Source organism: Dermacentor andersoni, chromosome 11 (assembly GCF_023375885.2).
Source record: "Dermacentor andersoni chromosome 11, qqDerAnde1_hic_scaffold, whole genome shotgun sequence".
Taxonomy (NCBI): Eukaryota; Metazoa; Arthropoda; class Arachnida; order Ixodida; family Ixodidae; genus Dermacentor; species Dermacentor andersoni.
Window position 1 is genome coordinate 30,153,203 of NC_092824.1, and position 72,089 is coordinate 30,225,291.

Below are 72,089 nucleotides of genomic sequence, written 5' to 3' on the forward strand. Positions count from 1 at the left end.
GAACTAATGAAATGGGATTTCAGTTCAACTTCATTAGCATAGTATTTAGGCATCTGGCAATTGGGTTACTCGAGTATCTGTCAATGAAAACTAGCTGAACGCTATGAAAAGCCCTACTGTAGGCGGCCACGCGGTAAGCTTTCCGCTTTCAATTACATGTTTCCTTGATAAACTTTACAGATGTTGTTTTTACAAAATGCCGGTCGGTGTAACGGACGTGGCGTTTTTGCAGAGGAGATTCCGAAATAAAAAAGCTGTTAAGTGGTTTCCTAGGAAAACCGTGGTTACTTAGTGGCTATCGTGTTAGCCTGAGAGGACGAGGTCATGGGATCGAATCCCGGTCACGGCGATGGCATTAAGATAGTACGAATTGCGAAAACACTGGTGCACTTCCATTTAGGTGGACGTTAAAGAACCCCATCTGGTCCAAATTTCCGGAGTCCCCCGCTGCGGCATGCCTCATTATCACATCGTGGTTTCGGCACGTAAAACCCCATAATTTATTATGGAGCCAATCACGTTTGGTCATACCATTATTTCCTCTTTAAATCGTCGAAAAATGGCGACAAATTTGGCAACACAAAATCAGACCGCTCCCCTCTGTTACGTCACACAGAAACTCCACGTGACGAGGTCTGTGACGAAGTTTGAATGAAGTCGTGTCGCGTCAGACGCTTCCTAGAGAAAACTCGCCGTATCAGTATCTGTCAGTAACAGGCCGCGGCGTTCAGTTTCCACATTCGTCGCGCGTTTCGCAACCAGCCGTTTCCGTCTGGTGTGATGTTAAGAGGGCCTTTCGGGGGCTCCTGGTGCACTCCGTTTCGGTGACTGAGAGTTGCAATTCTATGATGGATATATCGAATGAGGCTCCATTTTCAAGCTTGACAAAACGTGTTTGCATCTAAATGCGGCTACCTCTTAAATTTTCGTATGTACAACTGGCCCCTAAGCTCAAACCACAAGTTAAATTATGTTTCTTAATTATCCTTCGGTCTCACGTTATTAGTCTCAAATATGTGCACCTCACCTAGGAACACCGCTGCAAGAAACACTGCGTGTACTACACTGATCACCTTTTTATAAAGTATGTCGACAGCAAAAAAAAAAAAAGGACAGAGAAGTTTCTTTACGCGTACCAGAGGTTTGTGTTGAAGTTGACGCCGAGCTTAGAGCAGCGCCCGTTTGGGGCCGTACTTCGGACGGATTAGTACGGTGTGCACCGCGGACTCGCGCAGCTGCAAGTTGCCGAAATGCGGCCGGGACTTCTCGGACGTCCTCATCGTCCAATTGGTGAAATCATAGTTCTGGCTATGCTCGTTGTGGGAAATAAATTTCTCCAAGTAAATTGAGAATGGCGTGATATAAGTATTATATCTAGCCTGACAGTCTGCAGCGATGGAAACGTGGAGGTAGGGGTGTATGAGGTGTACTTCGAAGTGAAGTCTACGATTCAGTCCACCGATTCTAGCGTATGACCTCCGAGTCACACGCCAAAGTAACCGAATGGTCAGAGCCCTGTTGCAGATCGCGAGGGTGTGGTTCAGATTAGCCGGTGTGGTGGGTATATTCTGAAGTGGAACAGAGAAATGTACTAGTGCAATGTTGAATAGCACAAGGTTGTCAGAATTAGTCGGCAGCTGTCGGCACTTCGGCACCTATCGTAGCCACGTTGCCGCTTCAGGCTGGTAGACCCAATAAAAAAATTCAGTCAATCTATGAACCAATCGATTAATAAATCAATCGATCAATCAATAAATTCTTTCTGACTAAATTATTTATTCATGACGTAGAAAGACAAAGGTCGCGAACTAGCTACGGTCAGCAAATGGTAATTTCACATCTAAGTCAGTTTCATGTCTTTATATCATCTTTCCGAAACAATTATGTGAGCAGTTTGTTTAGTTCGTCACTCACCTAATGAATAATACAGCGAAGGCCTTGCTCAGGTCCAGGGAAATAGTTTAGTCTGGGGCCTTCCATACGAAAGAGTAAATAAATTTATTGAATCAATCAACAAATAAGTTATACGATCGCATCAAATCAGCGAATAAAGCAATAGCCCTGGCACATTGTTGCTTTCCTATCAAATGTACGTAAGATAATTGCGCCTCGTATAGTCGATATATATAAATGAGTGGTAAAAGTTGAATAATTCACTATCTTTATACGTTAAATACGTTCTTCATCAAACTACTATGTCGCTTGTCGCGACAGTGAAATTGAAACGGCCCCTAGCGCCACCCACGTGTCGCCTCGCACCAAACTTCCCTAGGAATTACCCTGAGTTGCCGTTAATCATGCCCCAAGAAACCTGTGACGAGTAATGCACGAGAAAGTGGACCGCTTTTGCAGTTTCTGACATATTTTGAGGACGTCTATAGGAGAAGCTATGCTCATCTCACAATTCATCCTAAGGCCACCGGCTCTGACGCTGAACATACAAATTTTTTGAAATGAGGGACGAGCCAATGTGCGTATATGTGAACAAATTACAAAATATTTGTTATTTCTCTAGTTAATCAGAAAAAAAACTAATATTACATTTTGGCAAGAAAAAAATTTATGTGGACAGCTTTTAAAAGAAGCTGTCCACATTATAGATAAATAAGATAAATACGGTGATGATGTTACTGGTTCTGAGCGGTTCTGTAGCATTACATACTAAGAGCTTTAGTTAGTACTTGTTAAACATTTATTTGAATGATTTGACGCCTGCCGATAAGACAAATTTGTTTCCACCGACGGGCCACAGCATAGTTATGTGAAATAATAAATGCTTAATAGAGCGATATAGTGTGTTATGGCTCAAATGGGACTGGGCGCTGATGAGGGCTCTCATGCAGCTGGCCATTTTTTTTCGCACGCAGCGTAATGATGGTATTGAAAATTCCGGTCTAACTTGACTCCCAGGTATTTTGCATAATTCGTGGAGAATAGGTACTGCCAAATGAGTAGAGGAGGAATAATCCTTAGGAGACATTTGCCACAGTTGCAAACGACTAATTTTGAGTTTAGAGGGCATATTTGAAGTTTATTTTAATCGCACTGTTCTTGAAGGTTCACCTCTCAAAGTTCAGTTTAGACTCGAATGCCGAAATGCAATAAGGTTAACATATCGTATCATTGGGAGTCATTGAAACAGTTAGCGAAAACATTTATAAATATTAGAACCAGAAGAAGACCAAGAATGAACCATTGAAGTACTCCTAAATTAATTGTTTTGATATTCGGGACAGCATAAGCATTGATGACAATTTGAATTCGCTTGTATGAGTAACTCTTCAAGAGTAGCTGGCAAGGACCACCAATTTCAACTTTTTCAAGATTTTTAAAGAGTATGAACTGGTCTATTGTGTCGAACGGTTTAGAGATATCGAGAAATACCTAAGCTAGTAAAATTACCCTCATCACTCATTTTCCTCAAAATATGTCCTTCGTGTGCTAAAGGCTTCAATAAAAACTAACACAAGTTTCAACTTCTTTATCGTTGCACAGAAAAATTATCAAATTTCACTCTTTGAACACGATTGAGTAGTATCTATACTTCTAACGTTTAGTTCCGCTGGTAAATATTATTATTATTACTTGTTTCGAACACATATACACATATACACAGGTATCAGGAAAGGGAAAGCGAGGAGCAGGCTGGCAACTGCCACCGGAAAGGGCACAACGCCTGCCTACTCCTCTGAAGGGAGGTGACAGAACATACATCCTAAACATACAAGAAAAAATAGTGCTTTCCTCAAGGAAACCCCTAAATGCTAAGTGCCAGCTGCAACAGTGTCAGCGTGCACAAAGGCTCATTTTTTTGTTTAACACGCATTTTATTACTTAGACAACACCACCAAATGAAGAAGCGTTCATACGCATTTATAACTCTACAACGTCAGGCCAGCCACCTGGAAAGAGCTCGCTCTATATACATTTGACGCGACAACATCGCCATGAGCAGCGCGCGTGAATGGTGGATGACAGCTTAAGGTTAGGAGTTAGCTAGGGCAAGGTTAGGTGAGATTAGGCTACGTTAGGTTAGCTCTCGTACAGGGGCGGCGCCAGTCGGCCGAATCGGTCACCGAGTCCCGTCCGAAACAGCTCTGCAAATAAGCAACCACGTTCTAAAGGTTTGCAGTCGGCAACTGTTATCGCCATTCCACGATTAGATTCACACGTTCTGCCAACGCGGCTGTTCGCAGTCGCGCCAAAATGACGCGGCTGTCGCGACGTCCATGTAGTACTTTCCGATTTACCCGAACATGCCGTAAAAATAAACACAGATTTCATTTCAGAGCCAAAAGGAGTTTTTGTTCAAGCGCAATTAATAAATTTTCTGAAAAACAAGCAACATCAACAATTGCTTATGAAACGTACCCACTTGATCACACATTCCTTGATGGATGGATGGATTAATAACTTTCTTGAGGTCCATCGGTGCACGCGATTAGGGCGCAGCGGGCCACTCCCACATTTCTTAAGTTTTTGGCAAATTGGGCTATTTTCGTGCTAGATAGTGAACCTCCCGGAGAATGCTCACTCAGTCACCAAAAGAAGTGTGGGGTACTGCTATAATTATTTATGCCGTGGTGTTTCACATTTCAAAACCAACATCTCGTTATGACTGCGTCTTGGAGGTGTCTTAAATATAAATTTCCCCGCCTCTGTTTCTTTAATGTGTGCGTAAATCCAAGGAACCGAGCCTTATGATATTTCACGATCACTAGTGATAGACCAGTGCACCTGGGACATTATCCGTGATGTCGAGCTCAGCAGCGCAATTTTCCAGCCACTGGACTACTACTATAGCTCTGCGATGCAGCGATAGCACATGCAAGCAACAAATATATCCTTCGATACAAATATTTGCATCCTGCAATGGCACTTGTTACCATGACCATAAACAGCCGCAGCTGGGCTGCCTGTCAGTTGTCGGCGAAAATGCCTAATTTGCAGACGCAAAGCTGTAGCTGTCGAAGCATGTATTCCAGGTTGCTTTTACGGGTGGCAGTATGTAATTAAACGTACAAGCGAGAATACTCACGTAGTGTAATCGTTGAATATGGCTGAAGCACCCTCGTCGCCTTCATGGTTTGTAATCGGGGTTCCTTCGTCGCTGAAGGTAAATGCATGAGGCATGTGCCCACCGTTTCTTTCTTCAGTCATGTCTGATGCTGACGCTCTGAAGTACTAGTGTCTGTCTGCGAAAGAACGATGTTGAATGATCACCCATGCGCAGTCAGTGTCAATGATCGAAGAGTACCAATAACACGTCGGTAATTTAGGCAGCTCGAATGAAGCCGTAAAGCCCATCTGAAAAAAAAAAAAAGACGATAGAGTGCACCACTATGCCCACGTTAAAGTTTTTATGTTCGAATGCTAGAAGAGGCGCCCCAATCGTGCGTGCTATATTTAGACCAAGTCCGATCTGCGCATGAAAGTGTTCAACGAGTCTTTATTTCGCTTTCGCGAACAGACGCGGCGGCTGGGCTGCGATTGATGTCCCGTCATTGTACTTTGCCCCTGTAGGACTCGAACGTTTTCACCATGTGTCGTTTGCGTTCGTTTTCTCCGGACATACGGATGCACCCCCCGCCTGGGTTACCACGACGTGGACATACCATGCTGTACAGTTTGTGATTAGGCTTTGCCTTTACGAACACATGCTTTCCTTATTGGAAGGGCCAACAGCCCCACGTGCGACACATGCAACAGCGAAGAGACGATCACACATATCTGCGTCTGCCCAAGATATAGTGCCCAGAGACAAGTGATGTGCAGAGTACTGGACCAGTTGGGCAATCGTCCACTTCCAGAACTCAAAGCTTTAGGTCAGTGCTCCAGAAGAACATCCGCGCTGAAAGCCTTACTCCTGTTATCAAGGTACCTTGCGGTCTGCGGGGCTTCACGATAGGCTTTAAAAAGGACACTAAAGCCAAATAGTAAATTAGTTTAGACTAATAAGGCATTGTTTGAGAATCCTGCAGACAGTCATTTCAAAATAATAGATCCATTGTTAGAGGAGAAAATGAAGGTCGAAGTATCAGTATTTAAATTTCGCGCAGAAACCCCAACGCCGGTACATCAGTGTGACGTCAGGATTTTCAACGTATGTTTTCGCATTTGGGCCGCATTGGCCGACTAAAGGTACCCGAAACTTGCTATGTTTAATATTTGGTTCCTTTCGAATACAATGTAGTCAATCATGGAGGCGCTTTTTAGCCTTGTGGGTAAGAACCTCAGCTTCTGAGCCGGTGGTTGTGGGCTTGGCACTGCCTACCTGGAATGTTTTCCTTACTAATTTATTTTCTGTATTTTATACATCAATTTCTTAATAACCATTGCTAAGGCGTAGTGTGGACGCGGACGAGAGCTTGCGCGGGCACTGAGCGTGCGGGTAAAGGAGGCACCCGAGAGCGAGGGTGACGTGGCGTCACAGCGAACCGAAATTTAGGGGTCGTTTCGCTTCTACAGACAGCGAATATTTTGCCCAATGAGCGATTTGATGCTTTCACATCAAAATGCGACCAACCTGGCCAAGCTAGCTTCGACAGAGGGACAAGCGGAAAAGAGGCGAATTGCTGCATTGATAGTTAAGCACAATGCGTAGGCGGGCTAGTTGGGGCCAATCCATGAATACTTTGTTTAGCGGAAAACGACACACACAAGAAATACGGCAGGACAAGGCGTCTTGTCCTGTCGTCTTTCTTGTGTGTGTCGTTTTGCGCTAAACAAACTATTCATGCTGCATTGAAGTAAATCCTACAGGGAAGGGATCCTTTCTAAATGAATGTATTAACATTCAATTCCAAGTTTGGGAGAAGAGTGGCTTCCCAATCCGTAAATAAATAAAAGAATAGGACACAATGCAATAGGTGGCCTCCTCCTTATTTAATAAGCACGCACCGGAACACACAAGAACGTCTTCCATGAGATGGCCTGTCCCATCGCACCGGAGACTCTCCCCCCAAATTGTTGAGCGTTGAACTCGCGAGCCATGAATTCCTATATTTATTAATATGCAATTTCATTTCATTGCAATGTTAAGAGAAGAAATTGCAACCAATCTATCTATCCGAATTACTCTGTCGCGTGCCAATCATCCGATTCTCGCGCACGAGCCGCCGGCCTGTCAGCACCGGCCGAGCGTTGCCTTGCGGTGCTTTGCTTGACGCTCGCGGTGTGGCGGCTACGCAGTTGGAATACGTCGCTCGTCTTCTCGCAATGCTGGCGGCATTAGCCCCCTCCCAAGAAGCATCGTCCCGATGCGTAGGAAAGGCCTAAAGAGGCCAACTGCTTTAGAAGGACAGTGGTCATAGGATGGCCGGTGCTAGGCTTGATCGTATGTGCAACTTCTGTTAATCAATGTCTTTCATAGTATGGCTTCATTCGTACTACGCGTACGACCTCAGGGCGAGTCCGGCGTCGTGTGGAGCAGACTTGGCCTTCAGGAGTTACCTCGTAGTTTAAGGGACTTAAGCGGCCAAGTACTTTGTAGGGGCCAAAGTAACGGCGCAGTAACTTCTCCGAAAGACCGGGCGTCCCTATAGGCGTCCATACCCACACTTTGTCTCCGGGGTTGTACTGTACCTCTCTTCGCCCTAGGTTGTACCAGTTTGCGTCCACGTATTGCTGTTGTATGATACGGTGCCTTGCCAACTGCCGTGTTTTTTCTTCCCTTTCTATGTCCTCGCTAACGTCAGGGTCGTCTTCGGTGCTGTTGTCTACAGTTAACATCGCGTCTAGTGTCGTTATTACTGTCCGACCGTAAACAAGTTCAAATGGCGTGAAACGTGTCGTTTCTTGTACTGCAGTATTATACGCAAAGGTGGCATATGGTAGAATGCTGTCCCATGTCCGATGCTCGACGTCCACCTACATTGAGATCATGTCAGCGAGTGTTCTATTGAGCCGTTCAGTCAGGCCGTTTGTTTGTGGATGGTACGCTGTGGTTTTTCTATGAGCAGTATGTGTTAGTTTCATAAAGGACTGCATCAGACGAGCCACAAAAGCTGTTCCTTTGTCTGTTATGACTACCTTAGGTGCGCCATGTCGTAATAATATGTGTGTGACAAAAAACTGAGCCACTTCAATGGCGGTTCCTTTTGTAAGAGAAGAGGTCTCAGCATACCAGGCCAGATAATCGGTTGCTACCACAATCCACCGCTTTCCTGAGGTCGAGACGGGAAATGGTCCAAGTAAATCCACTCCAATTGGTTGAAATGGCGCTGTTGGTGGCTGTATCGGTTGCAGAAAACCTGCTGGTTTGAGTGGCGGTGTTTTGCGTTTTTGACAATCTTGGCACGATTTGACATAGTGCTGCACTGAATTCATTAACTGCGGCCAGTAATATTTCTGGCGGATTCTCGCCAGAGTCCTACTAACGCCTAAGTGGCCAGCTGCAGGGTCATCATGGCAAGCTTGTAAGATTTCCGCTCGCAGCGATGATGGTACGAGAAGTAGAAACGTCTCACCACTGGGCTCGAAGTTTCGTTTGTAGAGGACGTTGTTCCGGAGGACATATGAACACAATCCTCGAACGAAAACTCGAGGCACTTTCACTTGTCGACCCTCCAGGTACTCGATGAGCAGGAGTAATTCCGGATCAGTACGCTGATGAGCCATTTCCGTCGTGTTCACAGCCCCAAGAAATGGGAAATCTTGCTCGTATTCAGGTGACGTAGCGTCGATTGGTGCGCGTGATAAGCAGTCAGCATCACTGTGCTTCAGACCGGACTTGTAAACGACCGTGATGTCATATTCCTGTAGACGGAAACTCCATCTAGCGAGTCTTCCAGAAGGGTCCTTGAGGTTCGCCAGCCAGCACAATGAGTGATGGTCGCTTATGGCTCGAAACGGTCTGCCATATAAGTATGGCCGGAACTTACTGATGGGCCATATAACCGCGAGGCATTCTTTTTCTGTAGCTGAGTAATTTGTCTCGGCTTTCGATAAGGTACGGCTTGCGTACGCAATGACTTTTTCTTCGCCATTATGCCACTGAATAAGTATGGCACCAAGACCAACGTTATTCGCGTCGGTGTGGATGTCCGTTTCGGCATGTTCATGAAAATGGACAAGTATAGGAGGACTCTGCAAACGCCGTCGTAGTTCAGAGAAGGCGTCTTCTTGTTCTTTCTCCCACACAAAAGGGACATCTTTTTTGTCAGTCGCGTGAGTGGTTCGGCAATTTTAGCAAAATTTTCTACGAAACGCCTGTAGTAGGCACATAGTCCCAGGAAACGTTTAATAGCTTTTTTGTCTCTTGGCTTCGGAAACATTTCTACTGCAGTGATCTTCTCAGGATCGGGGCGGACGCCTTCAGCACTGACAATGTGTCCGAGAAAGCGGAGCTAGCGAAAGCCGAAGTGGCATTTTTCGGGTTTTATTGTCACTCCCGCCGTGCGAAAGGATCCAGAACTGCTCTCAGTCACTGCACGTGCTGCTCAAATGTAGTGGAGAAGACCACCACATCATCAAGGTAGACAAGGCATGACTGCCAGTTCAGTCCGGAGAGAACAGTGTCCATCATCCATTGGAATGTGGCTGGCGCAGAACACAGACCAAATGGAAGCACCTTAAACTCGTATAAACCATCCGGTGTCACAAATGCCGTTTTTTCGCGATCTCGCTCGTCCACTTCTATCTGCCAGTATCCGCTTTTGAGATCCAGAGAAGAGAAGAAGTAAGCATTGCGTAGTTTGTCCAAGGTGTCGTCGATGCGGGGGAGTGGATAAACATCCCGCTTCGTGACGATGTTGAGTTTCCTGTAGTCAACACAAAATTGTAGGGTGTTATCCTTCTTTTTGACAAGGACTACCGGAGATGCCCATGGACTATTGGATGGCTGTATTACATCGTCCTTGAGCATTTCCTGTACTTGGCTTCTTATCGCTTCTCTTTCCATTGGAGCTACTCGGTACGGGTGTTCGCGAACTGGTCTTGCAGGTTCTTCGACCACAATGTGATGTTTTGCGACAGGAGTACGACGGACTGATGAAGTCGAAAAGCATTCTGCAAACTCTGTGACCAAGTTCACAATCTCATCTCTTTGTAGTGATGACAGCTTTCGGTCAATGTCGATAGAGGTAAGGACACTGTCTAAGGTGGCAGAAGCTGGTGATGCTGCTTCGAGGGTTGACACATCCGCAAATTGTGCATAGTGATGAAGAGACGCTATGGCTGTTCCCTTCGCCACTTGTTGTGCCTCATTGCCAAAGTTAGTCAAAAGGACGTCCGCATATCCGTTATGCAGGTGAACTAGGCCTCCTGCCACGCATATTTGCTTTTCCAGTAGCAGCCCGATATTTCCGTCTGCAAGTCCCTCATAGTCACGAAATATGTCGTTCCTTACAACGACAGTCATACTGCACCGTGCCGGCATGGTCACGTCTTCATCCACAATACGGAGAGAGGAAATATGTGGCTGTTCTGTATCAGAAATGGTAACAGCATTTTCTGTGGAAAACAACACACGTGATTCTTGCAAGTCGATAATTGCGCCATTCGTTCGCAAAAAGTCCATGCCCAGTATCAGATCACGCGAACACTCAGGGAGAATAATAAAGCTGCTGACGTATGTAAAGCCTATAATTCCGATTCTTGCTGTGCACATTCCTACGGGGTCGACTAAGTGTCCCCCCGCTGTGCGTATTGGAGATCCGGTCCAATGGGTCAATACCTTTTTCAATTTTCTAGCGAGTAAACTGCTACTAACTGAATAGTCCGCACCAGTGTCTATCAACGCAGTCACTTCGAAGTCGCCGATTATGACGCGCAACTCGGCAGTAACGGTGTCATCACTGCACTTGTCCGTCGTTTCGTCACTGCCGTCGTCTTAGCTGTTCCGGGCGTCAGCAGCCTTGCCTCCACAGGTCGCTGGCTCTAGTTTTCCCGTCGCGGACTTTGGGAGCGACGACTCGGTGAAATGGAAGCGGGACGCGGACTGGGCGACCTATAACGAATAGGCGCTGCTGATTGAGGTTCATGGCTCCGAAAAGTTTCAAATATTTTTAAAAAATACGTCACGACTTGAATATGACAGAATTGATGCGCGTACCCGCTGCAAAGACAGGTGGTTAGTACCGTACAGGCGTACAAATTACCTCATGCAGTCGCTAAGACACACGCTACCTTCACTGTTCAATAATTTTGGGAAAGAAATTGTTATGAGAAATACATTGACTTGAAAACAGCTTAGAGCATATTTTTGTAAAGAAATTTTTGAAATGTGATCTTTGTAATTATTGTATATGTAACCCATTGCATTGTATACTGTATTTATATTTGTACTGCTGCCATGTGAGGGCCTTCAGGCACATTCAAGCTGTATGTCGCAGTTTTTCGCCTGGAGGACCCCCAACAGGCTTGTTAGAAATAAAACATTTTTGATTTTTGATGTTGCTGGGGATTCCGAACAGTTTGGCGCGTAGATAAAAATGCCTCAACCTCATAAGGGCGCTCACCGTGTCGAGGGCAACGCGCATTCACAGAGAAGCCACGCAGTCCTACTCGGCGATACTGGCATTCCCGGTATAGATGACCAGCCTCTCCACAGTGGTAGCAGAGGGGACGCCGGTCTGCAGTGCGCCATACATCGCTTTTACGTGGGCTTCCTTCTGGCATGGGCTGCACATTGCGAGGAAGTACCTGGGGTATTGTGGTCGTTCGTCCAAAGTCGGCGCGTCCTAGGTCCTGACGTAAAGCTTGGGCGTACGATATCCGCGGCTGACGCTCTGGCTGTGCGTTGGCCGTACCTGAGGCTCTGGCTCACAAAAAACTTGCCGGACTTCTTCGCGTATGACATCAGCAAGTGAGGACACCGTAGGAGGGCTTTGGGCCAGCTGCAGTTTCTGCAGCTCTTCCCGTACGACGGACCTCACAATTTCGCGTAGGATGTCCATGTTGTTGGGGAGGGCTCCTGACCCAACGTCAAACGATGCGACGCATACATCTCTGTTGTACTGCCGTGCACGCTGCTGCAGCGTCTTCTCCATCGTCGTCGCCTCTGATCGAAATTCGGCTACAGAGCGGGGCGGGTTACGAACCAGGCCGGCAAAGAGTTCCTGTTTCACACCGCGCATTAGGTGCCGCAATTTCTTGTCCTCAGCCATGTTTGGGTCGGCTCGGCGGAAGAGGTGGGTCATGTCTTCAATGTGCATGGTCACACTTTCGTTGTTCCGCTGGTTCCTCGCCTGAAGAGCGGTTTCTGCCCTCTCCCTGCGGTCTGTGCTGGGGTACGTAGCTAGCAGCTCTCGTCGGAAGTCGTTCCACGATGATAACGATGCTTCGTGGTTTTGAAACCACGTGCGTGCCGATTCCTACAGAGCGAAGTACACATACCGGAGTTTCTTTGTCTCTTCCCAACCGTTACACCTGGCGACGCGCTCGAAGTTTTCGAGCCAGTCCTCGGCATCCTCAAATGTGTCTCCGTGGAAGGATTCTGGCGTCCGGGGTGAGTCAACGACGACGTGAGAAGGGGTTAATTGAGTAGCCATCGCACTGGTACCTCGGCTGGCTGCCGCCGCTGCCCTTGGTGAATCGGCGAGAGGACCAAACTCGGGGGCCTCACCTCGTATGCGGCGACTCGTGCGATGGTGGACAGGCGTTAATTCTGTTTGGTCCAAAATTCGCGGATCCGGGCTGCCTTCCCTGGCGTGTGCGGGGCTTGGAATCATACCCAGCACCTCCACCAGTTATGTAACCAACAGGTACAACAGCCGTTTCTAAGAAAACTGATTTATGCTGGGCGAACCTGTACCCGTCAACAAAATCCGACTCAGCATTTAACCACAACAACAAAAGCATCCCTCGAGCTTCGCTCCTTCGAACGTAGTTCTCCTCTTTGTCGGCTCCTGTCGCGTGCCAATCGTCCGATTCTCGCGCACGAGCCGCCGGCCTGTCAGCACCGGCCGAGCGTTGCTTTGCGGTGCTTTGCTTGACGCTCGCGGTGTGGCGGCTACGCAGTTGGGATATGGCGGTCGTCTTTTTCTTCTCGCAATGCTGGCGGCAATATATTTGAATAATATAATCGAAGCCAGTGAGGACCAATCGGCAAGCAATGGTATGTTTCTCTTATTTTTGAGTACGTTGATTAGCAAGGAAAGAAGCACTTCCGCGTGGCAGTCTCCAACCTATGGTGTTCTCCCTGGGACTCGAAACGACGTTATATAATTCAGCAGTAGTATTTTTCGCATTTCAATTGGCAGCTGTCATAAACTTGCGGGCGTCGGAAGCACCTGTTGCGCAGAAAAATCTTTAAACGTGAAATTCCGCGTGAACAGCAGCCTCAAAAATGTTTCTTCTTGGTATGAACGCCTCCAACTAGCAACATAAAGTCACATACGCGAGATAAAGCTCGTTTCCTTCGTTATTACGAGAATGAACATGCTTACAGCATCTCCGCGTGTAGTGTAGGAAGCTGCAGAAAACCTACGTAATCACCTCGTTGCCTTTGTTGTCTTCCTCCCCCCATGTTGCCTCTTGTCACAATGGGCTGAATTATTCTGCTGTTGGGGCCAAATGAGACGAGAACAGCTAAGAGCTTTTCCTTCTGCCATTCATCAGCATTGAGAAGCAGTCACGTCTGGTTTGAGCTCAATGATCGATGAGGCTTGCCCTATGCTGTGATATTTTCTCTTCTGTTTTGTTTCGCTGTAATTTAAAACGGAGAAAACAAAAATAGAACAAGTGTGTGGGTGTGCAAGCCTGTCAATGGCGATGACTAGCCGACGGCACCCACATTACGTCCAGTTATGCTTCGGTCACGGGAACTGCTGCTCATGTTTCATTTGACACGAATAGTAAATTTGAGAGTAAAGTAATGCGAATGAAAGCAGATACCGTCCACTCCGATCAGTGGTTCTTCATTCACTATCGAAATAAGGTTCCGCTAAGATGTTTTTACGCATGCATCAGACCGAAGGTGTTAAGCCGAGACCACAGGTAGGCTTGCGGACGCACGCTAGCTCGCGTCCGCGCGCCTAGCGCCTGCCGCGCCTCGCGACTTATGGTGGTTTGCATCCACAAAGACGCGCGACAACGCGCGCTCACTCACAGACGCCTCGGCAGGCGCCGCTTCGTACTTTGTTACTGACAGCGTTTCAAGATGCTTCGATATTTATAAACGTAATTGTTATATTTTATAGCTATTAGATCAGTGCAAAAAGGAAGGAAGAACCACATTCTTGCACGATATAAATCTGCTTCGCTGAGAGTTTTGTGCAGATTTCCATGATGTCCTTAACAAATTTATTATTAGGTTTCCCAATTCTAGGGTATTTATTTTGGGGGACTTTAATTTTCCAGATATAATATGGGAGTCTGATTGTGTTAATTTTAAGCGTACTTCAGCCGAGTCTAATGAATTCTTAAATTTGTGCTTTGACTTCAACTTAACACAGCTGGTTCCCAACCCCCCCCCCCCCCCCACCGGAGTCACTACAACATGTTCCAACACACTTGAGCTAGTGCTGTCTACTACCCCCGACCTAGTTTCCTCCGTAATTTATCTTTGTGGGGTAAGTGATCATTCACTGCTGCAGTTTGATGTAAAAACGCGCTTTTCTTACACAAAGAATTTTAAGACAATTCGCGATTATTTGAAACCTGATATTCCCATAATTACGCAAGAAATGGAGTATTTTATGTATGCAGTAATGCCCGAACGATCAAAGAACACTGGTCCCGAAGAAAACTGGTTCCTTGATAAGTGCAGACTGCTATTCCGAATTCGAAAATATGTTCGCCAACGAAAAGTATACTGTAATCCTACGCCGCCTAGGTTTACGGCCGCCTTCCGCCGTGTTCGGAATAAGAAAAAAACGGTTATTTCGTTGCGCAAAAAAATCTAACAACCCGATTCGTGGGTCCGAATACCAGGGCATCAACGATGAATATTGTAGCGCCATTTCCAAAGCTAAGCAAATCTTTTTCAACATTACATTATCATCATACTTACATGTCAACCCACGTAAATTCTCGAATGCTGCTCATGATAATACACCAGCCACAAAACAATTGTCCCAATTTCCCACCCCTGTTCAAAGTGATCAGTGTGGCACAGTTTTTAATAATGTGTTTGCATCCTTTTTTCATAACGTTGCACTTATGCTTTTGCCACCTTCAACGAAAGTTTATGATACTCCAATGGATTCAGTTCTTATAGACTGGATGGGCATTAGTAAATAATATCTTCGTCGGCGGGTTCAGATGAAATTAATTCAAGAATACTCAAGTGTACCGAACTGTATTCATCAATTATTTTTTCTAGGATATTCCAACAATCATTACACTGCTCATCACTACCAAGCGACTGGAAGGTGGGGAAGGTGGTTTCTGTTCACAAATCAGGTAGCACACATTGTCCCGAAAACTACCGTCCCATATCACTAACCAGCATTCCCTGTATGATTCCGGAGCACATAATATATTCCCGCATAGTCGATTTTCTTGAGACTAATTCTTTTAACAATAGTCAGCATGACTTTACGCAATCCTTCATCTGCGAAACGCAACTAGCTTGATTTACTAACGACCTCTTTTCTAACACCGACTTAGGATTTGACACTGTTTGCATCTTTACCGATTTCGCTAAAGCCTTCGATCATCATCATCATCAGCCTGGTTACGCCCACTGCAGGACAAAGGCCTCTCCAATACTTCTCCAACAACCCCGGTCATGTACTAATTCTGGTCATGTCGTCTCTGCAAACTTCTTTATCTCATCCACCCACCTAACTTTCTGTCGCCCCCTGATATGCTTCCCTTCCCTTGGAATCCAGGTCGTAACCCTTAATGACCATCGGTTATCTTCCCTCCTCATTACATGTCTTGCCCATGCCCATTTGTTTTTCTTGATTTCAACTAAGAGGTCATTAACTCGCGTTTGACCCTCACCCAATCTGCTCGTTTCGTATCCCTTAACGTTACACCCATCATTCTTCTTTCCAAGCTCGTTGTGTCTTCAATTTAAGTAGAACCCTTTTCATGAGCCACCAGGTTTCTGCCCAGTATGTGAGTACTGGTAAGACACTGCTATTATACACTTTTGTCTTGAGGGATAATGGCAACCTACTCTTCATGATCTGAGAATGCCTGCCAAACGCACCCCAGCCCATTCCTATTCTGATTATTTCCGTCTCATGATCCGGATCCCCCGTCACTACCTGCCCTAAGTAGATGTATTCACTTACCACTTCCAGTGCCTCGCTACCTATTGTAAATTGCTGTTATGTTCCGAGACTGTTAAACATTACTGTACTTTTCTGCAGATTAATTTTTAGACCGACTCTTCTGCTTTGCCTCTCCAGGTCAGTGAGCATGCATTGCAATTGGTCCCCTGAGTTACTAAGCAAGGCAACATCATCAGCGAATCGCAAATTACTAAGGTATTCTCCATTAACTTTTATCCCCAATTCTTTCACAATCCAGGTCTCTGAATACCTCCTGTAAACACGCTGTGAATAGCATTGGAGAGATCGTATCTCCCTGCCTGACACCTTTCTTTCCTGCGATTTTGTTTCTTTCTTTATGGAGGACTATGGTGGCTGTGGAGCCGCTATAGATATCTTTCAGTATTTTTACATACGGCTCGTCTACACCCTGATTCCGTAATGCCTCCATGACTGCTGAGGTTTCGACAGAATCAAACGCTTTCTCTTAATCAATGAAAGCTATATATTGGGGTTGGTTACATTCCGCCCATTTCTCTGTCACCTGATTGATAGCGTGAATATGGTCTATTGTTGAGTAGCCTTTACGGAATCCTGCCTGATCCTTCGCTTGACAGAAGTCTAAGGTGGTCCTGATTCTATTTGCGATTACCTTAGTAAATAGTTTGTAGGCACCTGACTTTAAGCTGATCGGTCTATAATTTTTCAAGTCTTTGGCGGCCACTTTCTTATGGATTAAGATTATGTTAGCGTTTTTCCAAGATTCCTTTATGCTCAAGGTCTGTTTTTCTAGAACAATCTGCCCAACATCCTTCAAATCTGCTGTTACCAGATCCACCCCAGCTGCCTTCGCCCTTTGCATAGCTCCCAAGGCTTTCTTTACTTCTTCCGGCGTTACCTGTGGCGTTTCGAATTCCTCTGGACTATTCTCTCTTCCATTATCGTCGTGGGTGCCACTGGTACTGTATAAATCTCTATATACCTCCTCAGCCACTTGAACTATGTCATCCATCTTAGTAATGATATTGCCAGCTTCGTCTCTTAACGCATACATCTCATTCTTGCCAATTCCTAGTTTCGTCTTCACTGCTTTCAGGCTTCCTCCCTTCCTGAGAACATGTTCAATTCTATCCATATATTACTTCCTTATGTCAGCTGTTTTACGCTTGTTCATTACCTTCGGAATTTCTGCCAGCTCTATTCTAGCTGTAGGGCTAGAGGCTTTCATACATTGGCGTTCTTGATCAGATCTTTCGTCTGCCGCGATAGCTTGCTGGTATCCTGTCTGACGGAGTTAGCACTGACTTCTATTGCACACTCCTTAATGATGCCCACAAGATTGTCGTTCATTGCTTCACCACGAAGGTCCTCTTCCTGAGTCAAAGCCGAATACCTGTTCTATAGTTTGATCCGGAATTCCTCTATTTTCCCTCTCATGGCTAACTCATTGATCGGCTTCTTATGTACCAGTTTCTTCAGCTCCTTCGTCAAGTCTAGGCTAATTCGAGTAATTACCATCGTATGGGCACTGCAGCGCACCTTCCCGAGCACGTCCACATCTTGTATGATGCCAGGGTTAGCGCAGAGTATAAAGTTTATTTCATTTCTAGCCTCGCCGTTCGGGCTCCTCCACGTCCACGTTCGTCTATCCCGCTTGCGGAAGAAGGTACTTATTATCCGCATAAAATTCTGTTCTGAAAACTCTACTAATAACTCTCCTCTGCTATTCAAAGTGCCTATGCCATATTCCCCCACTGCCTTGTCTCCAGCCTGCTTCTCGCCTACCTTGGTATTGAAGTCGCCCATCAGTATAGTGTACTTCGTTTTCACTGTACCCATCGCCGATACCACGTCTTCATAGAAGCTTTCGACTTCCTGGTCATCATGAGGCGTTGTAGGAGCGTAGACCTGTACAACCTTCATTTTTTACCTCTTATTAAGTTTCACAACAAGACCTGACACCCTCTCGTTAATGCTATAGAGTTCCTGAATGTTACCAGCTATATTCTTATTAATCAGGAATCCGACTCCTAGTTCTCGTCTCTCTGCTAAGCCCCGGTAGCACAGGACGTGTCCGCTTTTTAGCACTGTATATGCTTCTTTTGGCCTCCTAACTTCACTGAGCGCTATTATATCCCCTTTACTGCCCTCTAATTCCTCCACCAGCACTGCTAGACTCGCCGCACTAGATAACGTTCTAGCGTTAAACCTGACCGTGTTCATATTCCAATGGCGGCCTGTACGGAGCAAGGAATTCTTAGCACCCTCTGCTGCGTCGCAGGTCTGACCGCCGCCGTGGTCAGTCGCTTCGCAGCTGCTGGGGACTGAGGGCCGGCGTTTGATTGTTGTGTTCATACAAGAGGTTGTGGCCAAGTACTCCACCAGGGTGATCCATCCTGCTCTGGTGAGGGAGTGCGTTACCGGTTCAGGTCACCTGGATCAGGCCACACTCCAGGCCTGTTTATTCAATTTTATCAACACGCGGATTTTTTAATCCTGTGGAAAATTGCGTGGCACCGAGATTCGAACCACGGACCTCTTGCACGCTTGGCGGGTGTTCTACCACTGCGCCCCCGCTGCACCCAAGCCTTCGATACCGTATCCCATAACCTACTAATCTCTAAACTCAGTTTTAACATTCACCCGCTAGTACTGGACTGGAATAAAAATTTTCTTGCTAATAGAACAATACGTAATCACGAACAATTCGCCGCCTGCGCCCCTCGAGTTAACGTCAGGCGTGCCGCAAGGGTCGGTTCTAGGTCCTCTACTTTCCTAATCTATATTAATGATCTTGCTTCCGGTGTGAAATTTTCAACTATTAGGCTTTTTGTTGATGACTGCATTACATATCATAAAATTACTGACCCCAATGATACCCTTAAACTTCAAGACGACATTAATAATGTTCGGTTATGGTGTAACAAGTGGTCTATGAAGTTTAACTTAAGCAAATGTAAATGCCTGCGCGTATCACAGCATACCAATACTACTAATTTGCATACATATTTCCTAAATAATAGCCCTCTCTCTGTTGTCTCATCGTTCAAATACCTTGGACTAAACATCACCAGCAATCTTTGCTGGCACATGCATGTCGACATTATATGTAGCAATGCCCGTCGCATGTAGGGCTATTTGCGCCGAAACTTCTCATGCGCACCACCGTCACTGAAACTAACTCTCTACAAAACATTAGTTCGCTCTAAACTAGAATACGCATGCGCCATTTGGGACCCAGCTAGCATTACACTCATAAACAGCATAGAAGCCATGCAAGATCGTGCAGCGCGTTTCATCTTATCAAACTACTCCCGACACGCTAGCGTTACTTCAATGAAGACAAGACTTAACTTGCCAGAACTTTCTTTCCATCGTAGATGCTATCGCCTTTCGCTATTCTATAAAATCTACCACCACAACCCTTTGTTGAAAGAACAGCTTATCACCCAACCGTCAAACATGTCATCTCACCCTGACCACAGTTTCAAAGTTGGTGTGCCGTCTTCACGTAATAAACTTTGTAGTAATGCATTCATCCCTAGCACAAGCAAAACTTGGAACCACCTCGCCGCAACCGTTGCAGCCATCCTGGATACCGTCACCTTCCCAAAACCAGCATTCTTGAAGCGCCACGGTAAATATGTCTTTGTATATTGCACAATTTTGTTATGCTCACCCACTCCTTTCTGCAATGTCTTCGGGCCATGAAAGTATCTTAAATAAATAACTAAATAAACCCCTGAGCAGTGCCCCCCTTTTAAGTCTTTGGCCCTTCACCAACGATGCAGCGAGATTGCCGTCGCTGAAGATTTCTGCAGGAGGATTGCTGGTGAAACTAGCCCCATTAAAACATCGATGCTTGACCACTCAACCATTTCACGTGAACCCCGCATGAACCACCCTTTCTCTATGGAGGAACTCGAAGCTGCACTCGCCTTGCGAAAGTGTTCATCTTCACCAGGACCCGAAGGTATAACCTACCATGCCCTCTGTAATCTTGGCGAAGCAGCTCGGAAAGTGCCCCTGCTCTTGTTCAAGAGCTCCTGGCAGACAGGTACGGTTCCTCAGGAACGGAAGACCAGTCGCCTAATTCCAATGCTCATGCCTGACAATTCGCCAGTAAACATTGCATCATACCGACCAACTGCGTTTGCCCGTTGCATCGTAAAACTAATAGAGAGGATGATTCTAGCAACGCTAGAATGGTACCTCGTACATTACTAGGTACATCCAGATGGAGTGGCTGGTTTCAGGCGTGGCCGTTCTTAGACAACGTTATCGACAGGGTGACGTGCATCCAGCACCAGAAGTCCTGAAAAATATTATCTGCTGCGCTGTTTCGGGATGTTAAAGGAGTGTACGATACCGTAAGGCATGAAGCGATTTTCAATGCGTTAGGGGCAGCAGGACTTCACGGCAAGGTATATTTCTGGATAAGTGGCTATCTACATAAGAGATCCTTTTTCCTACTTACCGAAGATGGCACGACCTCCCAGCACAACAGTAACCGTGGGGTGCCTCAGGGCGGAGTACTGAGCTCAACGCTCTTGAGTCTAACACTCGTTGGACTCGCCGACATCCGGCCAAGCACCGTTGGGCTCTCTATCTATGCCGACGACATTTCTACTTGGACGTCGGGTGTGACACGACTTCAGCTACGCACTCGGCTTCACAAGGCAGCCACTTCAACATCATCCTACCTTCGAGAGCAAGGACTTCATATGCCATGTGCAAAGTGTGCAGTGGTGGCGTTTACCAGAAAAGCAATGTCTCCATACATGATATCCATCGACGGAAAGCTGATCTCGTACAGCACGAGTCAGATTTTTTGGGGGTGGTCATTGACAGAGATCTCTCCTGGACCTCTCATGTGAATTGTTGTGAGAAAATGCCTGACAAGAATTTGCCATATGTTTAAGTTCGTAGCAGGAAAGACATTGGGCGCGCCAATACATTCTAGTGTGCAACTGTACGAGGTCCTCTTTATTGGATTCCTGCGGTACAGCCTACCGGTTATGTCCAACACCTGCAGAACTTACCTGAATATAATCCAAAGCGTCTAAACCCTTATGCCTTGGTATGTGCCTTGGTCTACCGCGGAGTGCGTCCATGACAAAAGTTATTGCAGTCGCTCGAGATTACACTTTTAGAACGCACATTACCATTGAAACATTGCGTGTGGCCATAAGACACTTCACCCGGATCCCTACACACCATCTCGCAAGTCTCCCAGTAGGTAGGCCCCACGCGACATTCAGTGCGACTGTCTTCGCGCACCGTGCCTCTCTCAGGTCAGGTTACGCACCTGCGGCAAGACTTTCCATTCCACCATGGTGTATGCGCCGCACTCAAGTAAACCTTACAATCACAGGAGTTCAGAAGAAGTCGGACTTGCCGTCATCAGCACTCAAGCAACTAAGTTTACTTATCTTGTACGAGACATACAGCGACTGCATACACGCCTATACTGATGGATCAACTACATCAACCAGTTCCCGTGGTGCTGTAGAACAATGAGAATACCCCAGCGGTTCAAGACTTCCCATGTCACTACGTCTACAGCTGCAGAGCTCGCGTCTCTCTGTGACGCGCTTCATGTGATCAATGCTGAAAGTCCTACAAAATGGGCAATCTTCTGCAATTCAAGGCCGGTCTTGCTATGTGTGCAGTCGTTTCTCCGACATTGAACTCATGATCAGCTCACCTGTAAAATCTTGGAACTTGTCCATCACTTAAGAGAGAAAGGCCATGATAAATTATGGGGCTTTACGTGCAACCACTTTCTGATTATGAGGCACACCGTAGTGGAGGACTCCTGAAATTTCGACCACCTGGGGTTCTTTAACGTGCACCTAAGTCTAGATACACGGGTGTTTTCACCTTTCGCCCCCATTGAAATGCGGCCGCCGTGGCCGGGATTTGATCCCGCGACCTCGTGCTCAGCAGCCTAACACCATAGCCACTGAGCAACCACGGCGGGTGAAGGCCATGATATCTCTTTTCAATGGATACCAGGTCATTGCGGCATCATAGGAAATTATGACGTAGGTAAGGCAACTTGGACGTCAAACCAATATCACTGCGTCCCCATTCCTCTCTCAAAGATCGACGCCGTGAGACAACTCCGCATTCTAGCGCGCATGATCTCCTCAGCAGGGTGGAATACCGCACATACAAGGCGCACAAGACTGCACAGCAAAACCCGTCACTGCAACTGAGACCTCCGGCCGGTCTGAACCGACGCAAAGCGTCTCTTCTGTGTCGGTTGTGGCTTGAAGTGCCTTTACGAATGCCTAATCAGCACTAATTAGAATGGCTGATAGTCCTGAATGTGATGTTTGCGGATGCGAGAACATTCACCACTTATTCTGCCATTGTCCTCAATTCCAAGCACAAAGACAATCTTTGTCCAACACTTTGATGAAAGTAGGTGATTGTCATCTGAGTGAACAGACAGCTAGAGCGCGGTCCCCACCGATCATCGGCTCAGAAGGCTGCGAAGGCACTTTTGTGCTTCCCCAGAACGTCTGCTTTGCGCGAGGAGCTTTAACTCATGTACTGTCCGTACACGTCTCTACACACGTCTCCCTTATCTCCTCCCCCTCTCCCTTCCCCCAGCGTAGGGTAGCCAACCAGACTCTTGACTGGTTAACATCCCTGCCTTCATACATTCCTCTAGCTCTCTTTTCGCAGTGGTCTTTACCGGCTTGCGAACAAAATCCGGCGTGAAGCTATTGCTTCAAACCACGCTCGAGAAAACATGTTTTCTTCTGAGACATGTCCGGGTCGCCGTAAAGACGGTTCATCGCTTCTGTAAAGATCGCGATATTCTCGTTCGGTACCTGCACCCGCGTTTCGAGCAGAACTCCGGCCGGTTCCTTGCGCACGACGCTCGTGAATGCTTGTAGGAAGACGCTGCGAAAGAGCTGCCGCAGTTTTAGGCTGCACTTTCGGTTCTGGAACCACGTCCTGGCGGCGTCTTTCAATGCGCCATAGTCATGCATCATGTATAGTGATGCGTCCTTACACGTCTCTGATGCGTCACCACTCGTCTTAGATGCGTCACCACTCGTCCTTGAAACGTCCTCACGCGTCGTTGAAACGTCTTCACGCGCCGTTGAAACGTCCTCACGCGTCGTTGAAACGTCCTCACGCGTCGTTGAAACGTCCTCACGCGTCGTTGAAGTAGACGCTTTCTTTTGCTCTTACATTTATGACCTATTTTTCTATTTTCTGTGCGGCATAAAATTGCAACTGGGCGGCGTGGTCACCGTCGCACATCACTCTATGGCAGGGTTGCTTTATATCAAGAAATATTTAGAAATATTGGTTCACCTCGCGGTGTCTTTCGTAGTCAACGATACTTTCGCGATGCCAGCGCGGCTCGTACTGGGCCTGGCGTGATCGGCACTGGCGGTGGACACCACAGGCGCATCATTCGTGCTTCCACTCTCAGCAGCATCTGCGTGGCCCGAAAAAACAGCAGAGGTGTTCACTCGTCGCTATGGAGACGTCATTGAAAGAGCGTGAAAAATAAATGATGGCATGCAGTACGTTTTAGTTGGGCTTTAGGTGTACGCAAGGCTGGCTGCTTTGTTTGCGTGTGCAGTGTGCTTTTTCTTTCCGAAATACTGGAATTCGGTGCTCAGTGCAAGCAAGAGATTCGCATTGACGCAAGAGACAAGCCCGATTAACTTTGCAGAATGTTAATTTTTCTAAAAATGAATACGCTGTATAATACAGCAGAATAGAATACAACCTTGTTCTAAGCGAAAGATGACAGGTCACTATCTTTTAGTGCGCTACAAAGGTGGAATCTATTTTTCCACTTTCCAGCAAGAGGCGTGTTCCATGCTTCACTAAGGTCGCAATGCAACATCTATTAAATTCAATGAGCAGCTTCTGGCACGCACTCAACTTGCCTTTACCAAGACGGGCTCGTTCTCGTTACTGTAGAGCTGCTTAGGTAGAAACGTGCAAAAGGGAACTTCAGCGTGGAGGCTTCTGTCTAAGTACTTGCGAGCAGGGATATTGTTTTCCTTAATCACGCTTTCACCAACATTGATGTAGGCTATCGAATGTGAAGCAAAATAATGAAATCTTGTAACTGCCCTAAACTAACCTATTGTTCAGACGGTAAACGTCTCTATAAGAAGTATTGAATGCGACAAAATTTGCAAAAATGAATATCACGCTTGCAGCTAATTGAGCAAAAAAAACAATATCCTAATTTTCGAAAGTACATTTACTGATACCCGTCAATCGACAAAAATGATATTCAGCGTTCTGAAGTTTACCAGAATGGGATAGCTAAGTCTTTTGAAAAACGCTCGCAAATATTTGTCATTTCTATAAATTGTAAATTCATCAATCAAACTTTGCCGCTTTATATATTCTAAACCATGCGGTCCACTGTACACCGATATTTGTTTTAGGATTAGAGTTACTAAGTTGATGACGTGGTGTTTTAACTTTTTAGAAACGTGCCAATTTCCGGGAATTTTGGCAAACCATCCGGGCCCTAAATAGATAACTGCATGACTACAGTCACTAGAACATTCTCAAATGCAACGAACATCGTACATGTAAGTCTAAAAGTTGTTCTCCAAGGCATATATGCATTTTTCATGTTGAGTAGGAAAATCTGAAATGTCCCAGATACGAAGCTTCCCATTCAAAAGAAAAGTGTTTCGAAAGGTTGGGCGTTGCCGCGTAAAGATGGCTGGCTAATGATGTCACGAACTCGCCTGTTGACACTTTCATTACGATTGTACCTCGATATGCACTTCTTTATGTGCAAAAGTGCACCTGCAAGTTCAGCATATCGCCTATATATTGCTAGCAGTAGACAGTCTGATCGGGTTGTTGACAAAGGAAAAGGCGACAGAACAAGTTAAAAAACTGTATTTAAGCTTGAACACCCAGAAAAACCTTGTCTTGATGTGATAGATGAAAGCTTCAAACGATAGTGAACTATTGTTTAAGAGCCTGGCTATCCTATGCATCTATTTACCTACGTCTGTAGCTGCATTTCTTATGAATGCACTTACAGTTAGCTGAGCATGTTTAACAACTAATTTTAAACTAAGAATGCCCGTGATGCTCTGCACGCCTTCGATACCTATCCCGCTGATTAAAAGGCCGCCGAATGAGCATATGTGAGGGTGGTGTGGCCGGCATCTGATAAGATGAGAAAGACTTGCAGAATTACAATTTCCCAAGGCAGTATTGTAGAACAATGCAACAGCAGCAATCCCACTATGTTGCGTTAGATATGATGACCGCAAATATTACAGAATACTAATAAGGTATGGCTGGTTTTCCGTAAGGTAGACAGAGAGCTGTAATAAAGGTCCCCTCAATAGGTTCGGCTATCGTAAACACACAAGAGCGGCTCGCAAATTAAGTTGTGGCTACAGCGCCTCGAACGTATAAGCTGCTGCGTGGCAGGACACAGTTGCAAACGGTAGGCCACGTGCCCTTACTCTGGAAGCAGCCGCGCTTTGAGAGAGCCGGTCAATGTGAACTGCTTGCAACGGCACCGACCACTGCACGGGAATTCGGTTGATCATCCAATGACGGAATGCCACAATCAGATGTACCGTACGATAAAAATGTATCGAAATAAATAATAGAGGCGGGGATCGTCACGTTAACATGATCCAGGGCCTTTGATCATGTAGGGGAGAAGGCAAGCAAGGAACGCCGCTTAAGAACGCCATTCGATGCAGAGGGGGAGAGTGTCTGTAAGTAGTAACACTCGCCTGCTGATGGCACAGTAACAAGACAGCTCGATGTCATCTATGCTCTCCCATAGCGAATGTACTCGAGAAGTTTTATTACCGAAACGCTCCCTTGACGGCGCCTTTGCAATTTCCAGTGATTAAATTAAATTTGCCACGGCACCCGCCAAGAGATTCTTTGATGACAGGATCACCCAGCAAGCATTTACCGTGAAGTATAAAACATGCGGTTGGCTTGCTAAGCATTGCAAACTTCTTACTCTGACCCCATTCCAACACAATGCATACCAAAACGAGAAGTATCGATTGCCTTTGCGATTGAATTCATCACGTTGAAAGTGAATTCATTCGGAACTTGAGGCAAGTAGAATATGCGTAGTGTTGTCTCTGTTAGCACTCAATTCATCTGCATGGATATCACGATGACTGCACAAGCAGCAACCTACATGGTGACGCTAGTATGCTGTCGGTATGAAAAATAAATGCACCGCCATCATGATCGATGGAAATGCTGCCTCCTCTGGGCTTTGTTAGGCATCTCCGCGAATGGTATCGATGGTTAAAGGCCATGCCGTACGTACCATTGACGTCAGTGGCATCGGTCTGGCGGTTCAACGCCTTGAACGCGTCATTGATGTACTCGTCAATATACCTGGAATGAGACATACGTATTGGTCTTTGACTCTGAGCTCCCAGTTACGGCAGAATATACCAGAAAAATGTTTTTGGCAAACAGAATTTAGACCAAGAGAACTCCTGCTTCGTTAATGAAGGCTGTTTCCGTAATGCATCATTTTATCAAAGTGATCACTTCCCTACCGGCATAGGGTGAACGGCACACTCTTAAATTATGCAATTTCTTAAGTCATGACATGAAGCATGAAATATAAGTAAGAAGAAGTAAGATGCGAACGATGCTAGAACCAAGTTAAGAAGGTCGTAAGCTGCCAGATAACGACATAATTATGCAGTTTTATCCCCTCCGGGGTGTTCGTTTTAGACTACGTGCCTGTAGCTTACGACGTCATGCGAGTCAACTCGAAAGCGCTAGTCATAAACAGTGCGACAGAACTGCCGTGCCATGAGCGGCATGCGTAAACAGCGCGCGAGTGCTTAAAATTATGCATCAGGTAACGCAAGGTTATGTTAGGTTTGGCTACGTTATGTTAGCTCTCGTACCTTGCCAGTCGGCCGAGTCGGTCGCCCAGCCACGTCCGCAAAAGCTCTGCCTGCCTGCGACCACGCATCTTAAGATTTGGGGTGGGCAACTGTCCTCGCTATTTCACGCTTACGTTCGCACACTCTGCCCACGCGGCCGTTTGCAGTTGCGCCAATATTACGCGGCCGTCGCCTCGTCCCTGTAGTATTTTCCGATTTACCCGAACATGCCGTAAAAATTAACTGCGTTCATTTCGACGACATGGCGTTTTTCTTCAAGCGCACCTTTTATATTTGCTAAAAAACGAGTAACAGCAAAAATTTAAGAAGTTTGCTCTCTGGGTCACGCATTTCCTGCGTGTTTATCAAGTTGTACTATGTCTGCGATATTCCGTGAGGGTCCAGGAGTGTGCTGACTCGATCGCCAAAGAAAGTTTGACGTACTGTTCTATTTATTTATGTCCTTGTGTTTCACGTTTCAAAACCCCGACCTCACTATGACGGCCTCTTCGAGGGATCGCGGAATTAAGTTTCTCCACCTGGGTTTCTCTTATGTGCACGCAAATCCAAGTACTGGAGCCTTCTTGCATTTCACAATCATTGGCGAAATACCACTGCGGCTTGTACACTCGCCCACAAAATATTGCTGGGTGCGCCAGCGCGTGGCGACGCGACCCTCCTCCCCTTCTAGCGGTGAACCCCTGGTGTCGAGACCGACACTTGCGCGCATGCGCGTCCCTCCAAGACTGCAAGCGTGCATGTTTCCGCGCTTCCTCCTTGCGCGCCGGCGATATCTGAATGTTGTCGCGATGTGCCCCTCTTCCTATATGCGTCATGGCGGCTTCGACGGGCAGAACTTCGTTTATACAACGGAAATTATTGGTTCATTTTCGTCTTGCCTGTCTCCTTCTATAGAGCGCGTTGTATGCTACGCTCTTCTGCGGGAGAACGCCCCGTTCGAAAAAGAAGGAAACAACAATGATTGGCCATGAAAAGGTGCAGCCCAGAAAAAAAAATGACTTGTGGCGTTCGCCACTGGACCGGCCCTATGCGTCAGCGCTCGTGACTCGGCAAAAAGCGGCCGCAGTGGCGCGCCCGACAACCAACGCTTCTAAAGACGCTTCACACAGTTTCGCCCGTCGAATTCGCCACAGGGCCACAGCATGGCCACAGCGCATATCGCAAGAGGGCTACCTCGCGGCTACATTCGAATATCACCGGCGCGCAAGGAGGACGCACGGAAACATGCACGCTTGCAGTCTCGGAGGGACGCGCATGCGTGCCGGCGTCGGTCTCGGCACCGGGGGTTCACCGCCAGAAGGGGAAGAGGGTCGCTTCGCCACGCGCTCGCGCACGCCGCAATATTTTGTGGGCGAGTGTACATTACCCATGATGTGGAGTTAAGCAGCGCAACATCCCAGCCAATGGGTCACTGCTACAAGTGTGCGATGCGGTGATCAAACGCTATCTAACTATATATATATATACTTTGATAGAAACATTTGCCTCCTGTAGAAGCACTTCTCTTTACCATAACCATAAACTGCCGCAGCCACGCTGCCTGTAAGTTGTCCTCGAAAACGTCCACATCGATGTGGGAACAAATGTACAGCAGCTAAAGTTTGTATTCCAGGTTGTTTCTGCGGCTGAAAATATCCAACGAGAATTGCACGAACGAGAATACTCACGTAAGGTAATCGTCGGAAGTGCCTAAGGCACCCTCGCCGTCTTCGCGGCTTTTATCCGGGATTGCTTTGTCGATGAAGGTAAACGCAGGAGGTGTGTGTCCACCGTTCCTTTGTTCATCCATGCCTGATGCTGACACCCCGAAGTACTGGGGTCTTTCTGAGACAGAACGTCGTTGAATGATCGCGCATGCGCAACGCGTGCCGAGGATGAAAGGGAACCAATAAAACGTTGGGCATTTGGGCAACTCGAATGATATCGTGAAGTCCATCTGGAAAAAACATACAACAGAGTGCGCCACTATGTCGACGCTAAAGTGCTAATATTCGAACACTAGAAGAGGAGCCGCAGTGACACGTGCCGTACTGACACCAAATCATAAAAGCAAATTTAAGTGAAGCCCTCGAGCCAAAAACCGTAGACACGAATACGTGTCTATTATTGTTTCTTTCAGGAGTAGTGCTAACGCTACTCGGGAGATATTGGCAGTCATGGCGCAACTAGTGAATACAGCGAATGAAAAAAAAAAGGCGACCCAACGCTTATACGAGAGCGAATCAAAAAGTCTTTTCCACTATATATTTAGGCCGAATTACGCTTGTAAAAGCGAAGTCAACATGTCCATTCCCAGCAGCGAACATTTCTTGGAGCAGCCCAGACTTATCTCCCGGTAGCGCCGCGACACGGCGCTGCTGTCGGGTGCTGAAGATGACGGTTGTGCTTCACACATACACGGAGAATAACCAACAAAGTGTGATTCGTTTTCTATGAAGCAAAGGATGAACGCCCATCGAAATCCACAGGGAAATGCAGGCCACATATGTGAAAAGGTGTCTCACTTTGAGGAGCGTGAGGTGGTGGTGTGAGTTCAGTGCAGTAGAAGGTAATCACAAAGGAGAGAGCTGTCAATTTCTCTGCTCCACAGCTCCTTAGCTACACCAAATGATTCGGGCATGCTGCACCCAACTCACATGCGAGAGTTAGGTGGTTTAAATCCCGACGCGGCCGCAAACCAGCCGATTTTTCTAATGGGTAAAGATATCCTCTGGCCTGATTCTGGGCTAATTGCGTGTGTGCGTCTGGAAGTGTAGCTTTATAGAAATCCATGGGTGTGCTTTCCAGGCGTCTCTTGCAACTCCACGGATTACATTGTGTAAAGGTAAAAGTTATTCTTGAACAAATTAGTTGACATTTGGCGCAGCTATAGCGCAATTAGGACCTTTGTGATGTGCGGTCCTTGGCTTTCAAAGCGACTTTTGGTTCTTTTCTTAGACTTTTACACTGTGCTGCTGTTGCTGTTTTTCACGCTGCGTCAGGCGGTAGTTCACAACGTGCATATACATGGCAAGAGTGTGGTAGATAGTAAAGGCGATGCGAGAAATTCGTTTGCGTTGCCCAAGTTATGTAAGTGTCATAGCTTGATGACTTCCTCCTGGGTTTAAAGCGGTGCGCGTTTTTGTGCTCCGATGAGGCTTACATCCGTGCGGTATAAAGCAGCAACAGGGTTGCGAAAATAAACAGCTGAAGCTAGTTAATGTTTCTTTCTTTGCCGTTTCTCTTCTTATTCAGTGTATCACGGTTTTCCTGCCAGATGTCGGACCGTTCTCGCCAAGCGTCAGATAGTGCCCGAGGTGCCGATGAAACATCGCGGAATCACTTAACGCTTGAAACATACTCTCTAGACATCCACTCTCGACTGAAAGTATCCTTTCACATGGGCAGATTTTGCATAACGGCGTTAGGCCTGGCTGTCTAGCTATCCAAGATAGCCGTTAACCACCCAAGGCACTTGTAAGTGACGACAGTTCTCACCGTAAACACAGGCTCGCTCCTGCTCGCTTCCGTGTGTTTTTAGTTGTGCATAGAGACCTGACGTAATGCTACAGTGCTGTTTCTTGGCAAAATGCCTCACACCAAAAATCTTTTACACCCAACCGAGGTCGAGGAACAAACGCGTAAGCACTCCAAGTCCGCTTGTAGTCATCATGCGGCTAAGACACCTCAGACCCATCTCATCGTACTGGAACGAACATTAATTACTAAACATAAAAGATAGGTGCCCCGAACGAGCAAGCGATGTTACTTCAATAAATTGAGATATTTTACCTGCAAACAACCACCGTGTGTTTCCCGCTGCACGTGTCACCAGTTGGCACCACACTAGCGCGGTCACCATTATCGCTTCGGAAAGTAATATGGGTACTGGCTGCCGGAATATTTTTTCTGGTACGAAGACCCTGCCATCAATTTGCGTCGTGATCCACGAGGCACTGCTGCGTGAATTGCAAAAATCCTGCGCAAGGAATGGTCGTTTCCCACGTGTCTGCGTCACCACATTATTCTATGCGACGATTGTAATCTCGCCAATCATCACAGGGACAATCCTGAATGGAATTGCAAAATCTTGATGTCTGAACCATGCAGATGGGACTACATTTATCAACGGTATCTTGCGGTACATGTTTAATGCCTGACATACGCAGGTGCCGTAGAATGGAAAATTTGAAAGTAAGTGCATGCCTATCGCCGAAAAGACAAGGAACTTGTTGCGGCAACTAAAGATGAGAGAGCATCGAAGTTGACTACACGCCAGAATTCTGTACATTGGCCTTAAGAAGTGCATCTACAGGCACATTTAGTGAGCATTCTTCAATGACGCCGTTTTTGGTAAAAACGAGACGATTGCCTCACTAAATGCCCTATTTGGTGAGTCTGCTTTCGAAGTTTACTCAGAGGACGAGCTTACTCGGGTCGTATATCTAGGTGCTCTGTATTGTTACGTGTAGAAAGACACAGACAAAAGAGGCTATTTACAGACTATTTACACTAAACTGGAGCCAGAGCGCCAGGCCGACGTTCACTCGCGCCAAGGGCACCGACCCACTTCGTCGTCGTTCTCACGGCGGCTCGTCTCTCGGGTATCTACCGATAATATCGTAATACTATCCCCCGGCGGTAAAAGCACCGTCACGGTGCCGTTAAATATCCAAGGCACGTGGAGAGTTGTAGGGCTTGAGTCGGGCGACGTGGACAATGTCACTGGTTGTCACAGCAGAGGACGTTGTGGGCGTGGTGAGAACGATCTCGTAGGTGACATCTGTCACTTGGCGAAGCACGCGATATGGGCCCGTGTAGCAGGAAAGCAGATTTTCACAAAGGTCAACTTTACGCGATGGTAACCAAAGCAACACGAGGGTGCCGGGGACAAAATTGACATCACGGTGACGGAGGTCGTAGCGCTGCTTTTGTTTGTCTTGAGAGACTTGTAGACGAGCGCGCGCAAGTTGGCGAGCATGGTCAGCATGGGCGATAGCATCACGGGCATAAGCGCTAGTTGATGCTGTGGTGGACGGAAGCACAGTGTCCAGTGGTAGCGTCGGTTCACGGCCATACAATAGGTAAAAAGGAGAAAAGCCAGCAGTGTCGAGACGGGAAGAGTTATACGCAAAGGTGATGTAAGGTAGAGCCTGGTCCCAGTCACGGTGGTCGTCTGAAACGTATTTGGATAGCATGTCTGTAAGGGTGCGGTTCAAACGCTCAGTGAGGCCGTTCGTTTGAGGGTGGTAGGAGGTGGTAAACTTATGCTGTATTGAGCAGGCACGCATGATGTCGTCAATGACTTTGGCTAAGAACGTACGGCCACGGTCTGTTAGCAATTGACGCGGAGCACCATGCATCAAAATGATATCATGTAGAAGTAAATGCGCCACGTCAGTTGCGCAACTGGTCGGAAGAGCGTGGGTTACGGCATAGCGGGTCGCGTAGTCCGCCGCGACTGCAACCCACTTGTTTCCTGATATAGATTCCGGAAAGGGGCCGAGAAGGTCTAAGCCGACACGATGGAAGGGCTCGGCAGGGATGTCGAGCGGCTGCAGGTAACCAGCGGGGAGCTGGGAAGGCTTCTTGCGTCGTTGGCAAAGTTCACAGGCGGCGACGTAACGTCGTACGGAACGGGCAAGGCCCGGCCAGAAAAACCGGCGACGTACACGGTCAAAGGTTCGAGATACGCCGAGGTGTCCTGCCGTTCGTGCGTCGTGAAGCTCTGCTAAAACGGTTGAGCGAAGGTGTTTAGGTATGACAAGTAGGAACTCAGAGCCATCCGGATGAAGGTTACGACGGTACAGAGTACCGTCACGGAGGTCGAAGAGGCGTAGTGTGGCGTCGGTCGGAGAGTGTTCAAAACGGTCGATGAGTGCTCTGATGTAGGCGTCACGACGTTGCTCGTCGGCGAAATGAAGCAGCTGCGACACAGAGAATACGCAAGCAGCACTGGTAATATTGGAGGAGTCAGGGTCGTCAACAGGGTAATGCAACAAGCTGTCAGCGTCTTTGTGCAGGCGGCCAGACTTGTACACCACGGAATATGAAAATTCTTGTAGCCTCAAAGCCCTTCGACCAAGCCGGCCTGTAGGATCTCTTAGCAATGAGAGCCAACAGAGAGCATGATGGTCAGTGACTACGGAAAAAGGGCGACCGTAAAGGTAAGGATGGAACTTCGCTACCGCCCAGACTACAGCAAGGTATTCTCGTTCCGTAATGGAATAGTTGCGCTCCGGTGGTGTGAGGAGGCGGCTCGCATAAGCAATAACGCGATCCTGGCCACGCTGACGCTGGGCTAAGACGGCACCTACGCCATGACCGCTGGCATCTGTACGCAATTCTGTCGGGGCATCAGGGTCGAAGTGGGCGAGAATGGGTGGTGAGGAGAGAAGAGTAACGAGACGAGAGAGGTACTGGGATCGATACCCAGCACCTCCACCAGAATGTTACGTGTAGAAAGACACAGACAAAAGAGGCTATTTACAGACTATTTACACTAGACTGGAGCCAGAGCGCCAGGCTGACATTCACTCGCGCCAAGGGCACAGACCCACTTCGTCGTCGTTCTCACGGCGGCTCGTCTCTCGGGTATCTACCGATAATATCGTAATAATATTCAGGTTGATTCATCGTAAAAAAAGCTATAACAATGAAATTCACCTGTAGTAAACGTTGTCCTTCCAGTAATCTTCGTGGGTACTGCCTGACTGACGGCTTTCACCTCCTTGTCAAGTGAGGGGCATTTCCCAGAAGAGCGTACTTTTCAGACAATGCATACGTTTCTGAAGTATACAAGCGCAAATTAAATTTTCCTTTATTTTCAGCTAGTGCGTCTCAGATATGGGCACTTTATTTAGATTTATGTTGTGTGGCTCCATTTACGATGTTGAAAATCAAAGCATACGCCGTCCGAACAGCTGTAACTGATAAGATGTATTTGGCGCGGCGCCAGAGCGTACTCTTCGAGGGCCATAGAGGTTATCTGCGCTAAAGATTTGTTTTTTCTGCGGCAGCAAATTTTCATCGGAAGCATTTAAAAGCGGTTAAAAATTAGTAAAGCAAAACAAAATTATGCCTATCCAGTACACATGTGGACATTGTGTAAGGACATGTGGGTTCATGGAGTAGTATAAGACTCCAATTACAGGTCAAAGGCTACTGTTTTTTTTCTCGGTTCATCCGTGTACTCGCGGCGTAATGGAAACTGCACTGGGCATGCGCGCGAAGAGACGTCAAGCACGCACCTTTTCAGTAACACAGCCGCAGCCACAATCAGCAACGAAGCCCGGGATGGTTCGCCTCAAAAGCTTCAGTTTAGAAAAAAGAATACCACAATTGCAGGGGCTCACCCTTAACTGTCTTTGGATCTGCGTGAATGCCTACTAGGGCTGTGCTTCGAGTTATACTACCGCTCCCGGACATGAGATGCGTTTGTCCGGTGTCTGTGTTTATCCATGTCCTGCGCTACGAATGAAGAACACGTGCCAAGCCGTGGTTACTGAAGCCAGGTTGCTATCCTTGGGAGCGATGACGCCATAGTCGTAAATTATGTGTCACACTCAGCACAAGTGAAGTGAGCTTATGGATAAAATGATCAAACAAGTAAACAAGCTCTGACATGCTGCTCGGCGAATGCCGGAAGGATAAAATTCGGCTAGTTCGGCTGGTCGACGCCGCCGCCAAGATTCAAGTTCCGGCGGCCAGCTGAGGAAGGGAGGCTCCGGTCGTGCTAGCATCCCGGCTGCCCGTCTCCCTTGAAAAGCTTCCTCTCTCTCTATCACCGTGATTCAACTGCAGGGTGCACGAAGGATTGATTAAAAGCCTTAATTGATTAACGCACAAGTAAGTCAGTTGATATTGATACAGTTGATACAGAAGCGGGCACGTCCTGTGCTACCGGGGCTCAGCGGAGAGACGAGAACTAGGAGCCGGATTCCTCAATAATAAGAATATAGCTGGCAACATACAGGAATACTATAGCATTAACGAGAGGGTGGCATGTCTTGTTCTGAAACTTAATACGAGGTACAAAATGAAGGTTGTACTGGTCTAAGCCCCTACATCCAGTCATGATGACCAGGAAGTCGAAAGCTTCTATGAAGACATGGAATCGGCGATGGGTAGAGTGAAAACAAAATACACTATACTGATGGGCGATTTCAATGCCAAGGTAGGCAAGACGTAGGCTGGAGACAAGGCAGTGGGGGAATATGGCATAGGCACTAGGAATAGCAGGGGAGATTTATTAGTAGAGTTTGCGGAACAGAATAATATGCGGATAATGAATACCTTCTTCCGCAAGCGGCATAGCCGAAAGTGGACGTGGAGGAGCGCGAACGGCGAGACTAGAAATGAAATAGACTTCATACTCTGCGCTAACCCTGGCATCATACAATTTGTGGACGTGCTCGGTAAGGTGCGGTGCAGTGACCACAGGATGGTAACAACTCGAATTAGCCTAGACTCGAGGAGGGAACGGAAGAAACTGGTACATAAGAAGCCGATCAATGAGTTAGCGGTAAGAGGGAAAATAGAGGAATTCCAGATCAAGCTACAGAACAGGTATTCGGCTTTAACTCAGGAAGAGGAGCTTAGTGTTGAAGCAATGAACGACAATCTTGTGGGCATCACTAAGGAGTCTGCAATAGAAGTCGGTGGTAACTCCGTTAGACAGGATACCAGTAAGCTATCGCAGGAGACGAACGATCTGATCAAGAAAGACCGATGTATGAAAGCATCTAACCCTGCAGCAAGAATAGAACTGACAGAACTTTAGAAGTTAATCAACAAGCGTAAGACAGCTGACATAAGGAAGTATAATATGGATAGAATTGAAGAAGCTCTCAGGAATGGAGGAAGCCTAAAAGCTGCGAAGAAGAAACTAGGAATTGGCAAGAATCAGATGTGTGCGTTAGGAGACAAAGCCGGCAATATCATTACTAATATGGATGAGATAGTTCAAGTGCCTGAGGAGTTCTATAGAGGTTTATACAGTACGAGTGGAACCCACGATGATAATGGAATAGAGAATAGTCTAGAGGAATTCGAAATCCCACAAGTAACGCCGGAAGAAGTAAGCAAAGCCTTGGGAGCTATGCAAAGGGGAAGGCAGCTGGGAAGGATCAGGTAACAGCAGATTTGTTGAAGGACGGTGGGCAGATTGTTCTAGAAAAAGTGGCCACCCTGTATACACAATGCCTCATTACCTCGAGCGTGCGGGAATCTTGGAAGAACGCTAACATAATCCTAATCCATAAGAAGGCGACGCCAAAGACTTGAAAAATTATAGACCGATCAGCTTACTGTCCGTTGCCTACAAATTATTTACTATGGTAATTGCAAATAGAATCATGAAGACCTTACACTTCCGTCAACCAAAGGACCAGGCAGGATTCCGTAAAGGCTACTCAACAATAGATCATATTCACACTATCAATCAGGTGATAGAGAAATGTGCGGAATATAACCAACCATTATATATAGCTATCATTGATTATGTGAAAGCGTTTCATTCAGTCAAAACGTCAGCAATCATGGAGGCATTGCGTAGTCAGGGTGTAGACGAGCCGTACGTAAATATACTGAAAGATATCTATAGCGGCTCCACAGCGACTGTAGTCCTCCATAAAGAAAGCAACAAAATCCCTATAAAGAAAGGCGTCAGGCAGGAAGATACGATCTGTCCAATGCTATTCACAGCATGTTTACAGGAGGTATCCAGAGACCTGGATTGGGAAGAATTGGGGATAAAAGTTAATGGAGAATACCTTAGTAACTTCCGATTGGCTGACGATATTGCCTTGCTTAGTAACTCAGGGGACCTATTGCAATGTAAGCTCACTGACCTGGAGAGGCAAAGCCGAAGAGTGGGTCTAAAAATTAATCGGCAGAAAACTAATTTAATGTTTAACAGGCTCGGAAGAGGACAGCAATTTACAATAAGTAGCGAGGCACTGGAAGTGGTAAGGGAATACATCTACTTAGGACAGGTAGTGACTGCTGATCCGGATCATGAGAGTGAAATGATCAGAAGAATAAGAATGGGCTGGGGTGCGTTTGGCAGGCATTCGCAGATCATGAACAGCAGGTTGCCATTATCCCTCAAGAGAAATGTATATAACAGCTGTGTGTTACCAGTACTCACGTACGGGGCAGAAACCTCGAGGCTTACGAAAAGGGTTCTACTTAAATTGAGGACGACGCAACGAGCTATGGAAAGAAGAATGATAGGTGTAATATTCAGGGATAAGAAAAGAGCAGATTGGGTGAGGGAACAAACGCGCGTTAATGACATCTTAGTTCAAATCAAGAAAAAGAAATGGGCATGGGCAGGACATGTAATGAGGAGGGAAGATAACCGATGGTCATTAAGGGTTACGGACTGGATTACGAGGGAAGGGAAGCGTAGCAGCGGGCGACAGAAAGTTAGGTGGGCAGATGAGATTAGGAAGTTTGGAGGGTCAACATGGCAACAATTAGTACATGACCGGGGCAGTTGGAGAAGTATGGGAGAGGCCTTTGCTCTGCAGTGGGCGTAACCAGGCTGATGATGATGATGATGATGATGATGATGATGATGAAGTCAGTTGAGTACGCGGCGAAATGAACGTGCCGGAGGCAGCACAAGTTTCCTTCGGAGATCAGAGAAGCTGTAATAGATGTTAAGGAAAAGATAGAGATGGTTAAATTTTAGGCATAGTGCTACAGACATGCTCGAAGTGTTCACCAAGAGTATATGTGTGGTCTTCCAGGTTCCCTCCTCAGTCATTCACCAGTGTCTACGGATGAGTTTCCTGCCACTGTAAGCTTGTTAGCCCAGACCAGACTTGAATCTCTTGTGCGCAGGACCATCTGCCAAAAACAAACTGTCCCAGCTGGTTCTTCAGCTTGCCCTTGCGTCGGCCCAGCCTTTGACTTACCTTCTTCAATTCGATAAAATTTCACGTGTTTGGGTATCGAAGAAGTGTGCCCCGTGTTTTGATTTGCTTTTGTCGTCTCTTCGCAGTCCTCATTTTTCTCACTCTTGCATGTATTTTATGGCGTCAGCAATAAAAGTGCTAAAGTATGCTATTGCGTCTTCTACGCTAAGTTTGCTTTTGTATTAACGAATTAGACATGTTGATTTCTTCAAATACGACGAATTGGCCGAAGCTAACATCAGCATAGGAATTTGCCAAGGTCAGGCGTGTTGCTGCATTAGAGTGGACGCTACTGTCAAGTGTTCATTACCTAAACAGATTGTATAACGTTCCTTTCCAGGTAGGGAAGAAGCCCACACGGGCCAAGCGCCGAATCAATAGAACAATACTTATTGTGTGATATATTACAATAGGTGGTCTCCACTTAGTTAACAACTCACCGGAGGTTACTAGAACATGTTCCATGGGCTTACCTTTTGCGTCGCACCGAGAGTCTCGCTAGAAATTTTGAGCATTCACCACCAGCATTCACTCACCAGTCATAAAATATTATGTTCATTATTACGCCATTAGATTGAAGGTGAAGAGAATGAATTGCAACCAATCTGTCAGTTAGAATTACTTGTACAGACACTGACTCGAGCAGAATTTTAAGTTGTGGATTGTAAGTGACAATCTCGTTTGCAGAGTTATTGCCATACGCGCCAACGAGGCAATTCCTTCGTCATAGTATCTTTAGATGGCCGATCAGCGGAAGTTTGATTGGTCAGAGTTTAAAGGCCTCTTCTTGGCTCAAAAATACTTTAGCATTATGTTCAAGGAATAGTTTAGGAAGGTCATCAAGGTTTTAATTATCCCTCTCGCATTGTAATACATTATCCGCAATGCCACAGCAGTACTACTAAAATGAAAGTGTTCCACGTATCAAGGTAGAATATTTGAAAAAAAAGAACACTATTTAAAACTAAGTGATCTAAATTTAGGTTGTCAAAGAACATTAAAAGCAGAAACAATACCTTCTTTAACCACACAACTCCAAGCGAAAAAAGTCTTTTCCTCTAAAGCGCATTTATTGCCTTTAAGCAACACATGCAAAGGGAAGCAGAATCGTTTTAAACCAAGTTTTAACTGTTCATGCACGGCGCCTACTTTTTATTAAAATAAACCTTTAAGCGTGCAGTACCCACTTGGTTATATATTTTGTTAATTGGCAAATGACAGTAGTTACGCGCACTTTGACGAGTTGTCTAGAAAACACTAACGGCTCGGCACACCAATTGTTCACTGCGGTTAAAACTAATTCCGAGGTTTTCCGTGCAAGAACCATGACCTGATCAAACGAATAGCGAATTTAGCGGGCCAGCGCATAAATTTTGACCATCGGGGCTTCTGTAACGAGCATCTAAATTCAAGTAATGAAGAGCCTTTTTAGAGTGCGCTTTCATCGAAATACGGTGGTGCCATCCGGAATTGTACCCGGGACTTCAAACTATTGCACCCCATCGCGCGTGTGTAGTGCAAGAACTATGCATCAATGAATAATATTTTCTGCTGTAAGTATACGTTCATGTTCTGAGAAATGTTGTCCTTAGCGTTTGACAGCTGACTTTGCGCTGAACATGGCAATATATTCGCACCACCCTTGCGTCGACGCGTCTTGATCTCAGAAAGCCTCCAGTTTCAAAGCTCGAGCTGGGTGTCAAAAAGACCCGTTCTAGGTGGGAACAAATGTACAGATGTTAAAGCCTATTATATGGGCCGTGTCTAAGGGTAACAGCATTCAATGGCGAAATTGACAATGGTAAAGCTCACGTTGTGTAGGTGCCCAAAGTAGATGAAGCTCCGTGGGTACAGTCACGGCTTGTACTTGGTGTTTCTTCGCCCTTCATGCTTAAGTCAAGGGGCGTGTATTCGTTGCTGCTTTCTTCAGCCATTCCTGATGTTTTGATGTCCTATACCTGGCGTGTCTTATCGACTGCGCGTTGTTGAATCACCTCACTTGCGCATTCAATGCCAACAAAGAACGAAACTAATAAAACTTTCGTCACTTGGGTTTTTCGATTAAAATGATACCTCAGATCTGGAAAAATATAGACGTTTGAGTCCCCCACTTGCTTGACGCCATTTTACAAATTTTGGATCTGCAGCAGAGGCACCCCGATTACCCGTGCGATCTGTCTGCCAAATCATCTCGCTAAACTAAACCTCACTTACTACAAAAAAGTGCACTTACCGGACGATATTGCTCATTTTCTTTCATGCTCCTCTTAAAGTGAAGCGCACATCTTGCTTGGATAAAATTGTTGCTCGTGTAAGCCCTCATGGAAGCGCAGGAGGTAACCAAACTAAGTTAACCCGAATTAGCGTATGATTACCAGATCTATGGTGTTGGGCTGCTGAGCAGCATGTCGCGGCATCAAATTCGGGCCATGGCGGCTGCCTTTTGATGGGTGCGGAATGCGAAACAACCCGTGTACTTAGATTTAGGTACTCGTTAAGGGAGCCCAGGTGGTCTAAATTCCCGAAGCCCTCCACTACGGCATGCCGCGTGATCAGAAAGTTGTCTTGGCACGTAAAACCCCATAATTATTTTGATTACCGAGGCTACAATTCTGCTCACTGCTGTGGCATTCTCTCGCTCAGTTGAAATGAAGCAGGTCGTTTTTATCACCTGACGAGTGGCGCTCGCTTTGTTCTGTTTCCGTCAAATTGCAGTGCTGTCTTCGCTAAATCCTAGCAATACAGAACTGCAACTGCTTCGCACTTACCGCAGCTCTTCGGTAGCGAACGCTCATGCGCCGTGCATAGTCAATATTTAAAGTCATACACCACACATTAGGGAGTTTTGTGTGATTTCTCTACAGTCGTAAATTGCGTTTCACGCCCAGCACGACGAGTGGTGCTGTCGTTAAACAAAACACGTTGCTGCCCACTCTGCACCTCATAGATTTGTGTTTTACAAGCTTTAATCAAATATGGATGAAAAAGAACCAAGTTCGAAACCATTATAACAGTTGCGAGAATGGAACCACAACAAATGCGGGACCGCTAGCACAAACAAACCGAGTGAGCAGTCGAGTCAGTTTTCCCTTTGCTCTCGCCGTGAGCGGATTCACGCTCCTGTTTTCGCCATCGTAAGACATACAAGGGGGACAGTTGCCATTTTCTGGTGTTTCCATTGCTTCATGAAAACATTTGCGGTACAAAAGATCACACCGCTGCAAACATGAATGAATTTTGAGAAGGAATAGTGGAAAGTTATAACGGCGATGACTTTTGAGCTTGTTATACATCGTGCTGGCCTCAGTGTGCTATCTGTATTTGCTGTAGCTGTGTCAGTTGAAAATACCGGATACTGAGAAAGAGCATGTGATTTTGACCCGCTACTGGCTCATTAGTTAATTTATTGAAGTAAATTATGTCTGTTTTTATTGCGTAACCAAGAGTGAAAAGTCTCGCAACAGGGTGATTGCAGTGCAAGAGCAAAAGCAGTCTCGTAGAAGGGTATCAGTCTACATGCGACACGCACTCAGGTCACATAGAGAGCCCACAGATGCTCGTTAGGTGATACAAGCGTAGTCAAGTAATTGACATCTTCTGGAAAACAGACAGGTGGGCTAGTTGGTACTGCATAACTTCATGAAAAGTCCGCAAATGCCTGTGTACGACAACAGAAGAGAAGCATTGTGTCTTTGTTCTCTTCAATTGTAATACGTGCCTTTTCGCGCTTTGCCTCAAGTAATGCAATTCTTGCTACTACCAGATATCGGTTATTTTTTGGTCTTTAATACCTTTCGGAAACGATGTACGTGACAGTTTCGCCTTCGTAGAGGAATATGTGCTCCAAATGCAAAACGCAATGGCATTTCATTCCGTGCTTACTGTCATCGATGCTTTCTCAGAAAATCTGTCCATAAACATTGATATCGAACACTAATATAGCTGGACATTGTTCACTAAACTGCGTATATATCACAAGTAAACTTTTATTTCAACTTACTCAAAACATTTGCCGCGGCGTGACACTGCTTAGCAAATAATTTTATTTATGTAATATCTTACTTGAAAAATGAATAACACTGTTTCTACTTGTTTGCCACAATGTTGATGCTGCTAAGCGTGTTGAACACAGTTTATACAAACCTAGGCGAAACAAATTATTCGTTGTCAAGGAAAAACGCACCGCACCCAATGTGGCCATTACGATGGCCTGCCTGAATGAACAAAAACATATAACGCGATTTCACCTTCGCTTCGAAACTTTTCCCAGCTTGCTCTTCAGGCCGCCACTGCGTCGCCTACTCTGACTTACATTTCTGATTCGATAACATTTTCCGTGCTTGAGTATCGACGAAGTATACGCCGTGCTTTGTTTTCTTTCTGCAATCCTCATTTGCTGCAATCCTCTTGCTGCAATCCTCATTCCACAAAGTTACCGGTCTTTTGCGTGTATGGTATTTCTTTTATGGAACGATAAATTTTACCACGAAAACGTTAAGGGTGCCGTACGTGACTGAAAATTCGGCGTCGGTGTCGGCATCCTGCGCCGGTGTCCCGGTGAGCGAAAGTTTTCCTATGGTATGGAGCATCGAACGTGTAATGTGAAGACGTGGGATCCTTCCCCATTTGCGCCAAGTGGTTTTTTTCATGAACTTTGAATTCCAATAATTTATCATTTCTTTAATTGAATTAGTGCGGAACCGTTTATGGGAACGATTCTGGGCGTGTGCGTATGTTTGCTATCAACAGTTGACTTTCATTCCTTTCCCCCTATTCTTCCTTGTCACAATGTGGGGAAATGTTTTGGTATCGGCACCGAATGAAGCGCAGACAGCGCATTGCGTTTACGAAGCGGAACAAAAGTTTAGCGTTCACCATCTGCCAGTCATCACCATAGAGAGGCGGACAGGTCTGGTTTGACCTCACCGGTCGATGATGCTGGCCCTTCCCTTCGAAATTTATCTCCTCTATTTCGTTTCTCTTTAGTTTCAAAGTGAGAAAACAAAATCAAAGAAAGCAGATTCGAAAATATCGCATTATAGGGCGAGCATCATTGCCCAGTGCAGTAAGACTAGCCGCGGCGCCCACAGTTTTTTCTATGAGTCGGACGCGGGCTCCACTGTTCGCGTTTTTTGGCACTGATAGTAAATCTGCAACTAAAGCAATACGAGACAAGATGTACCTTTCACCTCGCTAGGAGGCTTCCCTTTTATTAACAACTAAGGTTCCACTAAGATGCGAGTTAATCATCGATATTTTCACTTTGAAGTGACAGTGAAAAACACAGCAGCAGCAAGAACCGCCAGTAACGGAATCAACTCTTTATTGTGCGAAACTGCGCCCACAAAACAAGTTACACCCTGCCTGAATGATAACAGTGAGCACATGCACCAACTGTCGCAAAACTCATCTGCGGCTCAAGAGAGTCAATTATTTGTAATTGTTTAGTCGAAGATTCCCGACTAATCGCATTGGCTTAAGCGTCTTACAGAATGTGGAGCACTATTCACGTCACGCATGCAGTCTGATTACAGAAGGCTCCACTATAACATAGAGAGCAGACAAAATCAGGGACGTTGACTCAGAAGGTTCGGATTCATGCAAGCGCGTCATGCGCGGAGCGGTAACTAAACACTTTAGGCGGTGACACGGGTTCACCGGAAAAAGATGGAAAGTACAAGTGTTAATGCGCCCACATTAAAAAGTATCGTTCGAAGGCTACGAGCACCAAACGAGTGCGTAGACCAAAAGAACACTTATAAAAGAAAAAGCAACGAAATCATTGTTGGTAAGCTACGGTAAAACCACTTACACACAAGTCGGACTGCTTACAGGCATGGTACGGGCTTATGGGCCGCGCGCACATTCGCTGAATTTTCTTGTATAGTTCGAAATAAGATCTCTTCAGTCAGTGCACGTAGGTTTATAGGGGTGCATACCCAATCACAGTCGCTGGCCTGGCAATCGACGAAGCGCCGTCGAAGATTGAAGCGTTGTCTGACTATCCTTGGTTGGATCTTGATGCGTAGGCGGGCTAGTTGCGATCCTGCGACACAAGGGTGATTCTACGACGCTAAGGTGCCCTAACCCGTCTTGTGTTCGACGTACGTGCTTATTCCAGTCGTCCTTGTCAAGTGACCACCACCTGCACGGATTTGGGGTTCTTACCATGTATTCATCACTGTCAGACTGCGCAGTTAAAGATTCATTCATGACTGAGTAGTGGGGTCCTCTGTCCACTAAAGTGGCCACTGCGCGGCGACAGCATCGATGTTGGTGGTTCATTGTCTTACATTACTTATTTCGAGGTTTCTGATCGAGGCTACATGGCACTGTCCCACTGTTTTTTGCGTCGTCAGGTATCATTTTGGAACTGAAGTACTAAAGCGCCAAACAGACGACACAAGAAGAGTCACGGATGAGCGCTTGCTAACAACTGATGCAACTGGTCAACTGATGCAACAACTCGTCCGTGTCTCTTCTTGTGTCGTCTGTTTGGCGCTTTAGTACTTCAGTAACATGCAGCAACTAGCCCAACAAAAAGCTCTGCTGGAATACCATTTTGGAAGCATGGCATTTCTTTCGGAGCTTCGTCGAAATGGCAGCAGGTCCATCCTTCTTCGTGTGGACTGATCTTGCGTTGGCGGCGGAGGACCTTCGACACTGTAACAAGAAATAACCGCACCTCCATAGGTTGCTGTGCTTATAGTTTAGAGGATACGGACCACATATCAGCCACGTATTGGCCCAGTGTGCACTGGGTGTTGCAGTGAGAGGCAGTGTTTTGGCGACGGTGGTCGAGAAAGTCGTCGGGGTCTCCGCCGAGTAGCGGCCAAGTAGTGAGCATTTTCACGGGGTCAAACGTCTTGCTGTGGGTGCTGAGAGTTGAAACATAACCTCATAGTGCCATGTCACATTATGGGTATAGGCAACGCACGTGTCCGATTTCTTCGCCGTGGCAGCAGGGTGAATAGTCGTTAGGTGCTGAAGACGGCTGAAGACGGTGACGTAGGCCATCACTCCAGCATTCAGCTACGGCAATTCAGCTACGGCAATAATTGTTGACGGCGTCAACAATTATGGCTACCTGAGGCTCCGACGAAGAGAACATGTTAAGCAGTTCTTCGCGTGCAACTGCTCTGTTTGTATTTCGGAGTTCATCAGAGCTTAGTGCTTGAACTTTTCTTCTCGGCAAAAACAGGCGAAAAATGTCGCCGAGTGGGTTTTCTAACGCCTTTTCGATACCCGGGGCTTCCGTTACGAACTTGGTAATGGTCTTGGCCGGTTTACGTATCAATCCGGCGTAAACAACTTGCTTCAAAACCAGACGTGGAAGAACGCTTCCAACTCTGACATGCGCGGGTCGGTGTAGATGAATTAACAGTTGATTTCTGCCTTGAAGAACACGTTGTTCTCATTCAACTTCTGCCCACTTCTTGGGCATGACGCTAGAGAATGTTTGTAGAAATCTACTGCGAAAATGCCAAACCGCAGCATCTCACATGGAATTCTTAAACACAGTGGTTTTTGCGTAAGGTTTGCGGCCAGCTTTTCAGATCTCCAAACGGTGATCAGTGAATTATCGGTGGCTTCATTGGCTTTTGCAGCACACGTCCCTGCAGGTGACATGGGCACTCTCATTGTGGCAGTTGTCTGGGCCATGATCTTCCTAGCCTGACCCGCCGTGGTTGCTCAGTGGCTATGGTGTTGGGCTGCTGAGCACGAGGTCGCGGGATCGAATCCCGGCCACGGCGGCCGCATTTCGATGGGGGCGAAATTCGAAAACACCCGTGTACTTAGATTTAGGTGCACGTTAAAGAACCCCAGGTGGTCGAAATTTCCGGAGTCCTCCACTACGGCGTGCCTCATAATCAGAAAGTGGTTTTGGCACGTAAAACCCCATAATTTCATTTATTTTTTTCTTCCTAGCCTTCTCAGGCAGAGGTGCGTACTTGACCGGTAGTCGTAGCATGCAGATAGTTGGCCCGTCCATATCAATTTTCACGTTATTTTCACGGCTGGTAGGATTTATGCGGTGTCCACGAAACACCTCTACAAGAGGTCACGTTGTAGTGACGGTGAACAGCACAGTCAGAAGAACTGAGTCATGAAGGACTCTTTATTGGGCGAACCGGAACCCACAAAACAAGTTACATTCGAGCAGAAAGATAGTGTCGTGCACATGAGTCGATCGTCCAACAAATGATTTGCGATTGAGGAGCATCAATTATTCTCACATTATTCGTACAAGATTCCAGCGTAATGGTTGGTGCTCGCGTGTCTTCCAGAATGCACAAATGTATTCGCGTTGCGCGTGCGATTTGAATACAAACGACTCGACTACAAGATAGGAAAAAGATAGGATCGACGACAATATTGCAGAACGTTCTGATAAATGCTGGTGCCTCATGCCCTGAGCTGTAACTTAACATTTGTTATTCGGTGAAACGCGTTCGCTGGAAAAAGATACAGAAGGACTCATGTCAATAATAGAAATAAAAACTGCATCGCACTCGTCTTGTCATTGCTCGCATGCATGAGTTTGTCACATCAGGCTAAAACATTCCACAGCTATAGTTAGAGTGAAGCGCAAGTCAAAAGAGAAACTCCAAAGTGAATAAAAAACTGGGCTTTAAATCTAGCAGAGTTTCCACCAGAATACGGCAATACCTAAAATATTCGTAGTGGAAGATGATATATGGATAAGCTCCAAATGATTTGAGTCTAGTACAGTCTCACTGTTGTCATCAGCATTGTAATGATTCAAAGTCTCCGGTATCGATACAAGAGCTAAAGAGAACCGAAAAATGACGTTTATTCAACAATTTGTAAGGGATATAAATTTACCCATGCCTTGTTCTAAAGGCAGACTCTGGGAGGCAGGAATGCCTAAGGACCTGAATTATTGGAAGAGATTAGTTTCATTAGTTATTAGATGATAAGAACACAGTGCCTCCTTTTTTAAATGGTTCCTAATAAGAGGTGCACTGCAGAATTTTCGGAGGCATGTTTATAAATCTTGTTGAGGAGTACACTGTCAAAACGCTTGCACAAAACTCAATGAGGTGTCAATCATCTTGTGCGAACATTCCAACCTTCTATTAGCAAAAAACACAAAATTGCGACTCATTAGGGTTTGTCTAGAAATGAGGTTGCTAAAGCTACGTTGGCGAACAACTGAGTTGTGGTAACAGTGGGTTCTAGTTAGGACCTGCTGTATACTTCGATATTTAAGATATTCAAGCATGACAAATTTTGCTGGAGACGACGTTTTGTCTCGTAATTACGAAAAATCAAGCGGCATACATTACGCCTCGCATTTCACTCAGCAGTTTTAAACGCCAAAAGAAGCCCGTCAATCCACACGATGTTAGTTTGCCGGCGCTGTGGGAGAATGTCGGAATGTCGGTTCCTGTACGACTTCACGGTCACATTCCTATGCAACATCCGTGGGTGATTTACTTTACTTTCGCACTAGTCACAATGTTAAGACTGCCCACCCCTATGCGTCACGAGATGTGCAATCAGTTGAGATTCATCTGTAAACGAACCTCCACACAAGTGGCAAATAATATTTTCGCAGAGATGTGAGTCTAGGTTTTCTTTCTTTGAGGAACGAAATCCACACTGCTTGCACTCGTACAGCATTTTACCCTCGTGAATACGTTGGTGACTTCGGAGATGTGACCTGCGTTTGAAGGAGAGATTACAGATTTCACAAACGAAAGGTCTATCGCTACTATGCGACCCGAGATGCCTGGTAAGTTCCCATTTGCTTTTGAATGGTTTAGTGCATATTTGGCAAATATATGGTTTCACTCCTGTGTGAATCTTTTGGTGCCAATGGAAACTGCCCCTGTGCGCGAAAATTTTATGACATATTTTGCATTTGTAGGAGCTCTCGCCTGTATGCACGCGGTAATGTGCATTTAGAGTAGTAGTACGGCTTAACAATTTACCACATATTACGCATTTGTGGTTCGACTTCTTGACAGGTAATCGATCACGTGCTCTGAACATGGGGGCTGTACGGTCCGTGATTTCATTGGGTTGCCCGTGCGAGGTGTCCCGTCTGCTGAAAACCTTTCCACTGGCACCGCAGAGCACTTGCTGTTCTCTTCCTCTGGTTCCAGTAGCATTCCTGGAAAAATAGGGACAACTTAGCTCAATACAGCCGATTGTTCTTATGGGAAGACAAAAAGATTTTGGCCCATTGAGAGTTTCACAAACCAAATCGCTCCTTAATCGTAAGGCGACTCGCTCAATCTTAGAGCTAAGTTTCTGGATTGATATTAAGCGCTCGATTTCGGCTCTAGATTGGCAGAAATTGAACAGTGGTCTTTTCGGTGGCCTGTGATGCTAAACTGGAAATTAAGAACTGCCCTCGTACGAGATGCCAGCATAAGAGAAGCTTTGCAATGTCTAATACGTCATGTATATCCTACATGAAACACGTGCAGGAGAGTAGAAATATCTGTCAGTGATGGTAGGTGAAAGTACCCGGTCTAAGTATTAAAAATAGAACTCCGTCTTCAGCATGCTCACAAGCAGTATTCAAGCAAAAGTCCAGAAACGTGCCCTCGGAAGTGAGGCATTTGGCATTGAAAAAGACTGTTTGCATCCCATAGAATAAGTCTCCGTTTTATTACGCAGCTCTTAACTCATTCTTGCGGCGAGCGTCGGCGGCGTGACCGAGCGAATGAGCGCAAGAGCGAAAAATGAAAGAGCGAACGCGGAGCAGCAGGTGAAGCGAGCCTTGAAGGGTCGAGAGGCGGAGACCAATGATAGCTGCCCCTTCAATGATATGAGCGCGCAAAACTGGCTTTATGCTGACCTACCGACCGCTGGTTTCGTACTAGCATCTGGTCTCAGCCAGAGGGCTCAATTCATCCTACGATCACCTCGCGTCGGCTCTCGCTCCGGCTTGATTGGTTTGCTTGGTTTGGTTGTCTTGGTTTGCGATTGTTTTCCAATCTGGATTTTATGCTTGACGTGAATTGTGTACTATTTTATGGAAGCAAGCTCCACCACCTATAACAATGGATTCTTCGATCAGTCATTTAAAAAAGCCGTCGCGCTTGACCTCTGCTACGTGTCTTTCGAAATATTTGCGTCAATATATCGCGAAATGAAAGCACGTACACAGGCGCTCACAAAATTCGAATTATGGGCTATTCTAATGGTGAGTGGATTTTTAAGGATGGATTGGCGGCTAGGAATAGTAAAAAAAGTTCGGCAGCACGTTACATTCTTCAAACACCTGAAGACGAAAGCCTGCTTCACGCGAGCTTATGCCTTTAGTTATGTTGTACGATCTGACGGGTCAGACATAGTGAGCCGCAGTTCAAATTAAAGTTTGGCACTGTAGGTTCACCTCCTCAACGTCACATGGGAGAACCTAATGCAATACTTAAAGGTTATTTCTTTTCTCTTTTGACCTATTCCTTTTTTCCGTCGCTCGTTTGTTCGCTCGTTCCTTCTTTAGATGTTTCTTTCTTTCCTTCGTTCATATCCAGCCATTACATCATTGCTTGCTTACGGAGGTATGAAACCTTCATGATGATGTTATTTTTCTCTCACTGCACTAGAGGCGCATTTTCCGGGTATAAGCCATGGCAATTAGCCACTTGAGTCTCTCGCTTTAACAAATAGACATTGCGGAATGGCGAACTATTCGCTTTATTTCTGACCTGGACTGACTGCCCATAGCACATCACGTGTCTTAAATGAAGTTCCACATAACGAATACGAAGAAAAACTACGGTGTTCAAGTTTTCCTGCAGTGTTTGCATGGAGTCATTTTATATTTGACGCATTCGAACTGCACGCCGTTCCTGTCGAATGCATCGTGAGAAGGACACACACATAATGATTTCCCCAGAGTATTTTTCTGTGCATTGAATGAAATATGCTGCCGAAGAAGTTAGTATTCTCTTTTTTCTCGGTAAGCTAATGAACGCTGCAAGCGTTGAGTTAAGGCATTACTGGTACGACATCTTTTCAACCGTTTGGTGAAGCAAAATACAACGGGCAGTGGGGCAGAGACAGCGCACACGGTGTTTGTCTTTTGTAAAGCCAGTAGCTCATTTGAAATGTCTACGCAAAGCACTAGATGAACATTGGGCGCTTTTCTTACGGTAATGTGCTTTGATTTATGCTTGTTGCCTTTGTTTACATGACTCATGCGATGTTATAGTTTGTTTGCAGTGATGTGTTGTTACCTTGTACGTCGTTTCTAATCATGCCAGCTTGGCCGGTATCAATACCGGATTAGTTAATGAAGAAATTAGAGCTATCAAACAGTCAGACTTCGTTTGATAGAGCCATTTAAATACCGGCCAATTACCCATCATAAATTTTATTCAGGCTCGCAAGTGGTAAAAAGTATGAAATCACTAAGTTTAAAGAGAATTGACGCTTAGAATTTCCAAAGTTAACTACATGAATAAGATATATATCGCAGTTCTATTAGCTGCATCAGTTGGGGCCTCGTAAGCAGACAACATTCTTTATATTGATTTGCAATTTCATTGAAATGTATACAATGTGTCCAAATACTGGTGAATGATCTACCCTTAAAAGAGAAAATTTCAGAGCGCAGTGTAATACATCAATTTTGAGCACTTTAAATGTCGTATTTGGTGCAGTTGATTGAATCATGGCGGTATTTTTATTTCTGAGTAATAAAGACGTAACTTTGTTACTGCAGTTTCTTAAAGCTTTCTTAAGTATATCACGAATCTAATATGCAACAGCGTCAGATACGATATCATATTGTTTTAAATGCCGCAAGCTTCAATACGCGTACAATGTGTTGCGAAGCATATTCATTTGTCTGTTAGAGTGTACTTAGGTATCGTAACCTGAGATAAAGGTTCTCCTTTATGCTGACACCATATAATCTGAACAGCAGCTGATATTTGGCACTTAAGTCATCGGAACTTGCGTCCCTCGCTCAAGTGCGTGAGTGCTGGTGTAATTCTCAAAGGAATTTTACAGGAAAACAGGAATACCCTGTTTCATTTGAGGAGCCTCGACTCGGATGAGCATCTTCCCTTCACAATCTTTACATACTCCAGAATGGGGAGCAAACCTGCAAGTGTACCGCACATTGCGGCGTGTTAACAGTATGGAAAATCGGGCGAGCTTGTCTAGCTTCGTGGTTGTGGCATCGGGTGTGTACACTTCCGTGTGGTGCCCGGTCGCGCTGTTGGAACCGTGAAGTTTGTCAAGGCCAGCCGCGCCAGCCGAACGCTCAAAAGTGATGATGCAGTACCTGTTTCAGCCATCCGAGCTAGCCCTCCAAAGGAGAAATTACCGAGTAGGGGCATATTGTTACGCGGGTAGCCAATCCTGTCGACTCTGAGTTGCATTTTATGGAATTTTTCTAAATGTGAACTTACGTGGCGCTGTCTTCAAACTTGGCTGATGCTTCTTCCATGCCAGCGCGACTTGTGCTGGGCCTCACGTTATCGATGCTCCTGATGGACCCCAAGTGCTGGCAACGTGTGCTGCCATTGTTAGTGACACCTATATGGCATAAAAGTATAGTAAAGATGTTAATTCGCCTAGTGCAAGCGCGATTCATGGAAATGGATAGTTCATGCTTATGGTGCTAGGCAAGAAGATTTTAGTGGTAGGGAAACTTTACTGTGGTGCTTCCATACGCGGTCCTTTATCCATGTCTTGAATGTATGCAAGAACTATGTGGCGATGGGGAAGGCGAGCCCGATCAAGATTGTGTAGTGTAGGATTCTTCTGGGGAATGTCACGTTTTATCTCAACCCGCGGGCAGAACACGACAGTGCTCGAAGTGAAAAACGACATGTCTGTCTCTTGAGCGTTAAACCTTTGACCGAATATATTTGCTGTGTTATCCAGTAATATGCGCACTAGATGCCTCACGAAGTTCTTGCTTATTGTTCATTAATTACGAGCAGCAGACATAGCCCGACGCAGACGACGACAATGAAAAAGTGAGAGGACGCACATCTACCGAGGGATATAAATTTTTGTTTGCCGTACGCCCTTAATTTATTCACCTTCTATGACACATAGGTGCGTCATTGAACGACGTACTCGTCTTTCAGAAAGTAGTTATTCGAACTCCATTTGGTGACTCGTGTAGGTGCAGTCCCTAAGCGCCGGCTGTAAGCAGTGCAGGTTTACCAGCTCATTACGACCACGGGTGACCTCGCCAATATTCCTGTGTAGCCCATCAATAGGCTATACGAAAACTTTCAAAAAGATTGCACAATGCGCATACGAAAGAGTCGTATTGCAGACAACAAATTAGCTTGGAAAGAAATGCAGAAGTGGTAATTCATGGGACAATGTTGCTAAACTATGCAACGGAAGGCCTCAAAGCACGTTAAAAGTGTGTACTCTATGGATAGCACTGCAACTATTGCAGCTAGGTACATACCTTCCCTATACTGCTGCAGAAATAGCGTGAAACTGAAAGGAAAACGTGAGAGACATTAAGACGGAAATTGCGACAGAACCCTTTTTAGTATGACCATCGATGCTACTGCAATTAGCATTAATACTGCAGGGACACGCCGTATTTTAGAATGCACTTTAATTTCCAATACGAAGAGTGAGTGGGTGGGAGCTGGCTAAGAATGTGTACGGCATTACTACACCCAGATGACTTATTGTCTACGCCTTCGTACGCCACAGAAAACATTCAACGCGGATTCCCAACGACCGGAACTAAAGACACGAGTTTCATCTTCGATTTCGAATGAACTCCAGCGTGATAGCATAGGCGAAAATAAAGAACTCATTTTTATTGTCTGGCATTGCGAACTTCAGCAGTCGCGCCGTTGAAGTCGCAATGTTCGTCAGGCCTGCGAAAGAGGTTGTGCGGATACTGGCAGAACGAATAATGCTTGAGCCATCCATGGAAAGCTAATCACCTTACAAAAATAGAACATTGAGTTTGAAAGGCTGGTGTTCCACCATGGTCTAGTCTTTCTCGTTGAAAAAGCGTTACAATCTTGATGTAGTGGCACACTCATTGGAAATCATTGGGTATGTGATTGTTACTCTGTCCATACGAAAAATGTATATGCTTCAGGTGCCCATAGTTCGGATATTTGGTAAAGGTTTATTTCAACCAAACGCAAACGAGTACCCAAAAATGTTTCTCCTTGTGCTGCATTTTCATTAACTTTTCAAGTTTGTTTATGCTGCGGTTGTGGCTTGGCTTGCTTGGTATAAAAGAACCAAGAGTTCCAATATTAGCTGTTTTGAGGTGCCCCAAATTGTTCGCTGTAACTACTGCATGCGGCCGCGGCGGGATATGTCTGCTGCTTGTAACATGCTATTTATGAGCAATTCTCACACCCTGCCTAAAACATAACAGCACAATTATGACTCTCTAGTAAAACAATCTGAAACGCCGCCCTAATTGCACATCACACACGGCATTCGCACCAAAGCACTTGCTTTTTGGAGTTTATTTTAAAGTTTAAGGGAAACATTATTGTTATGTTAGTAGGTCAAATTCACTGAGACTCTGCTTGGCAAAGAAAATTGTCCACCGATGATCAAGCGCTGAATCCATTTACGAGTGAATTAATCACTACATAGAATGTACAGTATTAAAAAATTAAATACTGGGGTTTTACGTGCCAAAACCACTTTCTGATTATGAGGTACGCCGTAGTGCAGGACTCCAGAAATTCCGACCACCTGGGATTCGTTAACGTGCACCTAAATCTAAGCACACGGGTGTTTTCGCATTTCGCCCCCATCGAAATGCGGCCGCCGTGGCCGGGATTCGATCCCGCGACCTCGTCCTCAGCAGCCCAACACCATAGCCACTGAGCAACCACGGCGGGTTAATGTACAGTATCAGATTATACCCTCATCTTGGAGCGCGCTTTACCAGCCCACCGATACAAGAAGAAATTCATTCAAAAACTTCTACTGCATAGGTTATGTATGAATTTGGATATATTGAGATAAGCACGAAATCCTTAGTAGGGACATTTATAAGCTGGCTCATGCGGAAACCGTCTTGGCCGCACTAGTAAAGTTCTTTATACGCAATAAATGTGCCTCTACCACGGTAACCGTAGGTACTATCTGCTAAATTTGTGGTGAAGGCGAGTGACAGTCGCCTACGTACCGTCGACACTGCAAGTCTCGTCGGTCATCGGCGTGTGGTGTGTTTTCCCCTGGTAGCGCAAGGCATCGTCAGCATTCCTACAATTAAGGAAGTATTCATCAGACAGTTACTAGCTGGGACAAAAAAAGAGGTGAAACCATGTTTAATGTGTTCCCGGGACAATGAGCTACGGCACGCCATCGCGTGTGTGGAGTGCAAGACTTATACATCAATGAAAAATATTTGCTTCAATCAGTATACGTTCGCGACATGTTCTGAAAAATCTTATCCTGAGCGCTAAAGAGCTGACTTTGCGCTGAACATGGCACGTTGTTGTTAAGGTCGCCGGAGCAGAAGGAGACGAGGTGTTGTCACCGGGAGGAATGGCGTAAAGCAGGACGGTGCGGTCGCTGCGGAGCTCTGTGGCGAGGACGGGGAACGGCATCCTCGACCAGAATGTTACGGGAACTAAGTATTAAAACTGGCGACTGTTTACAAAATGTATTTACGAGGGATAATGAAGCGCTGCCCAGTTCAGCCGACAGCTCGACAGCCAGAGAGCGTTCTTCCTCCTCTTTCCTCGAGTGATGGCACCCACGCGCCTCGTTCAAACAATCAGATACCACGCGCGTGCAGAAATATTTTCGAACCACCCTTGCGTCGACTCCTCTTGATCTAAGAACGCCTCCGATTTCAAAGCTCAAGCTCACTCTCAAAAAGACACATTTTAGGTGGGAACAAATGTACAGATATTAAAGCCTATTATATGGGTCGTGTCTAAGTGTAACAGTATTCAAAGAAAAAATTGAAAAGTGGTACAGCTCACGTTCTGTAGGCGCCCAAAGTAGATGAAGCGCCCTGGGTACCGTCGCGGCTTGTACTTGGTGCTGCTTCGTTCTTCATGCTTAAGTCAAGAGGCGTATATTCGTTGCTGCTTTCTTCAGCCATGACTGATGTGTCGATGTCGTATAACTGGCGTGTACTGTCGACAGCGCGTTATTGAATCACCGCGCATGCGCACTCAATGCCGAGAAAGAAAACTAATAAAACTTTTGTTACTTCGGGGTTACGATTAAAATGATACCGCAGGACTGGAAAAAAAAGCCAGACGTTTGAGTGCGGCACTACCTTGACGCGTCTGTGCACATTTTTGAACGCTAGCATGTGCGCCCTGATAAACCTTGCTATCTTTTCGCCGAATGATCTACGCACGCAAACCCTCACTTACAACTACAAAAACAAAAATGCGCATTTATTGAATGATATCGCTTCTTTTTTTTATGGTCCTCTCAGAGCGAAGTGCACATCTTGCTGGTAACAGATTGTTGCTCGTGTAAGCACTGGTGGTGGTGGTGGTCGTGGAAAGCTATTATTAAGAAAGAGAGGTGTGGACTCGCGCAGGAGCCCTACATACTAGGTGGAGTCCCTAGTCCGGGACCCCATTGGTCGAAGCTGCCAGCCTGGCCCTCTTGACCAAGAACTTTTGGGCCTGAAGGTCTGAGCAACCAAGCAAGGCCGCCTCCCAGTCCTATCGGGTAGGGTTGGGTTGGGGGGTGAGAGCCGAATTTCGCTGGCAGGCCCACACCATGTGATAAGTGTCAGCCACCTCGCCATAGTGTTGGCACCTGCCAGCGATCGCAGGATCAAAATGTTTCATTACTGCCGGGCACAGCATTATGTTGGTGTATAAGCGAAGTAGAACGCGTTCGTTCGCTTTCTCCAGTCCCTTAGCTGGGGTTGGGTACCGGCGATGGCTATCCTTATCATAGGTAGAAATGTCTGAAAGTTACGAGAATTTTGCCTTCTTGTTCCAGGACCTCAGGGGCAAAAGGGGACGTCCGGTAAGTGAGTGCTCGGGCTGCCGCATCAGTAGCTTCATTCCCTTGAAGGCCCTGATGGCCAGGAGTCCAAACTATACAGCGGGCGTAGGATCGTCATCCTTGCTGCAGTTTCTCAGTATTCGCTCGGCCAATAGGGTGTCCCAACCTGCCTCGTAATTACGGTACGCGCCACGTGCATCCGTAATGATATATTTAGAATTAAAGTCCGAGGCAGCTAGGGCGATCGCTACCTCCTCTGCTTGTGTTGTACCTGGGGCACGAAAAGTGAACCCATCCACCTGTGTTCCCCGATGTATGACTGCTGCTGTATACCATCCCCCGGGGGATGGCCCAGCGACATCTACATAGTAAACTCCATGTTTGTTGCCATAGTGACGCTCCAAAGCTTCCGTCCTAGCTTGGCGGCGTCCAATATGGTCTTCTCTATCCATCTTGGTTGGAAGGGGTCGAACTCGGATGGCGTGTCTCCATAGTTCTGGCACTCTGACTCTTTCTTGTATGTGAAAATTGTGTTGGATGTGTAGTCGAGCCAGAAGTAGTTGAACCGATCGTGTTTCGGCTAACCTTGTGTATTGATTTCTTAGATGAGCTACTTTGAGCTCCTGGAAGGTGTTGACCATTCCAAGATGAGAAGTCGTCCGTTGGAAGTGGATACCGGGAGATCAAGCGCCCTTTTCATCATTTTGCGGAGGATAACCTCTACCCTGTGTTCATCGTGCTTCCGCAAGTGGAGGTAGGGTACTGAATACAGGATGGGGCTAGTTACAAAAGCGTGAGCGAGCTACACCGCATCCTTGCTTCGTAACTCTCCTCTCTTATTGGAAACCCGGCGGATCATTCGACCCACCTGGTCTCCAATCTTCTGGAGCTTTCCAAGTGTTGTGTCGACCTTTCGCTGATGGTGTACGAAGAGTCCCAGAATTCTAATCTCCTTAGACTCGTGGATGGGGCCACTGCTGAGGGATAAGTGGATGTTTGTATTATCCTTAGGGGAAGCCCTAAAGTGAACAAATTCTGACTTTGCTGGTGCACATTGGACGCCGCAGTACTCCGCGTAGTGATCTACTACCCGTGCTGCTGCTTGCAGGCTCTCCTCCATGTGCCCTAAGTTGCCTGCGGTGGCCAAGATCGTGATATCATCAGCATACAGCGCATGCCGTATGCCTTCAATATCATTCAACTGTGCCGGAAGGTGCAGATTAGCTAAATTGAAGAGCAGTGGGAACCACACCGCGCCTTGTGGCATGCCCCGCGTGCCCATTTGATAGGGTCCATGTTCGGTGTCTTGAATACGGATGGAAGAGCAGGAGATATAGAAGCTAAGTTAAGCCTAACTACCTTATGATAATCAGATGCTACAATTCTTCTGACTGCTGGGGCACTCTCTGGCTCAGTTGAAATGAAGCAGGTAGTTCGTACCATCCGACCAGTGGTGCTCCCTTTGTTCTGCTGCCCACAAATTGCGGTGCTGTCTTCGCTAACCCCTAGCAATACAGAACTAGAACTTATTCGCAATTGGCGCGAATATTCGGTAACGAATGCTCATGCACCGTGCATAGCCGTAACTCAGTCATACACAGCACAGCGGCGACAGTTTGCGTGATTGCTGCACAGTCGTAAATTGCGTTTCATGCCCAGCAAGACGAGTGGTGCTGTCCTTAAAGAAAATACGCTACTTCCCACACCAGCCTTCAAATATTTGACTTGCACAAACTCTCACAAAAAATGAATAACAAATAATGAAGTGTGAGGTCTTTATAACAGATGCGATTGTCGAACCACAACAAATAAGGGGCCGCGAGCAGAAACAAGCCAAGTCACCAGTCGAGTCAGTTTTCACTGTGCTCTCGCGGTGAACGGATTCCCACTCATGTTTTCGTCATCGTTTGAATTACAAGGGGTACAGGAGCCATTCACTCGTGCTTCCACTGCTTCTTGAAAATGGTTGCGGTACAAAAGGTTCCGCCGCTGCAAACGCGACTGATTACTGAGAACAAATAGCGGAAAGTTATGACGTCCATGGTTTTTGAGCTTGTTCTACACCGTGCCGGCTTTCATCATCATCAACAGCCTGGCGACGCCCACAGCAGGGCAAAGATGTCTCCCATAATTCTCCAACTACCCCTGTCCTGTGCTAATTTTGGCCATGTTGCCCCTTGAAACTCATTAATCTCATCCGGCCACCTAACTTTCTACTGCCCCCTGCTACGCTTCCCTTCTGTTGGAATCAAATGAATAACCCTTAATGACCATCGGTAATCTTCCCTACTCATTACATACGCTGCCCATGCCTATTTCTTTTTCTTGATTTCAACTAAGATGTTACTAACTCGCGTCGGTTCTTTCACGCAATCTGCTATGTTCTTTTCTCCACCCCCTTAACGTTACACCCATTATTCTTCTTTCCGTACCTCGTTGCGTCGTCCTCAATTTAAGTAGAACCCTTTTCGAACCCCTCCAGGTTTCTGCCACGTAGGTGAGTACTAGTAAGACAAAGCTGTTATACACTTTTCTCTTGAGGCACAATGGCAACCTGCTGTTCATGATCAGAGAATGCCTGCCAAACGTACCCCAGCTCCCCATTCTTTTTCTTCTGATTATTTCAGTCTCATGGTCCGGATCCGCGGTCACTTACCTGCCCTAAGTAGATGTATTGCGTTACATCTTCCAGTGCATCACAGCCTATCGGAATTCGCTGTACTATTCCGAGAGTGTTAAACATTACTTTAGTTTTCTGCAGAATAATTTTTAGGCCCACCCTTCTTCTTTGCCTGTCCAGGTCAGTGAGCATGCATTGCAATTGCTCCCCTGACTTACTAAGCATGACAATATCATCAGCAAATTGCAAGTCACTAAGGTATTCCGCATTGACTGTTATCCCCAATTTTTCCCAATCCAGGTCTCTGAAAGCATCCTGTAAACACGCTGTGAAAAGCATTGGAGAGACCGTATCTCCCTGCATGACGCCATTGTTTATTGGAATTGTGTTGCTTTCTTTATGGAGGACTACGGTGGCTGTAGAGCCACAATAGGTATCTTTCAGCATTTTTACATACGGCTCGTGTACACCCTAATTACGTAATGCCTGAAAGGCTGCTGAGGTTTCCACTGACATAAACGCTTTATAGTAATCAATGAAAGCTATATATAAGGATTAGTTATATTCCGCACATTTCTCTGTCACCTGATTGATGGTTGGAATATGGTCTATTGTTGAGTTTCACTCATCATTAGCCTGGTTACGCCCACTGCAGGGCAAAGCCTCTCGCATGGTTCGCTAACTACCCTGGTCATGTACTACTTGTGGCCATGTTGTCCCTGCAAACTTCCTAATCTCATCCGCCCACCTAACTTTCTGCCAGCCACTGCTACGCTTCCCTTCCCATGGACTCCAGTCCGTAACCTTTATTGTCCATCGGTTATCTTACCTTCTCATTACATGCCCTCCCCATGCCCATTTATTTTTATTGATTTCAACTAAGATGTCATTAACTCGCGTTTGTTACCTCACCCAATCTGCTGTTTTCTTATCCCTGAACGTTACAGCCATCATTATTCGTTCCATAGGTCGTTGCGTCGTCCTCAATTTAAGTAGAACCGTTTTCGTAAGCCTCCAGGTTTCTGCCCCGCACGTGAGTACTGGTAAGACGTTGATGTACACTTATTTTTGTATTCATATAGAAGGTTGTGGACGAGTACTGCACCAGAGTGGCCAATCCTGCTCTCTTGAGTAGCCCTTACGAAATCCTCCCTGGTCCTTTGTTTCACAGAAGTCTAGGGTGTCCCAAATTCTATTTGCGATTACCTTAGTAAATAGTTTGTAGGCAACAGAAAATAAGCAGATCGGTCTATACTTTTTCAAGTCTTTGGCATCCCTTTCTTATGGATTAAGATTATTATGTTTGCGTTCTTCCAAGATTCCGGTACCCTCCATGTCACGAGGCATTGCGTATACAGGGTGGCCAGTTTTTCTAGAACAATCTGTCCACCATCCTTTAGCAAATCTGCTGGTACCTGATCCCCCCTAGCTGCCTTCCCCCTTTGCATAGCTCTCAAGGCTTCCTTTACTTCTTCCAGCATTACTTTGGGGATGTCAAATTGCTCTAGATCATTCCTTCTATTATCGTAGTGGGAGCCATTGGTACTGTATTAATCTCTATAGAGCCCGTCAGCCACTTGAGCTTTCTTATCCGTATTAGTACTGATATTGCCGGCTTTGTCTCTTGACGCATACATCAGATTCTTGCCTCTTCCTAGTTTCTTCACTGCTTTTAGACTTCCTCCGTTCCTGAGAGCATGCTCAATTCTATCCATATTATACTTCCTTATGTCAGCTACCTTACACCGGCTGATTAACATGGAAAACTCTGCCAGTTCTATTCTAGCTGTAGAGTTAGAGGCTTTCATACATTGGTGTTTCATAATCAGATCTTTCGTCTCCTGCGATAGCTTACCTCTATCCTGTCTAACCAAGTTACCGCCGGCTCTATTGCACACTTCTTAATGATGCCCCTAAGATTGTCGTTCATTGCTTCAACACTAAGGCCCTCTTCCAGAGTTAAAGCCAAATACCTGTGCTGCTGCTTGATTGGGAATTCCTCTATTTTCCCTCTTCCCGCTAACTCATTGATCGGCTTCTTATGTAGCAGTTTCTTCTGTTCCCACCTCAAGTCTAGGCTAATTCGAGTTCTTACCGTCCTATGGTCACTGCAGCGCACCTTGCCGAGAACGTTCACATCTTCTATGATACCAGGGTTAGCGCAGAGTATGAAGTCTATTTCATTTCTATTCTCACCATTCAGGCTCCTTCACGTCCACTTTCGGTTATCCTCATTGCGGAAGGAGGTATTCATTTTCCGCAAATTCTTCCGTTCTGCAAACTCTAATAATAACTATGCCCTGGTGTTCCTATAACCAATGCCATATTCTCCCACTGACTTGCCTCCAGCCTGCTTTTTGCCTACCCTGGCATTGAAGTGGCCCATCAGTATAGCGTATTTTTTTTTACTTTACCCATCACCGATTCTAGGTCTTCATACAAGCTTTCGACTTCCTGGTCATCATGAATGGATGTGCATTCTTTATTGCGCAATTAATATGTGGTCTAGCTGTGCCGGTCGAAAATAAATTGTACTAATCATCAACAGGCTATTTTAAAACGCTTATGGCTCAGACAAGGCTAATTTAAAGAAGTAAATTGTGTCAGTATTTATTACGTAAGCAAGAGCGAAAAGTGTCCACGCTCTAAGGAGTGGAAGAGCACATGTAGCCTCTCAGAAGGTCAGCAGTCTAGAAAAGCAATGCGCTGCCATTACACAGAAAGCCTATAGGTGCTCATTAGGTGGTACAAGCGTAGTCTAGTGATTCATTTCTTCCTACTACCATATGCTGGTTCTATTTTTTTTGTTCCTGTAGCTGATGACATACGTGACAGCTAGCGTGTAGCCTTTGTACATTAAAATGTGCTTCAAACGCCAAACAGAACGGCATTTAATTCCACGCCTAGTATATTCAAATCTTTCTCAGTATATCTCTCAATAAACAAAGATAACAAATGCAATCACAGCTAGACATTGTTCGCGCAATTGCATATAGTTCATAAGTACATTTTTGACTCAAACTATGCAACACTTTTTTCCGCTGCGTAATACTGTCTAGTAAATACTTTATTTCATCAATATTTTACCTGAAAATGAATTGTTATTGTGCTTCTGTTTGTTTGCTACAAAGATGATACTTGCTATGCATGTTAAAACAGCTAGTTAATAGAAATCTAGGTAAAGATTATTGATTGTATACAAAAAATGTACCGTAGCGAAAGTTGCCGTTACGGTGACCTGCATGACTCAACGAAAAAATGAATTGCAATAAACCGTCGCTTTTGAAAGTTTCCCAGCTTGCTCACTAGTGTGCAATTTTGTCCGCCTAGTCTGTGACGTACCTTTTTAATTTTATGAAATTTTCTCTGAAAGGGTATCGAGGAAGTATGCCTCATGCTCTGTTTTGTTTCTTTGGTGTCTTTGCGCAATCCTCATTCAACAAGTCTTCTGCACGTATTGCCATTCGTATGCGGAAAGAACGTCTTTAATGCGATCGCATTAAGGGCCCCGTCTCGCAGAAAGTGCGATGTCGGCGTCCGGCACAGGAGTACCCTAAATCGTAACGTCCAGCACTTATAACAATGTATATGTATGTGCCACACTTTGCTTATCACAAGCTGTCTATAGGGGTTATATTGGAAAGCAATTCTATTCCTAAAGTATCTCATACCTTGTCTTACATTCATCACAAGGTATTCCCGCGGAATTTTAGGAATGACAGCCCACAAACAAATGTCCTGAAACAAACCACCGACAGCACATGTTTTTATGTCATATCTTGTTAGAATGAAATATTAAAAGTGTCAAACAATAAAATAAACCTGATTGTATTTATTCGACGCGGCTGTGCATAACCTCCGGGATCAGCCTACGCAAGAGGCCGCGTTCCTACCAGAAAACTCGCCTTCTGGCATAGCGTTCGGCGACAGCGTTTCCACGAAAACGTTGTGCGTGCGTAAGCTGCAGTTTCCGGGAAATGTGAGAACCAATCAGGGACCTTTGAATGCTACCACGTCCCACGCTTAAAGGCCAAGCTTAAGCGTCCTGCAAGTTTTTGCTGAGTCGATAATTAAAGCGCTAATGTATGCTACAGCATCGTCGATGCTAAGTTCGCCTGTATAATAGCGTGTTTGATATGGTGATTCTTTAATGATTTGAGGACGCCTAACTACTTGTTTTAAGTTCTGAATACGAAAGCATAAATGTCCGATTGAACGCTTTGCTTAATGATCCTTCGAGTTATGAACTCCTCCATGGAAGGCGAGCGCGTCAAGACGCTTGGCCAACGCCTCTAAGGTAGCCCAAGACCGAGGCCCTTCGTTCCGTGACGTCATGTTACCTCGCCCGACTGCCATAGAATGTAAAGTGGACGCCATCGAGTAAGCAGCAGTAATTTTCACTTCCCTCCATTAGTCACGCCTGGCTTAGCAATGAAAATTTAGGCCCGAGCAGCCTGATGCCCTAATGCAGAGTGCACAGTCCTGTTATCTAGGAGGCGCTGGTATAGCCCAGTGTGTAAGACAGTCGGCTGCGGAGCTTGGAGTCGTACTTTCTAAACTCATTATCTGCAACGCTTTTCTTTCGAATTTTTGCTGTTTTTTTTGTACATTACCTTCTTTGCAGCGATTACCGAGGCGAAGTTAGGACGCAGGCGAGAGCCTGACCTCGGAGAACGCAGGCACCTGAAAACGAGAGTGACGTGGCGTCGTGGCGATGCCCTCTGCCTACACCCAACAAGTGTCACGCCAGTGCGGTAGAAGGTGTACCCTTCACCCTCTCTGCTCCTCGAGACGCGCACGTGACGTGATTTCGCAGCAAATGGGAATATAGGTGTCGTTTTGCTGTTACAGACGCCGTCTATTTTGGTCAATAGGCCATTTGATGCTTTCGCATCAAAATGCTACCAGCCATCTAAAACAAGATCTAACATATCGACATGGGGAAAAGAGGCGAGTTGTTGCATTAAAGTAAATGCTACTGGGAAGGGGTCATTCCTCAAAGAATGTAATAACATTCCACTCCAAGTAGGGGAGCAGCGTGGCTCAAGCATCACTAAATCAATGGAAGAATATGAATTGTTTGATATGTCGAAATAGGTAGGTGGCCTCTTCCTTATCTAATAAGCATGCACCGGAAGTGACAAGTGCGTGTTGCATGAGCCAACCTTTCGCACCGCTCCAAGATTCCACCCATAAATTGCGCATCACTGAAGCCACCAACCACAATATTTAATTTTTAATAAAATGGAATTGATGTGTAGAGGATAAATTGTAATGAATCTATCAATTTGAATTACTCGCATAGACACTGCCTCGAGAGGCATATTACGTTGTAGATGTGAAATGACAGACTTTCCTATACAGTGAGCGTCACACCACCGAATGAGGTAACGCCATCTTCACGGTGTTTTCAGAAGATGAAATATCAAAGGAGGAAGTTTAGTTGCTCTTAGTTAAATTTCCTCTACTGGACTCTAAACACCTGAGGCTTATATTTAAATATTTGCTTTTGTAAGTCCAGCAAGACTGCGACTTAGTTCTACTGATTTGAATACATTATCTATAACGCCGTAGAAGTGCTACTAAAAGGAAATTGTTTCCTGTACCCGGGGGAAATCGAACTTTGTTTTCCCTTTCCTTTCCTGTGATCAATAACCTTCTTTTTGCCCCAGTCAGGTGAACAATACCGAACACTTTCCTCATACGGGCTTTTTTAAGAAGAAGCTTTAGTCGGGCCCAACTCCGACGCGCCCGATATATTCAAAAATATGTAAAACGCAAGAACGTTTTTCAGCGATAAACCCTGGGCCGATTTTAATGAAATTTATTGCATTTGAGAGAGAAAGTTAAATTCTAGTGACTGCTGGAAGCGGAATTTCGATTTATGTCCTGTATTTTGTTACAAAAATTTTCCAAAATTCGTAAGCTTGAATAATATAGATGCACGAAGTTTACAAATTCATAGCTCTGCATCAAGAACAGGTATCGGGGTTCTGTAAACGGCAACCATTAGATCATTGAGAGCGAAAATATTCGATATGTCATTTTATGACTTACGCGAATTTGTTACGTGGCGCACAAGGGTTGCCCAAAAGCTGCATTTCCAAGTTAGAGAATTTTTTTACATTCATGTAAAACATATTAATTTGACTGCTTTAGATGTACCATTAAACGCAATTAACTGAATTGTATTATCGTTTTTCGTTGCTGAGTAAGAGAGTTGTAAACTTGATAGTATTGTTTTTGAAAATGTTAAATTTTTTACCCATTTTTAATAAACATTTACGACCTAAATCAAATATTGGAAACCAGGAGTCACTAGATGCTAAGCGGGGCTTTTATATGCAAAAAACCTCGTCTAATTTCGCGCAGTGATCGCTGAGAAAACCGAATTTTCCTTTTACACGTATCTACATAGGAGCGCCCGAGCTAACGCTTCCTCTTAATGAGATATGCTTTTCGACTTTCGTGGGGATGACTTCTTTTTCCTTTTTTTATTTTTATTGTGTGCAGATGACCGTGAATATGCAGCATAGCCACCACCGCAGTTCACATCTTCTAACGGGTTGTGCCAGCACATTGGTCCGAGGGGTGGCCTCGGACAGCACGTTTTGCACCGGTGAGCTAGCCAGGGTAACTCTGTGCGTGATGCTCATAGATTTTACATTGGAAGAATTGTCGCGTGTTTAGAATGCAATACATCCCGCTTCTATGGTCCGTGCTAGAAAGCTAGATGTAAAGGTCAGCATAAAAAGCTTCGTGGACCTCACCCGGGGCTTACCCGGAAGGAGGCAGTGTTATACAGGCAATTACAGACGGAGTCCCTGCTCACCCCGGTTAAGGACGGGACACAAGCGCTGACTGTCAACTAAATTTGATTGATGGAAAACGATGATGATTTTTCCCCGATTGTATCACTCCCTTCCCCTTTCACTTCGGCCTTTCCCCTTATATAAGGTATCCGTTTTCCATCAATAAAATTTAGTTGACAGTCAGCGCTTGTTTCCCGTCCTTCTTAATTGTGGTTGCATGTGATTGCGCTGTAACAATTTTTTTATGTCAAGTTTGCACCAACTCGCCCAGAAAGAAGTTCTAATGAAGTACCTTTCTTGTTCAGTGGGCCCTTCCTTCTGTGTTCTTCCCTCTTCTCGCATCACTGACCTTTTACTGACCCACATCGTGAACGCTACATGCCGGGCAAGACGCTACGCCTTCTGTATCCGCAAGGGCCTCGTCCCAGATGAAGTAAGTACTCTCTTTGGCCCTGTAAAACCGTCGTGGGGACACGTTAAAAGACTGTGGAGACTAATGCGGTCAGAACTGCGGCGGAAAGAGGGGGGGGGGACACTCCGTATACATCCCATTGGCCGTTTTCGAGCAGACGCTCTTTCGACAATAGCGCCAAGGTCCCCTTCAGTTACGGCCCTAACCAATGGGCGACACATTAAGCAAAATGGCGGCGCACATGATTGTTTACGTTGTCATGGCAACAGCAACAGCACCCGCGCGGCACCTTCTCTCCCAAACGTTTTTCTTCCCTTCTGTTTTTATTATGACGACCCGCTCCACTTCCTTTCCCCCATGCCGCGCGCGCCGCTCACTTATTTTTTTGTTTTTACCCGTAAGCGGCGCGTTTTTTCTTTTTTATAGCGCGCTTGTTACCGCGCGCTACGTCGCGCATTGGCATTGCTTGCGAGCTGGCGCGTGGTGCGCCGTCGGCCATGCGTTGGCACGCACGCAGTCTTGCCCATACTTATATTGTACTAGCATGTGCCGGGACATAAAAAAAATTCCACTTCCAACACAACAGATGTTTAGTCTCGCTTTATTGACTTCGTTTCCGAAAAGAGATTTTTCTTGCAACGTGGTGTGATACACGCATAAAAAATGAGCAAAAGTGAGAGGTGCATGACATATACAAGAGTACTAAAGACGAAAGTTCACAGATGGTGAAATAACAAAAGAAAGTGCTAGAAAACGCGAAGGCCATTTCATGTACACACATAAAAAAACAAGATTTTTATATAACGTCCTCTAGACCTAAATGTAGACGAGCTCCTGGTATGTGCACTAAGATATTGCACAAAATTGGACGACGTGTATGACATATTCATGACAACTATAAAAAGGGAAAACTCACTGGTAATGGCAAAAACAATGACACGCAAAATACCTGAAATATAGAATAAAATGCTAACATTGTTTGAATGAGAGCCATACCAAAAAAAAGCTTACTTATAAATCTGCACGAAAGTATATGAAATGCTTGACATGTTCATTACTGCTGAACAAATTGAAAAAAACATGGCAGAAAAAAATAACATTATACTAAAAACTGAAACACACATTATCAGATTATTTTGCACTTGGCCACAACTTGAGTAACGGTGGCAAAGGGAACAGAAGGTAGTCGGCTTTTGCAGCAGCACATAGAAAACATTCGCAGAAAGGCTTATTCCTCAATCAAAGACCAGGTAAAACAAGCCAACACGACTTTTCTTTCTACCCGAATGCAATGCTTAGCAATAAAATTACGTCACTTAAGGCACTAAGTCGTACCTACTGGGCTCTCCCTTGTATAATAAACACGAACTGCAAAAATCTGCATGTAGGACACTTGCAATGCTCATGCTTTCCAGAGGAAAAAAAGGCGTATCATGCCTACACATGAAGGTTGTTCGCGCGGTTTTCCCATCGGGGGTTACTGAGATAGTACACGAACACTAACAGTAATTTTTCAGCTGTTAGTTGGTTTGTAGAACGTGATACACAGAAAAAGCACTGAGGGCGGTATGGAAAGCTGGTCAAGTTACTGAAGTTGCAGAATCAGACTTGGCACAGAAAAACACAAGTAACAGACCAGGTGACAATGAGGAGGAACATTTATTTGTCAGCTTTCTCTACCGGGAAGAGGCAAGTGTAGTACAATCAAGGCGCAACGACTTCCGGAGCCTCATGGAGTACACAAATGGACAGGGCTGTGTTCGTGTACATGCGCCTTCTGATGTCATTGGGTCTGAGCGCCCACCTGTTGTCTTTAGGCACCCGGAACAACCTTGCAGGACTTGTTTTGGGGGTATTTGTGCACCACTGCACGATGCACGAGCGGTACGAGTCGTGAAACGGGTGAAACATCGCGGAGCACAAGCACACAGCTACAGAGGACCACAGAACTGACGAAACTGGCAACGTTGGTCAACGCACAGCAGCGCACGCATCTCGATGACAGTAGATAACAAAAATAAAGCGTTACGTAGCGGACTAAGCAGCAGCCGGGCCGCCGGGGATGGCACGGCGGCGCGGGCGCGTAGACAGTCGAAGGTGAGGGAGTTGAGAGGGTATTACGAGAGAGGGCGTAGGGAGAGGAGTTGAGCGGGGGGAAGGGCTTGGCCACCTGGATCGGCGCGCGTTCGCGCGGCGATCTACGAGGCAATGCAAGGGAAACGGATTTTTGCGTCGCCCATTACAGAGATGGCGCCAATTTCCTGTGCCACCGGAACCGGGGAGTGTCCCCCCCCCCTGGCGGCAAGTTCGTCTTTTTCAAGATTGGCTTGGATTGCTTTGCTACGTTGACCACCCCGGATGGCTCGCCGCAAGAAAGCTAACGTCGCTGAGGAAAACAGCTGCTCAACTCACGGAGTACCATTGGAGGTGCCTTCTGAACCTTTTGCTGTCTTCTTTAGGTAACAGGGACATAGCACAGGGGAGTAAAAGAAGGGTAACCGCCCTGAGAAATGTTTCCCTGCCTGAGAACGTAACACGTCTCCTGCAGAAGGGCCCAAAATATGGATTGGAGCCTGGTGTCTCAGCCCATGAGCTGATTGCAACGAACAGGAAATTGGCCATGAAAGCAAGAAACGAAGAGGACCGGGACCGCTGCCTACTTGAGGGTGTAGACTGTCTGCGAAAGTGCTCACCAAACGTTCTTGACGCGCAGAATCATAGAAATGTGTTAAATAGTGTGGTTTCCTTGTTTAAAAGAAATAACCTTATGCTTGTTCAAGCAGACAAAGAGAGAGGGTTTGTTGTTCTACCAAAAGGAATGTACAATGAAAAAGCACAAGTGGCCATCAATAAGAATTTTGAACCTATTAAGAAGAGTGCCGTTAGGGTCAAGACCAAGTTTATTAACTTCTGTAGGGAATTAAATCTTGACAAACTTGCGAGGGATATTGCTAATAGCAGAGGTAGTAGCCTAAACGCATTTTTTACAGATATTCCAGATACTCCAGATATTCCATTCCGGACTATCGTTAGTGAAGAAGGTTCGTGGCAAATAAACGTTAGTTGGTTTCTGCAAAAGCATCTCAAAACGCTTGCTTTGGAAGATCCGTTCCTAACAAAAAAATCTATGGATGTCGCGCTGTTTCTTGAGAGCACAGAAAACATTGGCTTTGGTTTTTCCGTAGATGTGCAAGACTTGTTTTATTCTGTGCCTCAAGATCAGCTTTTGTTGGCTGTTAGAGAATGCGTGGAAGCAAACGGCGAAGTGTCATTCCGGAATTCAACAGGCTTGTCAGTAGATAATTTTATATCATTATTGCAGTTTTACCTGAAATCTACTTTTATTGTTTATGACAACCTGCCTTTTTTGCAGCGCAACGGTATCTGCATTGGGTCCTGCGTGGCTCCAATTCTGTGAGATATTTTTTTAGCAAAGGTAGATAAACTTTTAGATAGGTCTTTTTTGGGGGGGTTCGTTTTAAAGGTTTTTAGGTACGTAGATGACTTTTTAGTGCTTTTAAAAAGGCAGACGGCCTTCACCTACCTCAGTAGGTGAAGCTTTAAACGCATTTGACAAGCATGCACTTGGGCTAAATTTTACCCACGAAATACCTGACGCAGATGCCTTACAGTTTTTAGACATGAGACTAACCTTTCATGAAAAGCACGTTTGCTGGGGCTACTTCCCTCGCGCCAAAAAGGACTTGTTGCCATATCCTCCTGAGACCCGGGATGTATTTGGGTGCACAGATTTTTCCCAAACTTTCAGAATAGGTCAGTAGGGTTATGAAGGTGAAAAGTGTTAAATGTTTTTTCAATAGCCCTGATAGTTTCAGCACAGCGCGATGTCCAATATATTGGACACTGGGATGCTACACGGTCTTTTTTCACCCAGCGCGCACGTAATGACGTACCGCAGATATTGCGCTTGAACTCGCGTGCAAAAATATTTTAATAACTCGAAAGAGAAAGTAGTGGGTGGAGTACATAAAAAAGAGCATTCCTCTGCTCAACAAAAATTTTTCTCTTATGTTCACTTCCTGTGGGTATTTTCAAGACACCTTTTTTTCCTTGGTGATGCAGAACAAGAGCCGACATTTGGTGCAAAAGAACTTTGTTTTCATGTCGCAGCCCTGTAGTCTGCAACGGGCAGCGTTCGCAGTGTCTGCCTGCATTGAGCAGTGGGTAGTGCTCTTTTCTTGGGGTTCTCGAGGAGACAGTCGAGCCTGCTTTGATGGCGGATGCCACTCGGCTTCATTCTCACTCTCCGTTTCATCCTGCTTCCCTTGAGCCACGAGAGTCTCAGCAACAGATTGGCAGAACTGCATATATTTGAGTATTTCTTTCCGCTCTTTCTTTAGGGAGCGTATGTCCCGCGTGTACTGCACCCAGGAGTTGCTGAGGGCAAGGTCGAAGAGGTGAAAGAAGGCTCTGATTGTCCACTTGTTAAGGCGTGCTTTTATCCTGTAGTAACTTATCATTCGGTCTGCCTTGTCGACACCACCCATCTTGATGTTGTACATGCGCACAACATCTGATTGAGGGATATCGATATGTTTTTTTTTCTCTTACGATACCGCCTGCCACAGCTGCCTTGCGGGTCCTAGCCATAGACTGAAAAAAGAAAAGTTATCGGCTTAATTCATCAGACACGCGAGGCCGGTCCCCCAAAGAAAAAAAGAGATGCGATTTCGTCGACAAGCTGCTAAATGCCAACAGTACTCGCCTGCTGTTCATAACAAGGCCATCGCAAAAGCGCGGTCAAAATAACCGGGTTGAGTCCTAGCGTCCAACGTAATGGACACGCGAAATCAAAGGAAGCGTAAAAAAAAGTAAGCGCGCGAACAGTTTAAATTTCGTATTCCGCGCGTACGCTGTTGTATTAACTTTAATATAAAATCGAAGATATGCCTTCAAAGCTGGTAGAAATACGAGAAATAGTGCTTACTTCTCCGGCAGCTGCCGTAAAACGCCGCGCTGCTGAATGCCGCCATTGTGGAACTGTTTCGGTGGGAATTTGTACGATGTATTTTCATAAATGCTGCATAGATGGCGCAAGCAGGCGTCCAATAAGTTGGACAGCACGGTTTTAGGAGGATGAAAGCCTTGTCACAGGAGTACTGTCTCACTTCGGAATGTCCAATATATTGGACAAATCCCCATAGCGGGGTCTCAGGAGGATATGACTCAGCGCATTCCAAAACTGTAAAAAGAGCTATAGCGTCGCACTGTTTGGAATCGTCTCTTCAGAAGTCGTGCCCGCACCTGATGCAGAAAAGTTTTGACAATCAGGCCAGCCGACTTTTGGCAGCGGGGTTCCCCCATTCGGTCTTGATTGCAGTGTCTGAGACCCTCCTCCAGAACCTGAAACTGGGAACACAAGGCAAAGATGACCGTCCGAAGACCGACAAGCCTTTGGTTCTGCCGTACCTGCACAAGACTTCCCACAGTCTCAAGAAGGTAGCCAACAGGCATGGGGTTTCCGTTGTTTTTTCGGCACCCAACAAGCTGGCACAGTTATGCCCACGCATCTGCAACTCTAAAAAAAGAGGTTGTCAGCTAAAACATGAGAAGCCGTTCATCAAGTGTTCCACAGGAGTGGTCTACGCCATCCCCTTGAAGTGTGGAAAGGCTTATGTCGGCGAAACCGGCCGCTGCATTAATGAACGCTTGGGGGAACATGCCCGAAATTTAAGCAACTTAAAGGACAAGTACGCACATTTGGTCGCGCACGTAATTGAATGCACAGGATGCTAGGCTCGTTTGGGAGAGACAAAGATTCTCGGCAAGAGTGCCGACGCGACGGCGCGCGTCTCTTTGGAAGCGTTCCACATACACAAATATGGCAGCAAGTGCGTAAGCACCCCTTCTGTATCGCTTTTTGCTGCAGAGCTGCATTTTTTGGAAGCAACTGCTTACTGATTTCAATGTATGTTAGTATCCCTCGCCTTTTGATAGTGTTTTTCTGGTTTTTCGCTTTCTTGTTTTTTTCGGCGTCTGATTCCGTTGACTGCTGGCACGTTCGTTCATCGATGCGCATTGTCATTTTTCCCCGATTGTATCACTCCCTTCCCCCTTCACTTCGGCCTTTCCCCTTATATAAGGTATCCGTTTTCCATCAATAAAATTTAGTTGACAGTCAGCGCTTGTGTCCCGTCCTTCTTACTTGTGGTTGCATGTGATTGCGCTGTAACAATTTTTTTATGTCAAGCATCGATAACCTTCCAGAAACTTCGGATACATGCAAGCGCGTCCCGCACTGTGCGATAAGATTTGTTAGGCGGCGAAACGTGTTCATCCGATAAATATAAGT

At 45.9% G+C, this 72,089-nt stretch overlaps 1 protein-coding gene and 1 long non-coding RNA gene across 2 annotated transcripts; both read right to left on the minus strand.

The window, feature by feature from the left end:
• Positions 1–23,510: 23,510 nt before the first annotated feature.
• LOC129381472 (uncharacterized) lies at positions 23,511–28,893 on the minus strand. The gene is made up of 3 exons (XR_011890986.1): positions 28,759–28,893; positions 26,494–26,564; positions 23,511–23,631 (listed from the first exon to the last, which is right to left on the minus strand). It is a non-coding gene; the product is annotated as an uncharacterized lncRNA (long non-coding RNA).
• A 17,899-nt stretch (positions 28,894–46,792) lies between these two features.
• On the minus strand, positions 46,793–55,151 carry LOC126518127 (uncharacterized). Its single transcript, XM_055064226.2, has 4 exons — positions 54,939–55,151; positions 54,134–54,210; positions 51,399–51,525; positions 46,793–48,136 (listed from the first exon to the last, which is right to left on the minus strand). Exons 1-4 carry the CDS (start codon positions 55,058–55,060, stop codon positions 47,482–47,484), a joined length of 981 nt encoding a protein of 326 aa, XP_054920201.2. The 5' UTR covers positions 55,061–55,151; the 3' UTR covers positions 46,793–47,481.
• Between the last annotated feature and the right edge of the window lie 16,938 nt (positions 55,152–72,089).

Bases quoted from the DNA above. Each gene is read 5' to 3' on its own strand.
- LOC126518127 (XM_055064226.2), bottom strand. From the start codon at position 55,060: ATGGCTGAAGAAAGCAGCAACGAATATACGCCTCTTGACTTAAGCATG. The intron at 54,211-54,938 runs GTGAGCTGTACC...CCTTAATTGTAG, and splicing joins ACTTTGGGCGCCTACAGAAC to GAATGCTGACGATGCCTTGC. The intron at 51,526-54,133 runs GTACGTAGGCGA...TATGCCATATAG, and splicing joins CGAGACTTGCAGTGTCGACG to GTGTCACTAACAATGGCAGC.